This window comes from Salvelinus fontinalis, chromosome 35, assembly GCF_029448725.1.
Source record: "Salvelinus fontinalis isolate EN_2023a chromosome 35, ASM2944872v1, whole genome shotgun sequence".
In the NCBI taxonomy this organism is placed as follows: Eukaryota; Metazoa; Chordata; class Actinopteri; order Salmoniformes; family Salmonidae; genus Salvelinus; species Salvelinus fontinalis.
In genome coordinates, this window is record NC_074699.1 from 13,536,939 (window position 1) to 13,609,027 (window position 72,089).

Below are 72,089 nucleotides of genomic sequence, written 5' to 3' on the forward strand. Positions count from 1 at the left end.
TGCCATACCCAGCGAGTACCAGGACCACCGGGAGGTTTTTTAGTATTGCCCGGTCCACTTCACTTCCTCCGCACTGACCCTATGACTGGGGGATTGACATTCTCCCAGGCACCACACCGCCCCGGGAACGACTGTAATCTCTGTCAGGTCTGGAGACCAAGGCTATGGAGACCTACATCGAGGACTCCCTAGCTGCAGGGTGTATCCGTCCTTCTGCCTCACCCGCCAGTACCAATATCTTCTTTGTGGAGAAGAAGGACAAAACCTTGCACCCGTGCATCGACTACCGGGGCCTCAATGACATCACGGTGAAGAATCGGCCTTCGAGCCACTCCAGGGGACCACCGTTTTCTCGAATGCCTACCACCTGGTGCGGATACATGGCCAGCAGTCACTACGAATATCTGGTCATGCCATTTGGCCTTACCAACGCTCCAGCTGTGTTCCAGGCCTTGGTCAATGACGTTCTCCGTGACATGTTGAACCGGTTGAATCTTCGTCTACCTCGGTGACATCATCGTGTTCTCCCACTCAGCCCAAGAACATGTGCTCCACGTCTGACAGGTCCTCCAGCGCCTGCTGGAGAACTAGCTTTTTGTGAAAGCGGAGAAATGCGAATTCCATCGAGTCACCATCCCCTTCCTTGGTTGCATCATTGCTGGAGGGAATTTACAGATGGATCCCGGGAAGTAGAGAGCGGTGGTGGATTGGCCCCAGCCTATGTCCAGAGTGCAGTTGCAACGTTTCCTGGGATTTGCAAACTTTTATCGCCGCTTTATCAGGGGTTACAACACCATGGCTTCCCCCCTTTCTGCACTCACTTCTTCCAAGGTTCTGTTCACGTGGTCCCAAGCTGCGGACCGGACGTTCCGGGACCTCAAGCACCGCTTCACCACAGCTCCCACTATTGAATCCTATTGATTCATCCTGACCCGTCCCGTCAGTTCGTGGTGGAGTCCGATGCTTCGCATGTCGGAGTGGGGGCATGTCCTATCCCAGCGTTCTGCCCTGGACCTCAAGTTACATCCCTGCGCCTTCTTCTCCCATCGCCTCAACACCACGGAGAGGAATTACGATGTGGGGAACCATGAGCTTCTTGTGGTGAAGATGGCATTGGAGGAGTGGAGACACTGGTTGGAGGGGGCGGATCATCCGTTCATTGTGTGGAGGGATCACAAGAACCTGGAATATCTTTGCAACGCCAAGCGCCTCAATTCCAGGCAAGCTAGGTGGGCCCTGCTTTTTAACTTCTCACTCTCCTAACAACCGGGATCAAGAATATCAAGAATATCAAGAATATCAAGAATATCAAGCCCAGGAATATCAAGCCCAATTTGTAAGTCGCTCTGGATAAGAGCGTCTGCTAAATGACTTAAATGTAATGTAAATGGATGCGCTGTCAAGCCGCTATAGCCCCTACAACCTTGTACACCGAGACCATCCTTCCCACCTCGTGCCTGGCGATGGCACTCAGCTGGGGAATAAGGAAGCAGGTCGGTGAGGCACAGCGTTCCCAGCCAAACCCCGGGGGGTGTGTGTGTGTGTGGGGGGGGTGGGGGGGGTCAGAACCAGATGGTTGCTCCTGATGCTGTCTGCCCCTTGGGAGTGGGCTCACTCCTCCAGGCTTGCCTGCCACACAAGCTCCTGTCGGTCCCTGGTCTTTGTGTGGCAACACGTTTGGTGGCCTTCCATGGTCCCGGACGTCTCCGCATTCGTCGCCGCCTGCACGATCTGTGCGCAGAACAAGACTCCTCGGCAAGCTCCGGCTGTTCTCCTTCAACCACTGCCTTTCCCTCACCGTCCCTGGTCTCACATATCCCTGGACTTCATCATGTGTCTCCTCCCGTCTGATGAAAACACCACCATTCTGACAGTTTTCCAAAGCCGCCCACTTCATTCCTCTCCCCAAGCTACCCTCTGCCAAAGCAACGGTAGCTTGGGGAGCTCATGGTCCGCATCCATGGACTCCCAGTGGACATGTCTCCAACTGGGGTCCTCAGTTCTGGTCCTGGTTCTTGAAGGCGTTCTGCACGCTCATTGGGTCATCGGCCAGCCTGTCCTCCACACACCTCAGTCTAACGGCCAGTCGGAGCGAGCCAAACAAGAACTGGAAGTGACTCTTCGCTGCCTTTTCTAAGCCAACCCCACCACCTGGAGCCAGCAACTCGTGTGGGTTGAATACGCCTGCAACACCCTCCCTTGCTCTGCCACTGGGCTCTCGCCTTTTAAGTGTTCCCTGGGTTATCAGACCCCACTCTTCTTGGAACAAGAGGAAGAGGTCGGCATACCCCCGGCCCAGATGTTTGTCTAGGATTAAACCTATGGCTCACAGCCCTTTGTCTCCTGTTTTTAGGCCCACCCCTCTTCCCCGTCTTATTGACAGCCAACCGGCGTACACGGTGAGGTGCCTCCTGAAGGTTCGACCGCGGGGCAGGGGATTCCAGTACCTGGTTGACTGGGAGGGTTATGGCCCGGAGGAGAGGTGCTGGGTCCCCGCTAGGGACATACCGCTGAGTTTCAATGCTGGCACCAGGGTCAACCAGCTGTGCGCCCAGGTAGGATGCCAGGTGGCGACCCTAGAGGGAGGTACTGTCACACCCTGATCTGTTTAACCTGTCGTTGTGCTTGTCTCCCCCCCCCTCCAGGTGTCACCCATCTTCCCCATTCCCCAGTGCACTTATACCTGTGTTCTGTTTGTCTGTTTCCAGTTAGTTTTGTTTCGTCAAGCCTACCAGCATTTTCCCCATGCTCCTGTCTTTCTCTAGTTCCAGTTTTTTAGCTATCCCGGTTTTTGACCATTCTGCCCTGACCCTGAGCCTTGCTGCCGTTCTGTACCTTGTCACACCACCCTGGATTACTGACCTCTGTCTGCCCTGACACTGAGTCTGCCTGCCGTTCTGTACCTTTCGGACTCTGCTCTGGACTACTGACCTCGCCCTTGACCTGTCGTTTGCCTGCCCCCCCTGTTTCTGTAATGAACTGTTTTTTACAGTTTTTTACTTAGTTTTCTAAGTAAAAAAACAATGGAGAAAATGCCTCCCATAACTTTCTAACATGGAAATAGCTGTTATATCATTCAGCCCACAGTAGCACCCAATGTGTGGTGTTCAATGTAGGCCTACATTCCATGAGGCTTTTGAAAAAAACATGCTGGGCTTGACATTTATCCACTTGTCCTTCAGACAAGGAGGTGACTGAAAATGTTGTTGTGGTGTTTGATGCAAGAAACCACTTTACAAAATAAAACACATTATTATTACCATACCATTATTACAGAGAATCAGACAAATTATGCTACCCTGCCTATTGGCTACTTGTCACGTTCTGACCTTAGTTCCTTTTTTATGTCTTTGTTTTCGTTTGGTTAGGGCGTAAGTTGGGGTGGGCATTCTATGTTGTTTTTCTATGTTTGTATTTCTTTCATACTCGTCAACAGACGAGGACGAGTACCGTTACAGAACTACCCACCAAAAAAGAACCAAGCAGCGTGGTAACCAGGAGCAGAGGGTTTTGGACTTGGGAGGAGATACTAGACGGTAAGGGACCCTGGGCACAGGCTGGGGAATATCGCCGCCCCAGGGAAGAACTGGAGGCAGCGAAAGCTGAGCGGCGGCGGTATGAGGTAAGGCAGCGCAACAGGCACGAGAGGCAGCCCCCATTTTTTGGGGGGAGGGCACACGGGGAGATTGGCGGAGTCAGGCGATAGACCTGAGCCAACTCCCCGTGCTTACCGGAGGAAGCGCAGTACTGGTCAGGCACCGTGTTATGCTGTCAAGCGCACGGTGTCACCAGTACGCGCTCATAGCCCGGTGCGCTAAAGGCCAGCCCCCCGCAAGTGCCATGCGAGTGTGGGCATCCAGCCAGGGCGTATTGTGCCGGCCCAGCGGGTTTGGTCTCCGGTACGCCGTTTCAGCCCAGGGTATCCTGCGCCGGCTCTGCGTGCTGTGTCTCCGGGGCGCTGGGAGGGTGCAGTGCGTCCTATGCCTGTCCTCTACCCGTCCCGGGCAAATGTGGGCATTGAGCCTAAGGGAGAGGTGTGAGTGGTATGCATCAGATCTCCAGTGCTCCCCTACAGCTCGGTTCAACCTGTGCCTGCACTCTGGATGGTCCGCGCTAAAGTGGTCATCCAGCCTGGAGGAGTGGTGCCAAGGCTGCGCACCAGGGATCCAGTGCTCCCCCACAGCCCGGTCCATCCGGTGCCTCCTCCACGCACCAGGCCTCCTGTAGGTCTCCCCAGCCTGATGGGTCTTGTGGCAGCCCCACGCACCAGGCTGTCTCTCCGTCTCCTCCCTCCAGGTTCTCCCGTCTGTCCTGAGCTGCCAGAGCCGCCCGTCTGTCCTGAGCTGCCAGAGCCGCCCGTCTGTCCTGAGCTGCCAGAGCCGCCCGTCAGTCAGGAGCTGCCAGAGCCGCCCGTCAGTCAGGAGCTGCCAGAGGAGTCTCCCGCCTGTCCGGCGCTGCCGGAGTCTCCTGTCTATTCGGGGCCCGCTGCAAGAGTCCCCAGTCCGAGGTCGGCGGTGAGGGTCGCTGCTCCAAAGGCGCCACCTAAAAGGGCCAAGACTATGGTGGAGTGGGGTCTACGTCCCGCACCAGAGCCGCCACCGCGGTGAAATGCCCACCCAGACCCTCCCCTATAGGTTCAGGTTTTGCGGCCGGAGTCCGCACCTTTGGGGGATGGGGGGGGGGGGGGGGGGACTGTCACGTTCTGACCTTAGTTCCTTTTTTATGTCTTTGTTTTGGTTTGGTCAGGGCGTGAGTTGGGTTGGGCATTCTATGTTGTTTTTCTATGTTTGTATTTCTGTGTTTGGCCTGGTATGGTTCTCAATCAGAGGCAGCTGTAGATCGTTGTCTCTGATTGAGAATCATACTTAGGTAGCCTGTTTTCCCACTATGGGTTGTGGGTAGTTGTTTTCTGTGTCTGTGTCTTACCATACAGAACTGTTTCAGTCTCGTTCATTTCTCTTTTTGTTTAGTCATTCAGTGTTCAGTTGCATTTCATTAAAATGGACACTTACCACGCTGCACATTGGTCCGATCTTTCATACTCGTCATCAGACGAGGACGAGTACCGTTACACTACTTAGCTTATTCAAGCCTGTCTCCCATTACACCACTACCCCTTTAAGACCAAACAAATGCTCTTTACCTGACTTGTTTTTCAAAGATGTACATGTTTTGTGCTCTTGTAGGAAGCAATCACTCTACACGCAGGTCTCGCTTTGATTTCAAAACAAGCACATCTACTCATGACCGCTCCTGCTGTAAACAGTCCAGTTCAAAGTCAATTTCACAGATCCATAAATAGCAATGGTGTATTTAAGTGATAATGCCCAAGAATCTGGTGTTTGGAGGACATATTGGTTTGGCAAACTGTGCCAATATATCCTCCAAACACCAGCTTCTTTGGGATTATCACTTTTATACAACGGGTTACCAACATATTCAAATAATGATTTACATATTTTCATTAAAAATGTTATTTTGATGAATTTATTCATACTATTTCATCCTTCCACAAGATATAGTCCCGAAAACAAATGTAGGGTTACTACCCAAGCCGGCTGGTCGTTTGTTCTATTGGTTCGGTTGCCAGAGACGTGACCCAGTCGTTCAGTATTTTTGTTCTGCATCTATGGACGCGACCCGGTTGTTTGTTATAAATGTTCCATTGTCATACTGGCTGGCAACGTTCTTATCCCTTGATTGCTAGCTAGCCAACTACGGCTAACATACAGTCATGTCAAACAGTGCAGACAGAATAACAAAAGTACCTGCATTCGTTTAAGCTGTTTTCTAGAGACATTTATTTGGATGCATCCATAACAATGAGCTAATGAGGCACGATTTCACCTGGCATAGAAAATTAATTAGGGCACTGTTGTTCCGAGGAGCTAGCCAACAACACAGCTACAGTGACACAATAACTTCAAACGGAAGCTGGAAAGACTGCAAACTAGCTGCACTTCATTTCGTTTGACCTTTTTTCAATTGAGAGTTATTTGTATATATCCATAAAAATGATGCCAGCTGATTCATGATTTCGACTGGCTGAGAAACGCTGCCTGCCTCTCTCGTCCCGACTCCCGAACCCTACACGTTCATTACTATGTGACAGTTGGAGATCGAATGGTCAATATACCACAGCTAAAGGCTGTTCTTAAGCACGATGCATCGTGGAGTGCCTGGACACAGCCCTTGGCCGTGGTATATTGACCATATATATATTTGACTTCCAGCCTGTTGCGATGAATCGCTTACTCAGGGAGAGAGGAGATGTTTCTAAATATGGGTCAAATTGTTGGTGAGAAACTGGAGGAAGAAATTAAAACAACTATTTCCACAGCATTACAACTACAAAGCTGACTGGCTAGATAGCTTATTTTCATTGAAATAGCATGGTTAGTTAGCTAGCTAGCAATATACTTCTGTTTAGCCTGTAACTAATGGTTGTTACGTTGTGGATCAGAGCAATAGTTCTTTGTACTTGTCATTTGGTTGAGACTATCTTTATTTTGGAAAATAATTGTTTACTTTGTGTATACTTGTTGTGTAATTCGTTGGCTTGGCTAGTTAGCAAGCTGAGATTTATTTGCTCAACTTGGCTAACTTAGCTATAATGCACGACACTACTCGGAGTTCCTGGATACAGCCCTTAGCCGTGGTGTATTGTCCATATTTTATTTTATTTTATTTAAACTTCATTTAACTAGGCAAGTCAGTTAAGAACAAATTCTTATTTATAATGATGGCCTACCAAAAGGCAAAAGACCTCCTGCGGGGACGGGGGCCTGGGATTAAAATAACTAAATAAATACAATATGAATATAGGACAAAAACACACATCACAACAAGAGAAACAACACAACACTATAAAGAGAGACCTAAGACAGCAACATAGCAAGGCCGCAACACATGATAACACAGCATGGTAGCAACACAACATAACAACAACATGGTAGCAACACAACATGGTAGGAGCACAAAACATGCTACAAACGTTATTGGGCACAGTTAACAGCACAAAGGTCAAGAAGGTAGCGACAACAATACATCACGCAAAGCAGCCACAACTGTCAGTAAGAGTGTCCATGATTGAGTCTTTGAATGAAGAGATTGAGATAAAACTGTCCAGTTTAAGTGTTTGTTGCAGCTCGTTCCAGTCGCTAGCTGCAGGGAACTGAAAAGAGGACCTGCAGTAGATAGGGCTGCAGTAGATATCTCAGATAGGGGGTAGCGAGGCCTAAGAGGGTTTTATAAATAAGCATCAACCAGTGTGTATTGTGAAGGGTATACAGAGATGACCAGTTTACAGAGGAGTATAGAGTGCAGTGATGTGTCCTATACGGAGCATTGGTGGCAAATGTGATGGCCAAATGGTAAAGAACATCTAGCCGCTCGAGAGCACCCTTACCTGCCGATCTATAAATAATGTCTCCATAATCTAGCATGGTAGGATTGTCATCTGAATCAGGGTTAGTTTGGCTGCTGGGGTGAAAGAGGGGCGATTACGATAGAGGAAACGATGTCTAGATTTAACTTTAGCCTGCAGCTTGTGCTGAGAGAAGGACAGTGCACTGTCTAGCCATACTACCAAGTACTTGTATGAGGTGACTACCTAAAGCTCTAAAACCTCAGAGGTAGTAATAACACCTGTGGGAAGAGGAGCATTCTTCTTACCAAACAACATGACCTTTGTTTTGGAGGTGTTCAGAACAAGGTGTTCAGAACAAGGCTAACCCTAATCCTAAGGGTAGAGAAAGTTTGTTGGACACTAAGAAAGCTTTGTTTTAGAGCATTTAACACAAACTCTGGGGAGGGACCAGCTGAGTATAAGACTGTATCATCTGTATATAAATGGATGAGAGAGCTTCCTACTGCCTGAGCTATGTTGTTGATGTAAATTGAGAAGAGCGTGGGGCCTAGGATTGAGCCTTGAGGTACTCCCTTGGTGACAGGCAGTGGCTGAGACAGCAGATTTTCTGACTTTATACACTGCACTCTTTGAGAGAGGTAGGCCAAAGACCCAGGCCAAACCAATCCAAAGACCCCTAAGAGACACCAATACCCCTTAGCCGGCCCACACGATTGAAATGGTCTAAAGCCAGTCAGTTGATTATAGACAAGTTTTTCCAACACTTTTGATAAACGGTGCAAAATACCATATACCACAAATCCCCAAGGTGCCTTATTGCTATTAAAAACTGGTTACCAACAGTAAACAAGTAATATTGACTCATACCCGTGGTATACGGTCTGATATACCATGCCTTGCTTACTTGCTATCTGTGTCATGTTGTACCGATCATCAACAAGAACAAGACTGAATTCTGTTGAATTGTCTGGTCTAAATTCTTGTTAGGAAGATGTTGCTGTTCATGTTTGACTGATGATGTTCACAGGAATCTCCAAATGCTATGTTGAACAAGCACCACGCATGAAGGAGGGGGAGGAAAACATGCAGCTTCTTTCTCTACATCTTCACCAAGTCATACAATGTTTGCTTCATGAACAACTGTTACATCAGAAATAAATACATCATTATTTGAGTTTATTCTGTTTCTAATGTTTTTTATGCCTGATGTGAGTAATTTTGTTTTGTTTTTAAACATTTATTAAATATGTATTCAGTCAAAACTCACTTATTAATTTATGTTTGCTAAAATAATGTATGTTTTGTACTGTTACTTTTTACATACTGAAACAGTCTCATTATTTTTGAGCTAGACTATGGTCGGGGAAATATCTACTGTAAAGGTCTACTACCATTTTTTAAATGTTGTAGATGAATGAAATTAGCCCCTTTTTAAAAATAGTTTGTTGCTACTGTCTGGTGAGGAAGTGGGCAATATGGAATACATTGGAGGAGGAAGGGAGAATTCATGAGAAACCAGAACTTGCACCCTGGTCCTTTCCTCTGCTGCCTCCTTTTTTATAAATCCCTTTTTAGAAAACATTTTAATCCAGCCTTTGTGGTTTGGAAAGTACAGGGACTATTTTTGCTTTAATTTATTTATCAAACAAATGGGGTTTTGGAGAAGTAGATACTTTTCTCAAAACAATCCCATCTGGTGGATGGAAAGTGTCATCATTTTTTCCCCCACATGGATTTAGAGTTTGATACTTCAGACAAAGAAAAATGATGGATAGCTAACTAGAATGAAGAAAAATAATTCGGTGCTTTTTATCAATACATAAATGCTTAAATTCTACCAAATAAGTTGTTTTCGGCAATTATCCAAAAACAACTACAACAACGCCATTACTTACCCATTAGGCTGAACAGGTATAATAAACTTGTGTAAAAATGACCCTAACAAGCGTTCTAATCCCCTGTAAATGCACTCTAGACAGGTGTAAAGAACACGTGAACAAAAAATAACATTTGACACTTGGAAAAAGCAAGTGCAAAATGATCATAACAAGTGTTCAAATCACGTGTAAACACACACTGGACAAGTGAAAAATACACGTTTGCAAAAATGACGTTTGACATTTGAAAAAAGTAAGTGAAAAATTATAATTACATTTCATACAAAGGTCAGTCAGGTGGGCAATTTCTTATGAGACTCCAGAAGTGGAATGAAAATCTGACCTTGAATTATAGGCCAGGCAATTCGCATCCAATCAAATACTTTCTGTATTTTCCTTGGTGTGGAAAGTTGCTTCGACCTGTAATATTCATTTAAAATCTCTATATCATTTCCACTAGGCATATACGTCAGTTCAACGTCTTGTTGTCAACTAAGGTCAATTCAACGTGTAATCAACAACAAAAAAGTATCATGTCATTGGATTTAGCTCTCAAAACTGGGTGAAAAAAAAATGAGATGCCCTTATGATGATAACTTTTTTGCAAATCCAATTTGATTCAACGTGAAATTGAATTACGTGGAAACAACGTTGATTTAAACCGCTTTTGCCCAGTGGGTTGTGTGGGGAGCACGAATTTGTTCAACTCAACACTGAGCCAAAGAGAGTTAAGAGCTTTCCTACACAACAGTAGGCTACTCATCTCAGAGATGATGATGCTCTTTGCTGATTGGCCCCGCTTCGTTTCCACCCGCGGGTGCTACTGCTGCTTTACAGTCTGCAGGAGCTGACTGTCACTGTTCACTATAGAGAGCACAGTCAGCACTCCGGCGATTTGCTACCTGTTTCAGAAAGACGCACGAGTGCGCTTTACCTCTCCAGGCACAGCCAAATGGACCCGGCGGACTTGACGTGCTTATATGTAAAAGGCACCTAAAGAAATTAGCAATGTCTTACAGTTGCATTATGCGCTGTCGCAGGTTATTACTTCTGTGTTTTTTGAGGAGGTAACAGAGGAGGTATTGCATGCCAACATGGATTGCCTTTTTCTTTTGATATGGACTTTGCCTATCCCACTTGTCAGCTGCACATCAGTGAAGATTTTATCCACTCTGTGGTTCTGGAACACATTGAAGGCAGGTGACAACTGTATAATCAGATATATGTTTAAATTGCAGTAGGCTGCCTGTTACAGTACACTGTTGCGCTTGTTGTGCCATTAACTTGTTCCTACCTGTCGTTTTGCAGACGCTGCATATCTACTGCTCACATTCCATTTACTCTGTTTCGTCCACTTTTGCCAGTGACACCAGTGGACTGAATCACGGTTCGTATTTTGCACGGGCCGGTTGTTTACTTCTCTCCATAACTGATAAGAAAATGTTTACTAACAGCATTGTAGTCTGCAACAGCCTGTAACTTTTACAGTCCTTTAGAATGAAACAATAACATAGCTACTGTTCAGAAATAATAAAACGCATTACTTGTATTTGGTGTGTCATGTTTATCGATGAGTCGCCAGTTAAAGCGCTCATGGTGTCTTGCGCGCATACTGCCTCTCATCTTCTTGGCTGGTTAACTTTAGCCACCCGCGTTATGCCGGTGAAGGAATTCCCTGCAGAAGCGGCAGTTTCCTCCTTGAGCAGCCGGATACGGGGCGAGTCTAGTTTAGATGATTTACATTCTTTGATTTACCAGTGAGAGTGGATATGACTGTAAAAAACGATCTGGATTTGTTTCTGGGCGTTCCTATTAGGCCTACGTGGCGTCTGATACTGTTCCTAAATAATGGGTGTCTTCGTGTTCTTATTGAATAAATGTTTATTATATTGATATTGGCTATGAAAGTGGAATAAAGTTTATGACTTTTGGATCTGAAACATGATTTGATGATGTCTAATACTCCCCTCATAAATCAGTTAAATATTATGACACTGTTTGACCAATTATACTGTGATCAGTATAATTAGACTAGAGGGAATTGAGATTTGTGCAAATGCTTTGTGCAAATAAGATGAACCCATTGGATGTGGGTTTGGTAAGTGACCGTCTCTGTCGTTCTCCTCCAGATTACGTGTTTGTGACGCCAATTGAGGTGGATGCTCAGGGTGGGTATGTGTCTCACGATATGCTGCGGCGAGGCCGGCAGAAGAGGTCCCTGCCGTCCATGGGGGGCCCTGTACACTACAGACTATCTGCCTTCGGGTGGGACATGCACCTGGACCTACAGCCTTCCATGGTAGTGGCAGAGGGCTTCACAGTACAGGTACTGGGGACAGAGGGCATCACCACATTGGCACAGGAGCCAGCCCATCAGGACTGCTTGTATCAGGGATTTATACGCAATCTCACAGCTTCCTCTGCAGCCATATCTACATGTTCTGGCTTGGTGAGTGTCCCCTTGAGTCGTTACACTTTATCCTGTGTTAGGAAACATACACTTGTTTTATTCTTGTGATTTGTCATGGATTACATCTTGTGTCAAACCACCTTTTATAATATGCAATGTAAGCAATGAAAGAGAAAAAGAGTGTGTTTGTGAGGGGTAGGGGGGGGGGGGTGGAGAAGAGACCGTTCTGTTTTTTAAATTGCTGGCCTTAGTGCCTCTCTCACTATTTCCTCCATCAGGTTGGACACGCAGGTCACATGTCCCACCCCGGACACTAGGCCTCCATAAAACATACCTTTATTTTTGCCAATAGCCTCTACCTCCTCTGCTGCCTGCTCTTTTGTTCCTTGTTTACCCTGCTTCCCCATTTCCCTTGTTCAGTACAATTAAACCCAGGGTGAAGTTTCAGCCGCTTGGCTGGCAGTGCTAGTCTTTGTATTGTCCCTTTCGTTAGTAGTAGCTTCTCCACAATAAAACAGCAGTGACCCATTCTTTTAAAACTGTGCAAGGACACAATGTATTCTGGGAGCAGTTGCATTTGAATAGACTGGAAAGGGCTCTTTGATCTGTTTTCTTCGCCCCATTTTCTGTTTTCCCCCAAAGATGACCTGATGGCCATCAGAAATTCACCTAGTCCACCGTTTCTTAAAATGTGCTTCTACTTTTAGATTTCAGATGGAAAGGAGGGAGAGCCACATTAAAATACCTACTTTTACACTAGTACATTAAAACTGAAAAAAGGGGAAGATCGAGAAAAAAATGCACCGGAAAGATTTGTCTGTTACACTGAAAGAGTGCATAGCCTGGAGGAGTTGAACCCTACATGTCATCTCCCTTTCACGAGGAGCTTTGGATTAAGTACAAATGAGGACCCATTCATCCCCCGTTGATCCTCAGCAGCTTCTTTTGCCTGGAAACAGAGGATAACTGGCAACCTGTTTGGGTGAGAGCTTGATTTTTTGTGTGCAAGAAGAAGAATGTTCATTCCGAGTTTGGAGTGGCGCTCCTAGGGAGGATGGTTGCTCTCTCTATGGGCCTATGGAGGCCCTCTCTGTGGTAGTGTACAGTAGGTCCCCACTGCTGGCACACAGACAGACAGGCTCACGGTCGGTCAGTCTGCCCACGCTGGTTCTCTTAACTACTGTTTGACAGCATCATGCCCCTAGCAGATGGAGGGGGAATCTGTTTTTAAATCAAGAACAGGCAGACTCTGTATTAAGACCGGGGATAGGGGATTTGCTTAGTAAATCCTGAATAATTTAACATGGTGTTTTTAATTGCATTCCTCATGAGAAGGACATGTACTTCCTTTGTGTGTCAATAGTATTTTCTCTTTTTTTCTTTTCTGCTGACCTCAAATGACTTAAAGACTTTTAAAAAACTAGTACAGCTATTGCTGGTTGCACACAGGAGTTCTCTGCCTGCATTCTCTGGTACCAGAGATCACGGTGGGTGACCTCAGTCACTCTCTCTTTCAGGGTCGTGCTGGTCTCAGTTCCTCTGTTGTGCAAGTTCAAAGCTGCTGTCCCATTCCTCTGTGAATGTTTTAGAGAGATAAATTAGAGCTCTGGTGTCCTCCTCAGGCCACCGCTCTGTACACTGGGTGACAGAGCCAGCCCTTCCTCACAAGGAACAGTCCCCAAGAGCTGAACTGAACTCGACAAGAACTGTTCCAGCCTATTACCAGTAGGCTTGGATGCACTCTCTGAGACCTTCCTTAATATGTCATTTATTATCTTATTGGACGGTGGGAGCATTGGTGTGTGGACCAGCTATATTGTTTGGCTGTTGAGCCATTAGATTGCCCCTTCAGCGGATTCCGGCTCTCTGGCTAAGCGTGTCCGACCATGACAAACTCGACCATGACCTTTCCCAAGCCCCCTCTTCCACGTTAGGATGCATGTCTCTCTGGTCTATACAGTTACAGCCACACCTTTTAAAGTTGAAGTGTTAGCTGAGAAAACGACGAAACACGTTTCTGATAAGACTTTAAGTTGGTCTTGGGCGCATATTGTATGTGGTTGAAATAGTCTGCTTGCATAACAGCGTCAAAGATAACCCATTACATGCACATTCACGTTTTCTCAAGAGATGCTGAAAGAAAGAAATCCGATTTCTCCACTCCTGTTGCAGAGACAAAATTTTAAAAGAATTGTATAATTTTACAGCAAGAAATGCATAATTCTGCAAGAGTTAATATTATATTACTCTACATGTGAGAGGTTATAGGCCTACAGTCAGTGTCCATATTTCAGTTAATATTCCATTTAACCCATATGATCTTAAATTCGGAATATTCTGTTTATTTACAGATACAGGGATACTCGTGAGCGGGTGCATGTAAACAGCTTATCCCGAGTAAGACCATAACCGGGATATGAGCCACCACCCGGAATACTGTGCTCATGTAAATGTGGTCACTGTGTGACATCTCTCCTTTCAGTGTTTCCTATTGAAGCAGGTCACTTTCTCTTCGGTAACCACATATCTTCTGAGAACACGGTTTTGTTGTTCTTTGTTTTAGAAATTAGCCTGAGAGGTCTAGGTGTATTATTTTCCCACAACCCCTGTGGAGTTGTAGACCTGTTCTAATTAGCGGGGTAATTGAGTCTGTTTGGATGTGTACTAGGGGTCTTTTTAATGACCCCCAGGTACTAGGGGATGAGTGGGAAAACAAACCTCCCCCTTTTCCCTTTCTTTCTCTCATTCCCCAGCTTGTTGCTCTCAGACACCTCAAAGCAAGTTGTTTATTTTGCTTAGTGCCTTATTGTTGTCGTTGACACCCTAGCGTGTGGAGTACCACTCAGGGACAGTTGTGATATCCATTATAACAATGAACTGAGGAACGGAAACGTATCAGCAGACATGCACATTTGTCTGTCTCGACGAGGTGTAAGTCGCAGGACGTTCCGCTGTGTGAAAACAGACAGTCATTCCCTTCCCGTGGTGTGGTATTGGTCATATAACCGGTTTATTGGGATTATTATTGGGATTATTATAACCCTGCATATATTACAAAACATGAGTCGTAGGTGATGTGGTGGCCATAAATGATTGTCCTGGAGTGAACTTTTCTTTGGAGAGTATCATATTTAAATGCTGTGCACAGGCCTGAAATATACAAGATGGCTGCAGATCAGTTCTTTCTCAGCACCTCATATGACCTACTGTAAACCACAACTCTCTCTGCTCAGTGTCCCATGGGCTCCATCTCCCCACAATGGGCTCCATATGGATGCAGGGCATACAGGGAGTAGGGCTGAGCCTGATACATGATGAGGGATTCTCAGGTAGGGCTTTGGGTATTTGTACTTGTCCATTTTCATAAGAGGACTGGACAAATTGGAACGTCTGTTGGGCCTCTGTAGTTACAATGGCTCCCTCGTCCCTCTCATAACTCATAGGCTGTTATGCCACATACGGCGTGAGCCGGTCGTGTTGTGAGCGCTGCAGAGGGCGATTCCCTGGTGGTCTCTGTGGTGACAGTGATGTAGTGCCCACCGCTAGATGCCAGTAGGAGAGGGAGCCAGGCCCTCGCCATTCTGCTCTTGTCACAGGCATTGTGCTCGGATTTTGTCACGCAAGACGAATGAGGAGCGTTGAAGTGGTCGTCACTTCACAAAGCAGAATCCATACATATTCCCCGACCCGTCTGTGTCAGCACAGTAGATGCAGTACAGCTTTTGTTAGACAATATGTTATTTTCCAACAACGGTTCTGGCTTGTTGTGAGATGAGGATAGTGTTTTGACCGGTGTGGCTGCTTTAGGGAACATTTGTGCACAAACATGGTTGCAGAACAAATCAAATCAATGTTTATTGGTTGCGTACACAGATTTTGCAGATGTTATCACAGGTGCAGCTAAATGCTGGTGTTTCTAGCTCCAACAGTGCAGCAATACGATGCAATACAAGATAATGCACACATAATCCAAAAAGTAAAAATAAAGAAATTAAGAAATGTCATAACGAATCCAATTAACAACCCAAATAGCACTGTAACAGTAATCCAAGTGCAATCTCTACGTATCTACACTGGATGAATTTACACAAGATATTCTAGGAATTACATGTACAGTTGTGGATATACTAGAGTGAGCTATGTCAAGAATCCAGTAAAAAAATATGCGGTGTGTATAAACAGTGTAAATAAAATGAAATGTAGAGTATTAAAAATATTAGAATGAGAGAATAAATTATTGAAATACACAGTACAAAACCCAATAGCAAAATGGACAGATTTGCAGGAAATTAACTTCCGAGTCCAGAAACTAAATAATATATATGTATGTGAATGGTGTGTATTGACAGTATATGAATAGAAAAGGTGTGTATAGCAGTCAACTTAAAAAATGCATACTTTTTTAACCTTTATTTTATCAGGGAGTTATACTGAGACCACGGGCTCTTTTACAGAAATGACAGAAAATACAAAATGCAAGCAGAAAGAAAATGCACATTCATCCATAATAAGGTCCCCAATCAGCTATATATGATGAGCCATGACTAGAATACAGTATATACATATAAAGTGGGTAAAACAGTATGTACACATTATTAAAGTGACCAGTGTTCAATGACTGTACAAGGGCAACGGTCTCAAAGGTGCAGGGTAGAGTACTGTATGGTAGCCGGCTAGTGACAGTGTCTGAGGTTCAGGGCAGGGTACTGGAAACAATGGAAATAGTAAAGGTGTTAGCTTAAATTTAACACAGAACCATATACAGTATATCCCACATTTACTTTAAGATTCTATCAATTTCTCTTTTCCCCTCATATCCTCTTCTTCTCTCTATTTCTGACCTCTTGTGATTTTGGGAGTGACCGAGTGCCAGAAATAGTGGACTTCCCAACTTGGCCACCTGCAGAGTCATCATCCACTGTCAGAGGAAGTTGCTTGGTCCCAACTGGTCTAACAGGAAAATGAGTTTAACCTTGCACATTCGATTCAGCTGATAAGGGGGCTGTATAACATCATTAGCCTTGGTGTTTCCAGGCCCACCTCTGCTTTATTTGGAGAACAAGGGCTGCTCAGTGGGTGTCTATGCTCTTTAAAGGCAATTAGTGACGCCACACACTCTGTGGAATGCTCTATGCTAACGCTGAGGCAAACTCAAATCATTATGGGCCAGGTCGAATGATAGACGTGGAGACATAGACCGCTCACACAGAAGTGGGCTGTATTTTGGACTGATAATGGCCTGTATCCTTTTACCATAGCTGACAGAAGCTGAGTGATGTGGATGCTCTGGTCTGCACTCGCCGACACTATGGTCACATGTAACGCTGAGCTGGAGTGCAGATATGTTTTAGAGCTTTATAATCACTGGCTTTGGGTTTCTCACACATCTCTCCCAGTCTTTAATGGCATGTAAGCACTTTAAAATATAATGTCATGGTTGGGAGCCTTAAAAGCAGCTACAGTTAACACAAAGACAAACTAATTACGTTTCCCCCCGCGACAGATCCTAAGGAACGAGCTATAAATTGTGTCCCGTACTTACACTGAAAACATGCATGGTCGAAATGTGTAAGGTTACAGTATGTAGTCACAGGCCTTGGAAAACCACATGAAAGCAAACGCAAAGTCATGTCGTAATAGCTTCCATAGGGAAGTCCTCAGACCATCGGTGTGTTAGCTAACTCCCAACATGTAGACTGTTGGGTTCGGAAAACTGTCTACTCAGAGTAACCATGTGCATGTTATCCTGTGATCTGAGAGTGGTGGGGTGGTGGGGAGAGTCGTCTGATGTCTGCAGGTCTGAGGAGAAATAGACTGGCGTTTAACAGAGGACATCTCCCTCTAATCTGTGTAACTCTTACAAGTGTACATTTAAGGAGATCACTAGAGGTCTGCCACATCAATATGCCAGCTTTCCCTGAAGTCTGAGGACCTGGTGTCTCTCTACTCCCTGTGAAATTCAATACATCTCAAGTACTTTTCAGATGATATATGTTGTCAGGAATAACATCCATTTAACAGCATGTTACTATACATAGCAAAACATGTATTACATGTATTGCCAGAAAAAATAGAGTACATTGAGGTATTAGTATCTGATATGACTGATATTTTATGGCTACAAGTATGTTTATGTTTTCTTTGCACGTTGTCCCTTTTAGTGTTGTACTTTTACATTTCATTTTACAGTTCTACTAGTCTTCGCAGGACTCTCACATACATTTCAGGCAGAACAAGAAAGGAGACGCACCACATCTCGACAGATGGAATCAATTTCCTACCATTATCAAGCATACTGCTAACTGCTGGAAGATGTTATTAGATATTTTATAGTAAAGTGTGGTATGTTTCTGAGACAAATGGAATACATGTGTGATAATTGAGTGTGAGGTGGTGTGTGGGGTTGGCAGACAATGGGAAGCGCTAGCTAGCTAACAGTGGATTTGCTCCAGGGTGTTTGTTAACGTTTGTTGTGGATTAAAGGGGGGGTGAGGCACATTACAACAGGAAGTGGCTAGCGAGATTCCAGGCTAATCTGCTAACAGACTGTACACAGATAGAGGTTAGAACCTGGAAGAGGTTCGTTGTCTCCTCCATCTTTGTCTCTTTTACAGTTTCAGTGTGTGAGTAATTCTGTCGCTGACAGATTTGTTAATGCCACAAGCTTAGTTCAGGGTAGCTTTACAAAACATATGCAAATGTTAAAAATGGGCTCATCTGGGATGAACTACTACTACTATCACCACTGCAAAAATGAGCAGAAAATATAATATCTTTATTGATGTAATGCATAGCAGAGATTTATACAAATAGCATCCATATATCCATGCATAGGCCTATATTGCTTGACAGTGTGCTGTGAGTTAGTTGGTGAGATCCCTAAACTCATCATTTCAAAGGGCTGGAGCAGGCACTAGACTGACCAGGCTGCTAGATCTTTACAGTGCAGTGGAAAAGTGTAATGAAATGACAGTAAGGGTTGCACCCAAGTCTTGTGGCTATTAAGCCAATGGAATGGTTTCTAAATCCAGTATAGCATTGTGTATCCTCACCATGTTTGTCAGTGTCTCCCTGCTCTCTGTCCTCACACGGTCTACTCCTAGATTATGGCCTGTGTCGGGGGCTAGCTAAGGCTGGTTCATAGGGAGGGGTCCTGGCTGTTCTGGCTGCCCAGCTGTGCTGAAGACGTCCCGTACGGTTATTCTCTCTCTGTCTGAACACAGTGTTTTAAGGCCTGTGGGGCTCTGCCGAAGTCACGTTAGAGAACGAGGAGGAAAATGTGACACAGGAAGGCAAGGCACACAAGGTACCCTGTGGCTCGGCCAAAATAGATGTCACTGCATTTAGTGTAAACCCCCTTTTGATTGAAGCCCATCAGTCGGAAAGAGAAATCACTCTGCCTCAACAAAGCACTGGAGCAACACAGAGAACGAGGCTGACAGACATCGACGGACGCCCGAAGCCATTACTGCCCATTACTATCATGGGAGAAACAGAACCAAGTTTGACAAGAGCCCCTGGGTCACACACAGGGCCTTTTGATCCTCATCGGGGGAGGAACGAGCGATACGAGGTGGTTTGGTGGTTCTGTCAGGTCCTGAGGGAAGAGAGATGGATGGGGTTATGGTGGACTTGGCCTCCCCAGAGTGCTCCCGTTGTCCCCCTGTCCTGTCCCAGGAGGTGGGAGTCTGGGAGCGGATGGCTGTGCATGGTGGCAGTCTGCCATGGCCCGCCACTGTTTTCACAACAAGAGCTTCTGCATGGCTTCCCCTTTGTGCGCCTATGTTTACTTTGCCACCTGCTAGTCTGGGGAAATGTGGATCAGGAGGGTGAAGGGGGAGGTGGGTGTCACACATAAAGAATGGACAGGGGTCATGGGGTGTGAGGGGTTTGGGGGGTGTGGATGACAATGCACAGCTATTTGGGCTGTATTTGGAGAGCAGGAGGTGAGATTAGATGGCATTCCATGGCCAGACAGAATGTGTGAGGTTCAGCACTCTAGTCAACGATCTCAGACATGGTCAGAGAGTGGAATTAACTGCTTAACTTGGTCATCAAATGGGAGAAAGGACAGCAGTTTGGGGAAACCAAACAAAAATGAAATGGCTGGTTTCACCTTTCTTCACTCAGTTCTTTCTCTGTCTCAAGAAATCACATCATCACATAAACGAGTGACTAGGTAATACATAATAATATAGTAGTGCTGACCAAAAGAAAATACATATTTTTTTCCCCTAGTCTGCCAATGCTTACAGAGTCCATTTCACCATTATTCCTCTGTTTGTAACTCACTGTGGACGAGGCCAGGTGGATACATCCTGCTCACCAGCGCTGTCTAACGCTCTCTTACCCTGCTGACATGAACATCCACAGTAGTGAACTGATGGTCTGTCAGAGGCCAGGGTGTTTATCAGCCTGTCTGTCTGGTAGCTCTGCCAGGCGGAAATAAACCAAACCCCTGCCTCTTCATTCTACAGCAACACGACACATTTCACGGACTGAGATAAATGCACGCTCAGCTAGCACAGCACAGCGAACTCTTCCAGAACGTCTTGGATGCGGTCGTTGCTGCCAGATTAATGTTAACTGTGTTCTTGTCTTATGTTGCAAACCTTAAACTGGAGTGCTGTTGCAAATTGCTCAACTTTAACTCATTCAAAACTACACTGAACAAAAATATAAACGCAACATGTAAAGTGTTGGTTCCATGTTTCTTGAGCTGAAATGAAAGATCCCAGAAATGTTCATATATGCACAAAAAACCTTATTTCTCTCAAATGTTGTGCGCAAATTTGTTAACATCCTTGTCAGTGAGCATTTCTCCTTTGCCAAGATAATCCATCCACCTGACAGGTATGGAATATCAAGAAGCTGATTATTGAACAGCATGATCATTACACAGGTGCACCTTGTGCTGGGGACAATAAAAGAACACTCTAAAATGTGCAGTTTTGTCACACAACACAATGCCACAGTTGTCGCAAGTTTTGAGGGAGCGTGCATTTGACATGCTGACTGCAGGGAATGTCTACCAGAGCTGTTGCCAGGTAATTTAATGTTAATTTATCTTCCTTAAGCCGCCTCTAACGGCATCTTAGAGAATTTGTCAGTACGTCCAATTGGCCTCACAACCGCAGACCACATGTATGTTGTCGTGTGGACTAGCGGTTTGGTGATGTCAACGTGGGGTTATGATACGGGCAGGCATAAGCTACGGACCTCAAACACAATTGTATTTAATTGATGTCATATTGAATACACAGAGATACCGTGACAAGATCTTGAGGCCCATTGTTGTCCCATTCATCCGCCACCATCACCTCGTATTTCAGCATGGTAATGCACGGCCCCATGTTGGATCTGTACACAATTCCTGGAAGCTGAAAATGTCCCAGTTCTTCCTTGGCCTGAATACTCACCAGACATAATCAACAATTGAGCATGTTTGGGATGCTCTGGATCGACATGTATGACAGCGTGTTCCAGTTCCTGCCAATATCCAGCAACTTTGCACAGCCATTGAAGAGGAGTGGGACAACATTCCACAGGCCATAATCAACAGGCTGATCAATATGTTAAAGAGATGTGTCGCACTGCAAGAGGCAAATGGTGGTCACACCAGATACTGACTGGTTTTCTGATCCATCCCTCTAGCTTTTTTTATGGTATCTGTGACCAACAGATGTACTGTATATCTGTATTCCCAGTCATGTGAAATCCATAGATTAGAGCCTAATGATTTTATTTCAATTCACTGATGTATCAGATCTCAGGATAAGACAAAGGAAAACAGAAAACAACAATGTAAAAAAACATCAAGGGACATCAAGGACAACTTCAAGCGGGGGGGAAAGTTTGCGGGACTCACGAGTTGACAGCCATACCCTCTGCCCGGGACAATATCAGGGAGCCATGGTTCGGTGGCGGTCTGCTTGTCGTCGATACCTGGAGGTGGTCTTGAGAAGAGTCTACCGGGCTCTCTTCCAGGTACGGCAACAGCGGCGGACAAACATCTGGGCCGAGGGTTTGCCGACCTCTTCCTCTTGCTCTGGGAAGAGACGGGGCTTATTCCCCAGGGAACACTCGAAAGGCGAGAGCCCAGTGGCAGAGCAGTGGAGGGTGTGGAGGGTGAATTCAACCCACACGAGTTGCTGGCTACAGGTGATGGGGTTTGGCGGAGACAAGGCAGTGAAGAGTCGTCTCCAGTTCTTGATTGGCTCGCTCTGACTGGCCGTTGGACTGCGGGTGGAAACCGGAGGACAGGCTGGCCGACGACCCAATGAGCGTGCAGAACGCTTTCCAGAACCAGGACGAGAACTGAGGGCCCCCACCGGAGACCATGTCCACCTGGAGTCCATGGATACAGAAGACGTGCTGAACCATGAGCTGGGGCAATCTCTTTGGCAGAGGGTAGCTTGAGGAGAGGAAGGAAGTTGGTGGCTTTGGAAAACCGGTCCACTACTGTCATGATGGTGGTGTTGCCATCAGATGGGGGAAGACCTGTGACGAGGTCCAGGGATATTTGAGACCAGGGACAGTGAAGGGACAGAAAGTGGTTGAAGAAAACCACCCAGAGCTTGCCGAGGAGTCTTGTTCTGCGCACAGACCGTGCAGGCGGCAACGAACGCAGAGACGTCCGGGATCATGGAAGGCCACCAAAAGTGTTGCCACACAAAGGCCAGGGTCCGACGGGAACCCGGGTGGCAGGCAAGCCTGGAGGAGTGGGCCCACTCCAGGACCGAGGAGTGGACAGCGTCAGGCACAAACATCCGGTTATCTGCCCCCCCCCGGGGTTCGTTTGGGAACGCTGTGCCTCACGGACCTGCTTCCCTATTTTCCAGCCGAGTACCGCCGCCAGACACGAGGTGGAAGGATGGTCTCAGGGTCCGAGGGTGTATAGGCCTGACAGCGTATCCAGCTTGATGTTCTTGGATCCTGGTCAGTAGGAGAGTGAGATGTTTAACCGGGTGGAAAGCAGGGACCACCCAGCTTGCCTGGAATTGAGACGCATGGCGTTGCGGAGACATTCCAGGTTGTTGTTGTCCGTCCACACAATGAACAGATGTTCCGCACCCTCCAACCAGTGTTTCTACCCCTCCAACGCCAGGGATGTAACTTCAGATCCAGGGCAGAATGCTGGGACAGGACAGCCCCACTCCGACATCCGAAGCATCGGCCTCCACTGCGAACTGACGGGATGGGTCAGGATGAACCAATATGGATCAGTGGTGAAGCGATGCTTGAATTCCCAGCTGGGGACCAAGTGAATGGAACCTTGGGAGAGGTGAGTGCAGACAGGGGGGAAGCCAGTCATAGGGTCGATCCCGCAGTCATAGGGTCGGTGCGGAGGAAGGGAAGTGGCCCAGGCCTTACTGAAAACCTCCCGGAGGTCCTGGTGCTCGGGATATGCAGGAATGGTGGAGAGGTCCGGGGCAACTTCCGAGCCCACCGGAAGACGCCCCGGGCAGGCTGCGCTGACTTCAGACAATGGGTGTGGCAGAACGGGCTCCAGCCCATAATGGCACCAGCAGTCCAGTCTATGATGGGATTGTGTCTTTGGAGCCAAGAGAATCCCAATACCACAGGAACCTGAGTAGACTGAATCAGCATAAATTGGATTGCCTCGCTGTGGTTCCCTGACACTCTTAGGTTGATGGGTGTGGTATTGTGAGTGACCCGGCATATAGAGCGCACGTCCAGTGTTCTAACGTCCATGGGAAGGGAGAGGGGCTGAGTGGGGATACCCAGCTCGGCCGCCAGGTTAGCGTCCATAAAACTCTCATCGGCCCCAGAGTTGATGAGTACCCAAAGAGATTTCGACTGGTTCCCCCACAGCAGGATGGTATGGAAAGGGGTGTGAGTAAGGGGAAATGAAAAGTTACCCGTATGGCCCACCAGAGTACTCACCCCTTCTTGATGAGCCTGGGATTTTAATGGGCAGGTAGCTACGAAATGTCCCGTAGCTCCACAATATAGACAGCTTTGAATGTGGAGTCGGCATAAGCGCTCAGCCGCAGTCAATCTAGCCCTGCCCAGGTGCCTGGACTCCGAAGGAGCCCTCGGCAGCCCTCGGTGATTCCAGAGAGAACTCGGGTGACGTCGGGTTCACTCGGACATGTAGACTTCGGGGGTCTCCGGGATTCTTCAGAGGCGAGGTGGGAATCAAAGGCGAACGAGGGCGACAGGGCACAGATTCCCTCTCCCTCCTACTTTCTCGAAGCCTCCCATCGATTTAGGTATAAGTACACTGGGGAGAATTTGGAAGATCGGCGACACTTGGAGGGCGGTGAAGACAAGCACAAAGACATGTGAAACAAATCAGGGTGTGACAATACGAACTGGAACAGTAAAATCTTTGAAATTGTTGTATGTTGCATTTATATTTATTTTCAGTATAAATAAAACTGTCAGCCTGTGCTGATGTTTGAACTAATCTTTTACACCTCCATATAGTGTAGTGTATAAATAAGGAATCTACAGTTGATGTATTATAAATGTTTTATTAATTGGAAAGGTGTTCTGTATCTATATGTCAAACTTTCAAAGATTGATCATATTGCTATGGATTTCCAAATGTAGGACTTGGTGCTGAAGCAGTTGCACATGGCCCATAGACAGAAAGCTGACTAGTGAGTAAGTCAAATGCATTTTCAGAGGTGTTACAGTAGCTTGGTGCCTTATGTTCTGTTCTTGATTGACCTTTGCCTAATTTATGAAAGGATATTATTACTTTTGAGTTGAACCTAAACCCCTTTCTCCCCTACCTATTGCTCCATGCAATCATTAAACTACACACACACACACACACACACACACACACACACACACACACACACACACACACACACACACACACACACACACACACACACACACACACACACACACACACACACACACACACACACACACACACACACACACACACACCACAGGGACCGATCTGCCTCGAAGGATGACAAAGAGACAATATTGGATCTTTTCAATCAGTTGTTGGCTTGCTGACAGGGTTCCATAGAGAGGCAATCTCATACATCGTAGCCCTCCTCTAACATGTAAAGGGAAAGTGAATGCCGCTGTGTTCGGCTCTTTTCGCTAATCAAATTGATTCAGTCCCCTCCAGTGCTAGCTCCGTCAACAGGACCATGCTGATGCTTGAAGAGTAATGGCCTCCCGCCTTAATGTGTTTTTACAGGCAGTCTCCGAGAGGTTGTCTCAACACTTTATTCCTTTCTTTGGAGTGTATTGGAATCCTTTACATGAAGAGCTGGTTTATTAAAGAACAGTTTCTGGCAGAGGTCTGTTCAAAAGGGACTTTTTCACTTTGGGTTGTTGTTTCTGTTGACCTGCAAACATTTTAGACACTACTAGTTAGGAACTTCTCTGACAACCTTTTACCAGTTACACTCTGACTGCACTATCATCTATAAAGCTGTCTTGCATCATGCTACTTTTTTCCCCCACTGTATCTGACAGCTGTATCCATGGCAACTAGCAGTACTTAGGTTGTGCACAGGAGTTTTTTTATGGCCGTGTTTGAGAGGTAAACTACACTGTAACTGAAAACTCTAATTTATACAGTATTGTGGGGTATTATCAACTGTAAAATACTCAAACATTTTACTTACTTCAAATTATGGTGCATTGTGGGAAAATGTTGTGGACGAGGAAAGAATTGCTGTATTTAGAATGGTACTGTTCCTAGAATACTAGAGCCGGGACGATACAAGTATCACAATACTAGTTAGTATCGTGGCAAGGAAACAAAACACGATGCGGATTTAACTTCTTTAGGAAAACAGCCCAAATGTTGGAAACGAACATTATGTTGTCATTCAGAGTCACTTGTATCTATTTTCCAAGCTATAGCACCCAATATTTTACTTACTTTTTAAAGGACCAAAAAGTTTGGTCTGCTTCATGTTTTCACTTTTGGTTACCGTATTTTTGGAATGCCAAAAACCTTTTGGGGTGCATAGAATTTTTGTTAATGGTGCATTAACATATTTTGAGGCGTGCCTTGTAGGAGGCTATATTTGTTGCACCAATGAGTGAGAATGCTGTACAAATTTAACTCCTATGTGGTTATAGTACCCCATCAATTTAAAATGTATAGGGGACAGATTGCAGTGGCAGCAAGTGTTTTGCCATGTCCGTTTGGTCTGTTTTGCCCTGTAGTTGCCAGTTTGAAAGCCGTTATTGAGGCCTCTAGAAGGGCAAGTGATATAAAACACCAAATATGCATAAATACATATTTTTTACAGTAAAATACTGTAAAATACAAACCCCTCCCCTCAATGAATTTCATTTATCCATTCATTCATTCTGATTACGGTAGCATTGACTTTTGTACAGTATAATACAGTCAATTCTGCAGTATTGTACTGTGTCATTACACAGTACTTGCTTTGATACCATATTTATATTACAGTAGGTGTACTGTAATATGAAATACATCGTTTTACTTGCCACTGAACTGCCTGTCAGTTACTGTCAAATTCACAGCAACCCCTTTACAGTGTAAAAGTTGGTTATAGATGGTCTCTGAACCCACTACCCTTCTGGGTTAGGAATCCTGTGTTGAGGAGCAGCTGCCCCAGAATACCTCTGATACCCGGTTCTATCATCCTGACAGAGAGTAAGTCACATCCCTGTGGGAGCCTGACCTATGGAAACACCTATGGAGACAGCACCTTGTCCCAGTGTTTTTTGTGTCTGTGTCTGGTTTGAGATGACTCCTCTCTATTTTTATGTCCCTTCGGGCCTTATCTAGGAACTGCTGAAAGACCTCTTACTTACACCATTCCTTAACACATGACAATCTACATGACTTATTACTGATCCGACTCTCATCTTCATCCCCCATAATGAATGTTTAATGTTGATGAATACATCTAATGCCCAGGGGTATCTGTGCTCTCCAGTCAGGTCTGATCCGGATGTCTGATGATGAGTACTTCATCGCCCCCTTGCCCCAGCACCTAGCTGCAGAGCACAACTACAGCTCCCCGAGTGGACACCACCCACACGTTGTCTACAAACGCTCGGCTGAACACAAAGTCCATGGTGGCCAGGGATCTATCCACAACTCGCAACCTGACAACCCATATCTACAGCACCATCACCAGCATCACCACGACTACCAGCACGGGAAGCTGCAGAGACAACACTTCTGTGGACGCCGCAAGCAATGTATGTAAGGGAACTTCCTTATTATTATGACTGCCTTTGATTGGTTCACGTGAGAAAAACACATTATAGTCAGGTGGGACTGTTTGTACAGGACAGGGATAGTAGAGATGGTAGAGCGACATGAATTGTAGTTTTATCACAGAAAAAGAACGATAACAGTGCAATAACAAATATAAAATAAGGTCAAAATGTTCCACTACTGATTGTTTATGATGTAATGTGTATAATGTACTTTGAAAGAAAAAGCGCTCAGATAGTGTAGGGTATAAAGTAGCTGGCCTTAATTGAAATGAATACACGCAAGCAGCTTGAGGAGAATGACTTTGAATATTTCCTGCTCTTTCAACGCTCTGCCGACCCCGTGCTCTTATCAGGGAAAGGTCCAGGAAAAAGGAGGAGCTGTCATTTGAGATCCTTTTTAAAGCATTTTCCCCCCTGTCTCCTCTTTCTCTCTCTTCATACCTCTATCCCTCCCTACCTGCCCTCTATCCCTCTACCATATCTCTGCAGACACTCCCAAGCCCCCTGCTGAGGATCGTCTCGTCATGCCTGATGAGTTTGAGCTCCCAGGCAGGGCGAAGCGATCACCCATCACATCGAACAAGGTGGGGGGCCTGAATGTGGAAACGCTGGTGGTGGCAGACAGGAAGATGCTGGAGAAACACGGCAGAGAGAACGTCACCACCTACGTCCTCACTGTTATGAACATGGTGAGCAGGGGAGGGACGCCAGTCAGTCAGTCAGTCAGTCAGTCAGTCATCAGTCTTGTAACATATCCCGAAGTAGGTTTTATCCTAAAGAAACACCCTGGCCTAATCCTTGACGAACAATGAACGTCATGATTTATGTATTTATTTCACGCAAAATGTTTAGCAACGATTCATTTGAACCGAAATGTTAATCTCAAACTGCCAACCTGGGTTTGTTTTGTTTCAGGTTTCCAGCCTTTTCAAAGACGGCACCATTGGAACTGATATCAACATTGTGGTGGTCAGCCTGCTTCTTCTAGAGCAAGACCCAGTGAGTCACATCGATCTGAGGGCCTGACAATAAAATCACCAGCCTCCCCAACGTCATGAATTCTCCAGTCTCCCCTTCTGATCTCTTCCTCTCTGTCTCCTCCTCAGCTCGGCCTGTCCATCAACCACCACGCCGACCAGTCTCTCAACAGTTTCTGCCAGTGGCAGTCGGGCCTGATCGGGAAGCGCCACGACCATGCCGTGCTCCTCACCGGCCTGGACATCTGCTCTTGGAAGAACGAGCCATGTGACACCCTGGGTAAGGTCTCAGGGGGGGGGGGGGGGGGGGGGGGGCTGAAGCAGGTCAGCCAGTGCCCCTAAGGTGACTGTTGGAGATTAGAGCCCTTAGTCATGGTGCTGCTGGAGGATTAGACAGCACCAGAGGTCATGGGGTCACTTCCAGGGTGGGCAGGATCCTACATGCTCTGCCTGGACTCCCTCCGGCAAGGGATTTCACCTACACTAAATACACCCTTGTCAAAACTCACAAACATACACTTACACAAGTATAGCCATGCATACATGCGCGTACGCACTAACACGCACATACATGCACACACCCTACACACATCTTACACCCATCCTGTTCTCTCCTTCTCTTCAATAGTGTGAACAATTGGCAGCCTTGTCAGATCAGTTAAAACTGAAGCATCAGCCAACTACAGTATAATTAATTACTCTCAATGGCCCTAAACCACAAGTATGCACTTTGGGACGTACAGTATGAGGAGCAAGCAAGGCCTTGATTTAAATATGCTCTTTGTAATACAACCCACCGCTGTCATGCTACAATACATAGCGTTCATGCTGTCCGTGGACCAATTAAACCGTAAAGACTGCATTTATTGCCATGTAACAGCAGTCTTGGCTCACTGATACATGCCTGTATCAAAAATAAGTTTGTCTTGTAACACTGCCTACGGCCTTCCTTCTCCCAGAAGAGTTATGTTGTCTGATGGTTTTTGTAGATAGACATAGTAGCTTTGTATGAATACATATTTGAGCCCGATATCTCCCTGACAAGACTCTTTAACTTTACACCTGTCCTCCTCTCCTTCTCCCTCTTCCTCTGCTTATCTCTGCAGGTTTTGCTCCTATAAGTGGAATGTGTAGTAAATACCGGAGCTGTACGATTAATGAAGACACAGGACTGGGCTTAGCTTTCACCATCGCTCATGAATCGGGCCACAAGTAAGTCCATCAATGCCCTTCACTATTAGCACTAGCCATTAGCTTTACCTTCACATGGAGCAGAATAGACCGCCATATATTTTAGGACAACGGGAGAACACCTAGTACCCGGTGATGAACTTGTTACTATATAACAGTGTATTCGTGCGACATTAGTCGTAACAAATGCAAAGCTTTGTTGTTATCGAAAGCCGTGCTTAGTAGCAATGTGATGGCTTCAATTTACAGTGCTACATCAAAGAAGGATGAGTCCATTTAAAGCAAAAAAATGCCGACCGAAACAATAGCATTACGCTAGCAAAGCATTTACTTTGCTCCATGACACTGTGTGAAACCATATAAAGTGCCACAAGCGATGGGTATGCTCTGTTTGTGTTTACACGTTTCCATCGAGATACGAGGCTGTTTATACTTGACATTTGAGATTTTAATTATTACGGTAAAGCCCTTTGTCTGCTTGGCACTCTCTCAACACAAACTGGAAAGAACCTGCTCCTTCGATACGCCGAGCTGGTAACATGTCAGAATTCCTGTCAATTTCAATGGCTTAATCACTTTGGTCAAATGAATAGGAATCATTCCCAGAATTTGCACATTGTTGAGATGAAAACCACTTCCAGGCCAAACACCATTAATCACTGACAAATTGAGGAGATGTCATTTCTAAATAGATGACGTCGTCTTTTACAGACTAGTGAACCTCAGCTATGTACTGTACTGTAGGAGGGTAGACCTAAGCATTTTTAATGCTATATCAACACATGCCTGTTTATAACACATATGTTTCTAAACCAAGCGTGAGGCTATGTTAGAAACGTGTGACCCATCACACTCCATGGAGCTTAACGAGTTTTATAGAACTAAAATGTTTTAAGGTTACTAGGGTAAGAGTTCCAACCTGACCAGTTGAGGTCTGACCTGAGGTTGGACATTAACAGTCTCTCTTTCTCTTTCTCTTTTTCTCTCTCTCTCTCTCTCTCTCTCTCTCTCTCTCTCTCTCTCTCTCTCTCTCTCTCTCTCTCTCTCTCTCTCTCTCTCTCTCTCTCTCTCTCTCTCTCTCTCTCTCTCTCTCTCTCTCTCTCTCGCTCTGTCTCTCTCTCTTTCTCATTCTTAATGATCTGTCTCTATGGCAGTTTTGGGATGATCCATGATGGAGAGGGGAATCCTTGTCGGAAAGCAGAAGGAAACATCATGTCTCCAACCCTGGCAGGAAACAACGGGGTCTTCTCCTGGTCTGCCTGCAGTCGCCAATACCTCAGCCGCTTCCTTGGGTAAGCCTTATAAATTGACCTCTGATATGGCTGCCATGCATGTAATGATGTAGTGTGGTTCTCATGCACCTGTTTGTGTTTATTAGTCTTTAATGATAGGTCCCTGTCCTGTTCAGTGTTTCTTGGTTTTACTCCACAGAACAGCTCAAGCATCGTGTCTGGTGGATGAGCCCAGGCAGATTGGGAGGTATAAATACCCAGAGAAGCTCCCAGGCCAGCTTTATGATGCTGACACACAGTGCAAGTGGCAGTTTGGCTCCAAGGCTAAACTGTGCAACCTGGACTTTGTCAAGGTACCTGACACTGAAAGGCACATTCGTTAGTGGGTTGCACGAAACTGTTTGACAAGTGTGCTACTGGGAAACATAGGTAGGGTTTAACCCAGTATTATCTAATTTGCATGATCTTTGTGGGACAAACCATTATATGTTCAAAACAGCCGTATTTAACCTCCAATTACAGTATTCAAAACGGGTCCAACAAACTTGAACACAATCCTTAGGGAATGGGCCTCTTTAACCTTCCACTATACTACATTCAACAAGACATGCATTGACATGCAAATCCAGCATGAATAAGGAACGGGTCAAGAAAAGGAGGTTGTGTGTGGGAAATCAACATCCACGCCAGTCCATCTGTAGGATTAGTGCTCATGGTATAGCCTGAGCCATTGTATAGCCCCCATACAACCTTTTGTGTTCTCCTGAACCCCAGCCTTAAGTTTGAACCCGTCTCCTGAACCTCGATGTAGGTGACTCTACATCTTAATTAACAAGGATTTGGGATGTTTGCCTCCCCGTGTTTCTTCCCCCTGTTGGGATTCTGCAGTCGTTTCGCACGGTGCAGAGGAGAGCTAATTAGCCGCGTGCTCTGCTCTTACGGCTGGCCGTGGCACACTAGCTCAGTCAGTCTGCTGCAGAGCTAGATTAGCACAGGGGGACCAGCTCTCTCACAACCCCGGTCTCGCTAGCTGTCTGCCAGATGCAATCGGGCGGCAAGCCAGCGTGGCACAGGTCCACTGCCTGGCTCCCAATGCCTCATCTCTCCATACTTACCGCTGCATTGTGGGAAGGAATAAAAGATACATGAATAGTGTGTTTCAGGGAATACAATGATTGGTTTTGACAGGTTTTTTGGAAATGGGGGGGTTATTGCTTGTAACCATGGCAGTGGGGTGTTTGTGTTGTAGTGGTGGTGTTCTGTTGAGGGGAGGCAGATGCTGGACTCACTGTTTGGTGTGTCTGGTCACTCGGCAGGACATCTGTAAGTCACTGTGGTGCCACAGGACAGGTCACCGGTGTGAGACCAAGTTCATGCCCGCTGCCGAGGGCACCAGCTGTGGGACTGACATGGTAAGTGTACCATCTGTTTCCATGGCAATGTTGCCCATCGTGAACGGGATGTAAGTAGACAGGGATTTACATCTAACAGTATCACTCAGTGTAACACACTTTCAAACACACAGACGTAAAAACACACAGGGGCGCTTACACAAATGCCCAAGGTACAAGCACAAAAGACAGGTTTACTCGCAAATCCACATATGCACACACCTGCAGGAGCGTTTTGTGCATTGTTAAATGTCCCATAAGAACACAAGGCTCCTATTATTTTTCCGCAGTGAAAGATGATAGTGGGAGAGAGAGAAAGGTGGTGATGTGTGTGAGTGTGTGGTTTGGCTCAGATAGGCCTAGGTCTCCAGGTGTGGTGCTGGGCATTCACCCAAACCAGGAACCTCAGCACTGGGGCAAGCCAAAGATCCTACCACCGATACTAACTCAACATTTTCATTTTTTCTCTCCACCCCGCCCTCATCTCTCTCTCTCTCTCGCTCTCTCTTTCTCTTTCTTGCTCTCTCTCTCAATCTCTCTCTCCTCTTTCAACAGTGGTGTCGGCGAGGCCAGTGTGTGAAGTATGGTGACCACGGTCCGAGAGCTGTCAACGGTCAGTGGTCAGGATGGTTTGAGTGGTCGGACTGTTCCAGGACCTGTGGGGGAGGGGTTATGTACAGGGAGCGATCCTGCAGCAGCCCCAGGTACAGTACTGTTAGCCATACTAGGGGGTCAGGTGGGGTCATAAGAGTTCACTGCTAATTTAGAATCTCACTCTGGGCTATTTTAATGCATAACCTACTGGGGGAGAGTGGGTTGAGTTGAGCTTTTTTATTTATTTAGTATCACTCTGTCACGGGAAATATAGTATTCTTTTTAACAAATATATTTCAGGATGTTGTGTATCCCTGGAAATAATCAGAATTCATGTAAAAATTACAGTTTTGAAACCCTAGCTTGTCCCAAAAAAGTGGTATCTTGGCAGAACTACAGCGTAAATTAAGCAGTGCACAAATTAACGTAGGCTAGGCCCTGTTGTTACCTCACATCCCAGTGATAATGCCTTGCATTACGCCTGTGATGAAAATAGAACGATTTGCTCAACTTTCCCTTGGCTCGACCATTGGCTCAACTTACCCCATTTTTACTATATTAGCCCACACAGCTACAAGGATGCACCTTCATGCTAGGTTTAAGACCTCATATTCACACTTATAGAGACCCCAACTGGTGTATAAAATAGTCTTAAATATATCTACTTGAAACGTCTAACACACTCAATTAATTTGACTTGGTGAAAATCAGATTTTTGGGACCTAGCTTGCTTACCACTTTTTCCATGACGCCATGAAATTATGTTTGGTCGAAATACTTGGTTGAATAATACATTTTGTGTACAAGGAAGGCTCAACTTACCCCTTTGGTACAACTTACCCCACTCTCTCCTACCATAACAAGCCTAGTTTTCCCCTTTGTGAACATGAAGAGCTCCACATACAGTGTGTCTGCTCGGTGCAACAGAACAGGGTTGGATTTGGACAGGTAAACAGGGCCTTCCTCCGAGTCAGCTCCCCCTGACTTACTAACTGAGCACCTGAGAGCGTGGCCTGCCTGGCTGCCTGCCTGCCAGTTGGCTGTCAGCCCATTAAACGCTATTATCTGTCAGTCTACAAACAGACAGCAGGCCAGATTAAAGGGTTCTCTCTCATGCCAGTTTAACCTGCTCAGCCCACAGCGCTACTCAATGCTCTGCCTCAAGCTACTCGCCCAATCTTCTGACTTCCCTGGGCAACACAAACCTATTCTTCTTCAATCATTCACAGCCGAGGCAGACACTGAACACACACACAAATGTAAATATAGAGACGTAGCACACAAATGCCCCGACGCTAGATACAATTCTCAGGTTCACATTAGTTTGTCAGTTAGATCTTCTGTGCGCTATATGTCTCTTTGCTAGATTGTTCTCATAATATGTCTGGTTGATGTCAGACTTTGTGTGCTTGTTGCATGGTACTCCCACTAGTAGTCAGATTGATGTGAAACCTCAAGCAGAGCCAGATTGCATCTGACCTTGGGCTTCTGGATTAATTTGAGATTACAAGTCCCCCTGAGGGCAGGTTTGGCTTCGGAGGGCTTGGCTGCTTCAGAAAAGGACAAGGAGCTGAAAGAAGGAGGGCCATTATTGATGGACAGGTGGCTTAGATATCTTAGCATCTGGCTTGTTCCCAGGTTTGTGTCTTGCAGGATGGGATGTGGTCATGCCTATTGGATAACATCCAGGCACTCAACCACTTTGATTGCGTCAAGGATAGACTTTCAACTCAAACCTTTCCAGTGTGTTGAGAACACTGATTTCTATGTTCCGTCGTTTTGAGGAATAAGACGATCTGTTACCCACACCAATTAGACGATGATCGAGAAATGTAATTTAACAAGACTATGATTTAGAAATGAAATGGCAGATATTATTTCCAGGACAGTTTAGTGTGTGCGTGTGTGTGTGTCTGATGGTGTAAGCCCAGGTGTTTCCTCCCAGCAGTTGCAGCAGGTTGATGAAGGACAACTCCTCTCAGCACAGGCAGGATAGAGTAACCTTCCCAGGCACAGGTGTCCCTATGCTGTCCCTGTGTGGAAACTTGTGGCTTGGGAAGTCCACCTTACCATCTTCACTTACGTATGTACGTGTCTCTTTTCGTTAATGGCGTAACGTCTCAACGGGTTTTACTGTTACCTCAAATAAATACATGCAGACAAAGCAACAAAAAAAATCAAAAAATCCCACATGCCTCAGCAGAGAATTGGAAACCACTTCTCCCTCTCCCCCAACATTCTGTCCAGTCAACAGGCTGTGTTGGAGGACTGGCGTTGGTGAGGTGCTGTCCTCTCTGCTGTACCTGATTGTTCAATTAATCCAGCCTGGACCAGCCTGGGAGAGAGAGAGAGCCAGAGGCAGACAGACCCTCATATGATGCACATTATATAGTCAGTGATTAGCATACATGGAGCTATAGAAGTATAATCCACTTTAAGAGTCATGCTGATTTTTTGGGGGGGGTGGGGGCAATAAAGAGGTATATTTAGTAAGAAGCAGACGCTAAATCTTGGTTGATGTTGCGAATTGGGAATCATGGCGAATCATGACCTAAAATTGTCACGAGTCAGTTTACCTACAGATCCTACAGGATCTTAATTTGATTACCCTGTTTCAGGAGAACCTTCCTGCAATGCAGGAAATGTAAAACTTGTATTGTATTTGATGTTTAAATTGTAATTTGTAATTTCCACTTAAAAACTACAGACTGGATTTTCCCTTACAAAAAATGCATCAACCCCTACACAAATGTCCATTAATTATAATCCACATAATAGTTTGTATGTCCTCTTGCTGAGGATTATTTTCCTGCTATAGCAAACTGGCTCAAATTAAGGTCCTACATCTGTACAGTATGGAGCAATGATATTTATGGCACTTTACTTCTTTGCTGACTACTTTCTGTGTTTCTGACAGTTTGTGGTCCATTACAATATTAGAATCATATATAACTCCCTCCTGAGCACAGTGTCTTCCATTTCACCATTGGACTGTTGGATCTGTTTGTCCCCTTAAATCACATTTTAGCTCTGATCCGTGAGAACAGGAGAGTGTATTTTAAGCAATCCGTCAGATTATTTTGGCAGCCCCCTCTTGGTATAATCTGTGGTTCTGAAGATGGATTACCCTCAATCTGCCCACTTGTTTTGGCTATCAGACTGTAACATCCCGTGTAGTTTACAGATTAGGGTCGAATATGTTCTCTCCTCAAAAACAACAGAACATATTATACAATGTATTATGCAATTATATTCAGTAAACATTATTTGCTTGAAGACAGTTTCAAAAGTTTCAAATCGATAGCTACATAACATACATACTTTTCAGGGGTTGTAAAATTAAAAATAATTGTAGCGAGGGAATTCCCTCTGAACACAGCAATCACCTGGCAGATTAAATACATTTACAGTCCTGATAAATATGGCAACATGGTGTTTGATGGTAAGACCCTTTATAAGTTGGTGTTTGATGGTAAGACCCTTTATAAGTTGGTGTTTGATGGTAAGACCCTTTATAAGTTGGTGTTTGATGGTAAGACCCTTTATAAGTTGAAGTTTGATGGTAAGACCCTTTATAAACTTGCATGGGATTGGAGATGATCAGATTGCCTGTTTCACGACAGCATCTGACAGGCTCTTAAAGATGCTTTACAAAGGTTAAAACACAGCAGTTATTGACAACGTGTGCAGCCTGTGATGCAATCAGATTGCAGAGCCCTGGGTTAATTGCAGCCTGGCATAGGGGAGGTCCAGAAGGCCCTGAGGGGAGAGGTCAGTAGGGCTCATTGGGGGCTCCGCACCGCACAGAGGGGAGTGTGATCCAGCAGGGTGGCCCAGGTCCCAGCGGGAATTTGATTCAGGTGGGAGTACTGATGCGGAGTGAGTCTGGAGGAAGCAGGGCAGCAAAGTAGGAGGTCCAGTGGTGGTTAGGGGTGGTCAGGAGCCTGAGAGAAATGACCCTGTGTCGTGGTGGTCGCTGTGTGAGGGACACGGAGGATGATGAGAGAAGGGAGGACAAGGAGGGGGAAGGGAGAGAGCAGGTGATGACTAGCCAGACAGGATGACCTCTAGTCCACTGAAGTTTGGACTCATTGCTGTCGCTGGGAGATTTAACATCCCTCTGGGATGCTGGAGGTATAGGATCTGTTGAGAGAGAAGAAAAGAAACGAAAAAGGGTATAACAAGAAGTTAAACTTGGCTGGTACCCCCTTAGGCATGTGAGTGAGTAGTCAGCTATCCAAAAAGTTTTTTTCAATCTACCGAGTAGGGGGTCAGATACTGTACTGCAGGGTCCCCCAACTGGCTGCCCGTGGGACGAATTTGGCCCGTGTGTGATTTTATTTGGCCACCCCAAGTTTTCTGGAAATGTCATATATATAAAAAATTGAATTGTTTAACATAAAAGACTATAAAAACACCAGCAAATCAGCTCCAAGTGATTTTTTTTTTAAAAATCTGTTCAAAAGTATTCCCATGCATAATAGAGAGATATATGTGATCTCATAAAAATGTAAGCAAGGATTGAAATGATTATGTTTTAGTCAAATATTATATTTGTTTGGGCTTCTTGCGGTCAGTTTGCAGACTACAAATGATTTGTAAATATGTTCCTGTCCCCTGACTATTCGCTCAAGAAAAAATGAGGCTGGATGTAGTGGCTGGATGTAATTAATGATCCTTTACTGCATCTCATCTCCTTGAATTAAACAACTAGCACCCGAACCCCTGTTAGAACCCGACGTCTGGTTGTCTGTATCCCTCATAAGCAATCTAACATATGGGCCTATATGTCTCCATTCCTAAGCCCTAATAGGATCAGACTGGGAGCTCAGGTCCAGATCTTTGCACACAAAATGAGAGGGGCTCTGAAAACAGGAGGCTTACACTGACACCTTTCATAGAGCCTGTCATTCTGGGCCTTCCTGGCAGCTCCGGGACCCAGGTTTTATATGTAACAATCCACTGTTATCAGCACATGCTTTTCTCTGTGTAAGCTCTGCTCAGATAAGTGTTGACAGTAAAGTATATTATGGAATGTGTGCCGCTTTGATGCTGAACATCATGCACAGAAAGGTTTCGCTGAGTGTGGTTTGATAGTAATATGAGGTGTTTTTTTAAATTTTTATTATTATTATTATTATTTTTTATAAGTTCTGTGTTGCTTTGCTGTTTAGTGTCTGGGCTGATGTTGTTTTGTTCGATTACATATTTGATCTTGGCAATGAAATCCAATAATATTTCCCAGAGTTTCTCTGGGTGACTATGACAAGTGATGTCTATTTGGTTGGCATTTTAACACAGACTGTCTACTAATTCACATACAGTTGAAGTCGGAAGTTTACATACACCTTAGCCAAATACATTGAAACTCAGTTTTTCACAATTCCTGACATTTAATCCTAGTTAAAATTCCCTGTCTTAGGTCAGTTAGGATCACCACTTTATTTTAAGAATGTGAAATGTTAGAATAATAGTCGAGAGAATAATTTATTTCAGCTTTTATTTCTTTCATCACATTCCCAGAAGTTTACATACACTCAATTAGTATTTGGTAGCATTGCCTTTAAATTGTTTAACTTGGGTCAAATGTTTCGGGTAGCCTTCCACAAGCTTCCCACAAGAGCTGGTGTGACTGAGTCAGGTTTGTAGGGCTCCTTGCTCGCACACGCTTTTTCAGTTCATCCCACACATTTTCTATAGGATTGAGGTCAGGGCTTTGTGATGGAGGTCAGGGCTTTGTGATGGCTTTGTGATGTCCTTAAGCCATTTTGCCACAACTTTGGAAGTATGCTTGTGGTCAATGTCCATTTGGAAGATCCATTTGCGACCAAGCTTTAAGACATCAGTCAGGAAGTTGAGATGTTTCTTCAATATATCCACATAATTCTCCTACCTCATGATGCCATCTATTTTGTGAAGTGGACCAGTCCCTCCTGCAGCAAAGCACCCCCATGCTGCCAGCCCCGTGCTTCACGGTTGGGGTGGTGTTCTTCAGCTTGCAAGCTTCTCCCTTTATCCTCCAAACATAACAATGGTCATTATGGCCAAACAGTTCTATTTTTGTTTCATCAGACCAGAGGACATTTCTACAAAAAGTACGATCTTTGTCCCCATGTGCAGTTGCAAACTGTAGTCTGGCTTTTTTATGGCGGTTTTGGAGCAGTGGCTTCTTCCTTGCTGAGCGGCCTTTCAGGTTATGTTGATATAGGACTCGTTTTACTGTGGATATATCTTCACAAGGTCCTTTGCTGTTGTTCTGGGTTTGATTTTGACTTTTCGCACCAAAGTACGTTCATCTCAAGGAGACAGAACGCGTCTCCTTCCTGAGCGGTATGACGGCTGCGTGGTCCCATGGTGTTTATACTTGCGTACTATTGTTTGTACAGATGAACGTGGTACCTTCAGGCGTTTGGAAATTGCTCCCAAGGATGAACTAGACTTGTGGAGGTCTACACTTTTTTTTACTGAGGTCTTAGTTGATTTCTTTTGATTTTCCCATGATGTACACCTCCAATTGACTCAAATTATGTCAATTAGGCTATCAAGAGCTTCTAAAGCAATGACATAATTTTCTGAAATTTTCCAAGCTGTTTAAAGGCACAGTCAACTTAGTGTATGTCATCTTCTGACCCACCGGAATTGTGATACAGTGAATTATAAGTGAAATAATCTATCTGTAAACAATTGTTGGGAAATGACTTGTGTCATGCTCAAAGTAGATGTCCTAACCGACTTGCCAAAACTATAGTTTGTTAATAACAAGACATTTGTGGAGTGGTTGAAAAATGAGTTTTAATGACTCAAAAAAACTTCCCGACTTCAACTATTTGTCTACCCAGGGCTTTTGAAATAAAGACATATCACTCACTTACTTGAATGAATCATGGAAGACTTTCCTTCTCATTTAACAACACACTGTTCCCCATGTGTAAAAACACAAGCACACATACAAACACCAACACCCACACATTCACTTAGCTGTAAGTGAATGCTGGCTCTGCTCCAGCGGGAAGAGCCTAACGGAGATTCATTTGCTTTGAGGTTAGGCCCAAGAAGTGCACCGCTCCACTTTAAAACAGCCTATCAGGCTCACAATAGGGAAACCAGAGGAGGTTGGTGGCACCTTAATTGTGGAGTACATTGTGGTAATGGCTGGAGGGGAATGAGTGGAATGGCATCAAATACATGATGCCATTCAATTCGCTCCATTCCAGTACTTATTAGGAGCCGTCCTCCCCTCAGCAGCCTCCACTGTTAGATTGTTTCTAAGAACAGAGGCCTTTTCTATTAATGTGGCTGAGTGGAGATACTTGTGGCTGCTGTCTTCACAGGAGTGGTTGGGAATCTGGATGAAAACCCAATAACCTGATTTGTAGTGTTGTTTTGAGGCTGTTGTTGTATACTTGGTCTTGACTTGATCTTGCTGAGTCTTAAGTGTGATTTATTTCATTCTGCTTTGAAACTGACAAAACAGGGCCCTAGAAATGTTGGCTTGAGTCCCTTCTCCCCATGTGTTGAACATGAGAAGAAGAGAACGCCTGTCCTAACCTATGTCACATCTGTGTCGGGTCTACATGTGTTAATTGTGTGTTGCTTTAGGCCACAACACAACGGGAAGTTTTGCCAGGGCTCCGCTCGTCTCAACCAGCTGTGTAACACAAAGCCGTGCCAGCCAAGCGGAGTGGACTTCCGTGCCCAGCAGTGTGCTGAGTACAACAGCAAACCCTTCAGGGGCTGGTACTACAAATGGAAGCCCTACACCAAGGTGGAAGGTATGGCAACTATTTGTTCAATTCCCCCTGTAATTAGGAACAGGGTAAATGTTGAATGAGCCAATAGAGTACACCTAGAATGCACCTCATTCAGCCATCTTTTATAGATTCGCCGTACCCCCAAGAGGTACATTTATAGGAAATCCAAAAGTATGAGAGCGACTTTATAAATCAAGAGATGTAAGAAAACACAGTCGAGTTAAATACAGTGCTTGTTAAAAGTGCATTTAATTAACATTGCACATTGATCAGAACTTGATGTCCTGTTTATTCTTGTAGAACTCTCAAATTAGGCTACATGTTGGATGACTTTGCAAATCTTTTTAAATCTTTTGTGACAAACCTTGATTACTAATTTGAATGCTGAAGCCCAAAATGTGCCTCATGTGCACCATATCAATGTGCCAGTCTACTGGGAGTGCTGTGGATACCCTGTCAGTCTAATCTACATGGGAAACATGTAGCCACCTGCTCTCTCTCAGGGAGAAAGAATATATTATAAAGGAAGCCCTTAAGGCAGGTTTTACCTGTGCCTACAACATACATACTGTATGAGTGAGAGAGAAGGGAGGGAGAGAGAGAGAGAGAGTGAGAGAGATAAAGAGAGATAGAGAGAGAAGGAGAGAGAGAGTTTGGCTGTCACCCCATTACCTTTGCGAGACGCTGATTTATGAAGATGCAAGCAGCAGATCCTGAGAAGCCTCCTGGGGCCTGAGGTGAACGGTCGCCTCCGTTAATTAAAGGCTGATTGTAGAGTGCTTCCGCACCGCTCTCCCTCCTCTCTCTTTCTCCCTGTGGAGGGACACTCCCTAAGGCCCTGCCCCCAGGGCAGCCTATGGTGTCTGACCTTGGCATCTTTTCAGCGGACAAGCCGAGGTACCAGGAGGTAAAGGCAGTCTTACCCCGGTCTAACTGGGCTCTAAGTACCAGATCCAATACGCATACTGAAATCAAGTGCCTTGGCCTACGTGTAACGAATGTGAAATGGCTAGCTAGTTAGCGGGTACGCGCTACTAGCGTTTCAATCAGTAACGTTACTTGCTCTGAAACCTAGAAGTAGTGTTGCACCTTGCTCTGCAAGGGCCACGGCCTTTGTGGAGCGATGGGTAATGATGCTTCGTGGGCGACCGTTGTTGATGTGTGCAGAGGGTCCCTGGTTCGCGCGAGGGGACGTACTAAAAGTTATACTGTTACATTGATGCTGTTGACCCGGATCACTGTTTGCTGCGGAAAAGGAGGAGGTTGAAAGGGGGGTGAGTGTAACGGATGGGAAATGGCTAGCTAGTTAGCGGGTACGCGCTACTAGCGTTTCAATCAGTTACGTCACTTGCTCTGAAACCTAGAAGTAGTGTTGCACCTTGCTTTGCAAGGGCCGTGGCTTTTGTGGAGCTATGGGTAACGATGCTTCGTGGGTGACTGTTGTTGATGAGTGCAGAGGGTCCTTGGTTCGCGCCCGTGTCGGGGCGAGGGGACGGTTTAAAGTTATACTGTTACATACTGTTACATAACATACTGTTACATAACGTGAAATGTCAAATAGAAATCCATAAGATGCTTCTGGAATGCGTTCAGGGGTTCACATCCTCAGTAATGTAAGAGATTGGCATGAAGAAAAGATGGACGGAATCTGAATAGCCAGAGACAGTGTCAAAACTGAAGCTGGTCAGATAATGATGCCCTTGTGTCCCCAAGGCTGTCATGCTGTTGGTAACAACCCTGTCATTAGACTGTTACTGTGTTGTACAAGTAGAACCCGGAGCCCATGTCTGGAGCTCTGTGTGAGGTTTGTGGAGAAGCTGCCCTCTCTGCATTCCCTGTTTCATGGGCCCATTTGTAACAGCCTTTCGGGTCTGACGTATGTGAATTGTGCTCCTTCAGTCCCCAGAGGTTCTGCACATTGCACTGCAGTGGACATGCACCGTTAACACAATAGAACCCTGTATACACTCTTCACCAGTACTCCATCGATTGGCTCCTACCTTGCCTCATCAATTGGCGAGTGCGGCTCCTTCATTACCATAGCCCTGTCTTAATCCCCACATTGTAATATGGAGTGTACCAGTGACAAAGAGAGAGGCCATAAGGAGGTTTTTGCTCTCTATACAGTCCTGGAAACTCACACTTGGGAAGGAGGAATTGGTTAATGCACAGGTGCAGAATTACTTCCATGATCTTGTTTATAATACCTGTTAAATCTTCTCTATGTCCTCTATAGCTGAGGATATCTGCAAGCTGTACTGCATCGCTGAGGACTTTGCCTTCTTCTTTGCCATGGCCAGCAAAGTCAAGGATGGGACATCCTGCTCAGACCACAGAGGTGACGTGTGCATCGAAGGAGTCTGTGAGGTAAACTGCAGATTTGAGGAACGTGATGTACTGTACAGCAACACATCAACTACTGTTCATAGGCTGTCATTGAAAATAAGAATTTGTTCTTAACTGACTTGCCTAGTTAAATAAAGGTGAAATAAAATTTAAAAAATAAAACTACATCTAAGTCAACTGAATGTGATATAGAACACAGGATGCTTTCTGTGTTATCTAAGTTCCTTCTGTTTACTTCCATCCTGCAGCCGGTGGGTTGTGACCAGGTCCTGGGCTCTAAGGCAACTCTGGATGCCTGTGGAGTTTGTAGAGGGGACAACTCCACCTGCAAGTTCTTCAAAGGCCATTACGTCCTCCAGCACAGAGCAAACGGTATGTCAAACGAGAAGACTGACAGGGTAATTTGAGTGAGAGGGCGAGGACAGTTCTGGCACAGTGTTATTGGGGCAGAGTTATCTGAACATGACAGGGTGAATTCTCTAGCAGATGCCACTGTTGGGGAGACAGTCCCTTCCTAACGGGACCTCATACTACTACTCTCACAACTGGCTAAAAGCAACCTTTCCAGATCACTGTGTGTGTGTGTGGCCCTTTAAGGGTCCAATAGACAAAGCTTTGTGACTGAACCGAAAGGTGACCGCTTGGCAGACCTAGATGTTGGGTCATGGAGCACAGGCTGGGGTTGCTTCTAATATAGTGGAAAGTTATTTATGTGGCAGCTTGCATGCGTCGTTACACCAGGGCAGCTGTGTACTGCAGAGAGTTATAATGGTTTATGCTGTCTCAGTGAATTAAGCTTACTGTCTCACGTCTTTACTGAAAACATTGCACCATATGATCATGTTATATAAAACACTTTGTAATTCAATGCACAAAGGTAAGATTAAAACCAGGGAAAGTTTTTCGTTTGAAGGTGTTTTTTGCACTGGTAATCTACTTTTTTGTGTTTGGTCTTGATGAGAATTCATCCCAATAAAATACTTGACTATACCCATGACAGTCTGTTGCTTGTATGGGATTATATTACAAATTGTGCTCTGTGTATCCACTGTAATGAGTGTTGCCACGTTGAAAAAAAGATTAATCTCTAATAAATACATTTCCTGACTCAGAAGGTAAATGAGCTCTTTCTCTCCCTGTTCAGAATACTACGCCATGGTGACCATCCCACCTGGAGCACGGAGCATCCATGTTCAGGAGATGGAGATCTCCACCAGCTACCTGGCTGTACGCACCCTGAAGAGGAAGTACTATCTGACAGGGGACTGGACAGTGGACTGGCCTGGAAAGTTCCAGTTCGGTGGGACGGTGTTTGACTATCAGCGCTCTTTCAACCGCCCAGAGAGCCTGTACACGGCTGGACCCACTAATGAGACCCTGGTCTTTGAAGTAAGCTGCCCCTCCGTCCCCGTCTGCCCTGACGTCCGTTAGCGAATTAGCGGTGACAGGGCCTTGGCACAGGGCTCGGACGCTCACTCAGATGAAAACAAGGCCGGGCTGTAGTGCAGGGTGGGCGGGAAAAAAAGAGAAAACTCCCAACAACAACGAGTGGTACAGGGGAGTAACGCTACTGTTCAGGATTAATTGTGTCCTGATTCTGATGTCGTCGGGGCTTTCATCTCTAAAATCAAGAGGTCTGGGGTTCAAACAGCTCGCCATGCGCTTTGAACTTCCAGAATCGTGCACTTCATGCAAAAGAAGAAACAAAATCTGCACATTCCGCAAGATTTATCCGAAACCAGGCCGGCGGCTTTAACTTCAATAGAGTAGCGGGGAGAGGTGTCAGGCATCTCAAAGCGGTGGCCAACAGAGAGAGATAGAGAGAGAGAGAGAGGTGAGGGGAGGGGAGAGAGAGACCGACAGAGCGAGAAAGAGGAAGAGAGAGAAGGGAGAAAAAGGGGTCCATTTGGCTAAACGGGACATCATGCTTCCATATTCACCATCCAGGTCAAAGCGGACCCCTCACCCTATGTGTCACAGGCCCTAGTATGTGATCCTGTGAAGTAGTATTTTCCCTTTAAAACGTGCTGTTAATAAAGATGTAGACATAGCAACTGGTTGGACACAGACACTGCACAGTTTGCACACGCTCTGCACATTCTTATGTATTATCTTTGTCTGTCAGAGCAGAGGCCTAAGCTCTGAGGTAAAAGCAAAAGCCATTACTTGTCGTCACACATTGCTGCAACTGATGGTCGAAAAGAATAGAAATTAAGCTCCTGACAGTTGAATGTTATTGATTGTCCTTGGCGAATAAGTGACTCTCAAGGTTGGTCATGCTTTAGTTTGTATATTTAAGAGTTAGGGTGTTGAGAGGTAGAGGATATATTCCTCAGATAGCTATGTAATGTCGGCAAGCTTTTTTCACATGCACTTTGAACTTAGAAACAGAGGGGGAAAACCAGGTGAGTTTGGAAAGTTTGGTTTGTTATCTATCCACCGAAGGCAAGGTGAAAGTCATGTAAAAGCTAGTTTGGATAAAGCCCTCGGCCTCGGGCTACCTGTGAACTGAGAGCTGAAGTTTTAACAGCGCCTATAAATATGCGAGAAATGCCATAGTGAAATCCCTGGAATGCCTTTTAGTCATTTTTGTCATTTTACAGAAAGGGGGGATTTGACCGTGTAGTTCCAATGTAGACATGTGTTTTTGTTAGCTTTACATCACCACACACAGTTGAACTGACCTGATTCGATCGACTTTAAAGTGCTTAGTGCTCCATTCTCAGCGTGGTAACAGCATGCTGCTCGCTGCACTGACATGGTTTTCTCCCATGTAGCCTGAGAGTCATGTGTCCACTAGCAGGGTTAGCAGTAGCAGGTCGCTGATCTGCAAATGAGAGGACATTAATCTCTCTAAGTATGTTCCGTAATTACAAAAAGAAGAGAGAGGGACACAGATTAAAAGATTAAAAGAATTCTGCAATTGAACTGTATAGATCTGAAAAGCTTGGGTCAGGGCACAGAGAGAGAGAGACTTAAATACGTTCCAAATTAGAAATGCAACAGAAGGGGAAGGAAACTGATTTCCACTGAGCCTGGCAGATATTTTATGCTGTCGTGGAAAACTAGAACATTATTGAATGTTCTGAGACCCTGACTCGGCTAGAAACTATTTATGAAAACAAATGTTGAAGAGTGGTGAGGGTAAACTCTGACAGTGTTCATGTATATAGCCTAATCAGACAGGAGAATGGAAGGAGAAAGGCGGAGAGAAACGAGACATAACATATGGTGAGCTCTAGGGATGTTATTTGAAATAGAATAGGGCTTATTCTTTTCTCTGTTCACATTCTTGTGGCAAAGTGTTCGGTGGGGTCATGCCAGTCCAGAGCAGAGGATTGTGGACCTGGGCAGCAGGCAGGCAGCAGGTGATGCTGGGGAGTTGTAGCCATGTCTGCCACACTGTAATTCATCATCATTTTTCCCTTAGCCTAATGAGAGCTACAGTGAAATGAATAATATACCCGGGGACAAAGTATTAATGATTATTTTCATAGGCATTAATCTACTCTAATTATGTGAGAATGGCAAGTTGAGATGTTGTTAGATTGATGGTTTTTGTCTGTTTGAAACCACTGTGGCATATCAGAGAGCAGTCAAGCACCACATTTTTCTACGGCTGGCCATGCTTTCCACCTGGCTACCCCTACCCCAGCCAACAGCTCTGCACCCCCCACAGCAACTTGCCCAAGCCTCCCCACTTGTCCTTCACCCAGATCCAGATAGCTGATGTTCTGAAAGAGCTACAAAATCTGGACCCCTAAAAATCAGCTGGGCCTGACAATCTGGACCCCCTCTTTCTAAAATTATCCGCCGCAATCGTTGCAACCCCTATTACTAGCCTGTTCAACCTCTCTTTCGTATCGTCTGAGATCCCTAAAGATAGGAAAGCTGCCGCGGTCATCCCCCTCTTCAAAGGGGGAGACACTCTAGACCCAAACTGTTACAGACCTACATCTATCCTACTCTGCCTTTCTAAAGTCTTTGTATGCCAAGTTAACAAACAGATCACCGACCATTTCGAATCCCACCGTACCTTCTCCACTATGCAATCTTGTTTCCAAGCTGGTCATGGGTGCACCTCAGCCACGCTCAAGGTCCTAAAATGATATCATAACCGCCATCGATAAAAGACAGTACTGTGCAGCCGTCTTCATCGACCTGGCCAAGGCTTTCGACTCTGTCAATCACTGCACTCTTATCGGCAGACTCAATAGCCTTGATTTCTCAAATGACTCCTTCGCCTGGTTCACCAACTACTTCTCAGATAGAGTTCAGTGTGTCAAATCGGAGGGCCTGTTGTTCGGACCTCTGGCAGTCTCTATGGGGGTGCCACAGGGTTCAATTCTCGGGCCGACTCTTTTTTCTGTATATATCAATGATGTATATATCAACGCTCTTGCTGCTGGTGATTCTCTGATCCACCTCTACGCAGACGACACTATTCTGTATACTTCTGGCCCTTCTATGGACACTGTGTTAACAAACCTCCAGACGAGCTTCAATGCCATACAACACTCCTTCCGTGGCCTCCAACTGCTATTAAATGCAAGTAAAACTTAATGCATGCTCTTCAACAGATCACTGCCCGCACCCACCCGCCCATCTAGCATCACTACTCTGGATGGTTCTGACTTAGAATATGTGGACAACTACACATATCTAGGTGTCTGGTTAGACTGTAAACTGTAAACTCTCCTTCCAGACTCACCCATAGCACATCTCCAATCCAAAATTAAATCTAGAATCGGCTTCCTATTCCACAACAAAGCCTCCTTCACTTATGCTGCTAAACATACCCTCGTATAACTGACTGTCCTACCGATCCTTGACTTCGGCGATCTCATTTACAAAACAGCCTCCAACACTCTACTCAGCAAATTGGATGTAGTCTATCACAGTGCCATCCATTTTGTCACCAAAGCCCCATATACTACCCACCACTGTGACCTGTATGCTCTCGTTGGCTGGCCCTCGCTTCATATTCATCGCCAAACTCACTGGCTCCAGGTCATCTATAAGTCTTTGCTAAGTAAAGTCCCGCCTTATCTCAGCTCACTGGTCACCATAGCAACACCCACCCGTAGCACGCGCTCCAGCAGGCATATTTCACTGGTCATCCCCAAAGCCAACTCCTCTTTTGGCCGCCTCTCCGTCCAGTTCTCTGCTGCCAATGACTGGAGCGAATTGCAAAAATCACTGAAGCTGGAGACTTATATCTCCCTCACTAACTTTAAGCATCAGCTATCTGAACAGCTTACCTAGCATTGCACATATACACAGCCCATCTGTAAATAGCCCACCCAACTACCTCATCCCCATATTGTTATTTATTATTTTGCTCCTTTGCACCCCAGTATCTCTACTTGCACATTATCTTCTGCACATCTATCACTCCAGTGTTAATGCTAAATGGTAATTATTTCACCACTATGGCCTATTTATTGCCTTACCTCCCTAATCTTACTACATTTGCACACACTGTAAATAGATGTTTCTATTGAATCATTAAGTGTACATTTGTTTATCCCATGTGTAACTCTGTGTTGTTTGTGTCACACTGCTTTGCTTTATCTTGGCCAGGTCACAGTTGTAAATGAGAACTTGTTCTCAACTGGCTTACCTGGTTAAATAAAAGTGAAAAAATAAATAAAATAAATAATAAAAAAACTGTGAATTAGGTTGAGGCTTGGATGTAGGTGGAGGTGGGGAGAGGGCAGTTAGGGCTGTGGACTTTCACAGGCAGGCAGGGTCAGGGAGGGCTGTCTCGTATTGTGTCTGATGTCAGGTGGCTTTCTGTGCTCCAGATGGACCGGGGAGCCCCTGGGGTCACGTTCTGGAACTTGTGTTTGCCGTGCTTGCTGTATATTTGGACCGGTCGTGGAGGGTCCAATGGCACAGCTCCAGGGCAACATAGTTAGCCTGGAAGCTCTGGGGATCAGCTTAACTGTAACGATGTGCGCTGAGAGTCAGGAAGCAAGTTCAGGGAGTGAGTGTTTTAATGAATAAACACAATGTAATACAAAAACAAGAAACACTAACAGCACACGGACATGAAACAGAAACAGAAACAATAACGCCTGGGGAAGGAACCAAAGGGAGTGGCATATATAGGGAAGGTAATTAGGGAAGTGATGGAGTCCAGGTGAGTCTGATGATGGTGACAGGTGTGCGCCGTAACGAGCAGCCTGGTGACCTAGAGGCCGGAGAGTGATCACACATGACTTTAACGCTTTTATCACTTTCTCTTTCCCCCAAACCCTCTCTGCAACGACTCCTCTGATAACTCTTTCAATCCAATTTGGTTCTCACCATGCCTACTGCCGAGGTTCTCGGTTTCTGTTACCTGTTGTGGACTCACTGGAGAGTGCCTTTGGAGCCCGTACAACTCAGTACAGAGCAGTCTCACGTTCTCATGTCCTGCTTCACTGAGCTTTGGAGAGCGCCTTTCAACGTCTATCCGGATGCACATAATGTTCATATCGCTGACCCTGCCCACGGGACAGATGTACAGATGCACAGTCATTTTATCTGATCCCAGTACAGATGTATTTATGTGTAAACCCCCTGTCTTTACTCTAGTTAGACTACAATATTGATAATCTACGGTGAGGGCTGAGGCTGTTAGCACATTTAGCTGGTAAAACTCTTAAAAGCATGTGTGTGTGTGTGTGTGTGTGTGTGTCTTTCTGGGTCACATACACAACAACATTTGAGACACATGTTAGCGTTTGATATGAGAAACAATTACTTGTCATAGGTAAAGAATTTGCTATTTGCTTGCATGCCTAAATCTATTAAGTCAGTGTCACTGCTGCTGGTCATTGTCAACAAATCCCTCAGTTTGGTTTGAATATTGTCCCCAAAATGTTATGGCCAAGTCTATTGGGAACAAAGCAGCCCTTCATTTTGAGAGCTTTCCACTCCATTAGAAGCAACCCCAGCCTGTGCTCCATGACTCAACATCTAGGTCTGCCAAGCGGTCACTTTTCGGTTCAGTCACAGAGCTTTGTCTATCGGACCCTCACAAGGGCCACACACAGACACACACATGCACGCACATGCACACACACACAGACACAGACACACACACACACACACAGACAGACACACACACACAGACACACACACACACACACACACACACACACACACACACACACACACACACACACACACACACACACACACACACACACACACACACACACACACACACACACACACACACACACACACACACACACACACACACACACACACACCCAGTTCCACAACGCCATTGTCACCAAGTCACCAGTTTCCTGCCACTTCACTTGTCTTAGTTTTTCATTGTCATTCTCTATGGTCCATTGCTTGGAACCACTTCAGGGTATGCTTAGACTTGTCTATTTTGGCAGGGGAGGGGAATGACTGCTAACCACACTTGTCGAGTTGCTAAGACGGATCCATTACCTCACTGTCATATTCCCCCTCTCTCCTTCTCCCTCAGATCCTGCTGCAGGGTAAGAACCCGGGTGTGGTGTGGGAGTACACCTTGCCTCGCAGTGAAAGGAAACCCAACTACACATGGGGAGTGGTTCGCTCCGACTGCTCTGCCCCGTGTGCTGGAGGTGAGCCTTGGATGAGAGAAGTCCATGAGTGTGTGTGTGTGTGTGTGTGTGTGTGTGTGTGTGTGTGTGTGTGTGTGTGTGTGTGTGTGTGTGTGTGTGTGTGTGTGTGTGTGTGTGTGTGTGTGTGTGTGTGTGTGTGTGTGTTTGTGTGTGTGTGTGTGTGTGTGTGTGTGTGTGTGCGTGCATTGGGGTGGCAGGAAGTGCGTTCTGGCTTATCAAAAGCATCTTTGTAAGCGACAGTGAAAAGGACAGTCTCCCCTTGGTCCTTTACAGACCTCCCTGAGTACTCTGTCCTATTCACTCATCAATGTATGTCAGCGAATGTGTGTGTGTTGTTATATGTGAGCCTGGATCAGTGGCTCCCTTACTCCATTCACTTTATCCCCGTAGGGAGGATGACAGCAGACAGAGCAGACGGAGAGCTCTAGACAAGCTTAGAGCAGAGATCGCTATCTGCACCCTGTCACTATTTCGTTCATACTTGACTTTAGTTGTCAAGCCCTCCCGTGTTGCTCAGACGGGAGAAGAGAGTGGGCTTTGTGTGACCTTTTCAGTGGTTGTAAAACACAAGGAAAACTGATAAGAATGATGTCTCTCTGCCTTGCTCTCTTTCTCTCTCTCTTTTTCTCTCTTTCAGGTCAGATCTCGAAAAAAAAGGCCATCTGTTTGCAAGATCAGCGGACCCAAGTCAACTCGACACAGTGCAACCCTCAGACCAGACCAGTGCTCAGCTCTCACCTGTGCAACACGCAGCCCTGCCCAGCCTAGTAATTACCTCTCTCTTTCTCGGTCTCTCTCGCTCTGTCTCTCTGTTTCTCTCTCTCTCTGTCTCGCTCTGTTTCTCTCTCTCTCTCTCGCTCTGTTTCTCTCTCTCTGTTTCTCTGTTTCTCTCTCTGTCCCTCTCTCTCTCTGTCCCTCTCTCTCTCTTTGTCTCTCTCTCGCTCTCTCTCTCTTTCTGACAGACACATACCACAACCTCAGCCTACTGTCTGTGCAGTAGTTCCATTGGCGAGCTGCTGTGGCTTGGTCTGGGATACTGGTGTGGTCTCTTTACTGTGGGCAGGGACTACTCAGCCTTCTCTCCCTGACGCGTCCTGCTGGAGAGCCCTGTACGTTCCCTACCCAAGGCTCCGGCTCCCAAACCAAACAGGATTAACATACCCTCCAGACAGGGGCAGGCCGGCCTGGTATTCCCAGCGCTGGCCCCCGCTCAAAGCCACAGCTTCTAGGCCACAGCGAGCCGCCCCAGCCCCACTCATGCTCAGCTTCACTCTGCCTGGCCGTCTGAGTACTGCTCGCACTGATAAGGTTCAGCACAGAGACAGCTCTGAAGAAGACCTCCGCAGCCTCTCATTTCTCCTCAATGACCGGTCTTCACCACCGGAGAGAAAGAATGAAGATGCTAGAAAAAGCCAGACAGAGATCACAGAGGAATTTATTAGCCCATTATTAACGACTGTCTGCTAAATTGGGATAGTCAACATTTTTCTACAACCACGACAGACCAGTAAAAGTAATTTCCAGACACTTACTGGGCACCAGCAATCCTTTCAGACATTTTGGTTGGTCTCATCCTTCGAGGAATTTATTTCAAACACCAACCATTTTCTTCAGTCACTGGATACCATTCTCAACTTTGCAAATAAAAGTTGGCATATTGAACAGGCTTCACTTTGAGCTCTGCTCCAGTGACAACCCATTCAGCTCCTATGGGACACGATTTACGACGCCCCTGCATCAAAAGGAACAGCCATGAACCCGTCAGTGGAGAGACTCTTTGAGCCCGACACGCAGACAAAGAGATGACAAACGTCTTCTCTCTCTCCACCCGCCTGTCATCCTCTCCTCGTTGTCGTCTGCCTGTGTTGTCTGAAGTCCCACCCCTATACTCACGTTACAGTACAGCGTATATGAGTGATGGTGGGTGAGGTGGAAATCAGGACCATATGACTTCCGTAAAGAAACAATAGTAACCAGTGCAGCTTTCCCTGTCCAAATCTTGACAAGTCGTTCAATAACAGTGGGTAATTGAAACGACTCTAAGCCTGCTGGGAGTCCGTGAGTGCCTTTGCTGTGTGTGTTGTTGTGTGAGTACGGTACTGTTGCATCTTGGGGAGTGCGTTGGTACATCATTCTATTCTTCATCATTATCGCTCAGACATGTTGTAGGCCTGGTCCTAGACCACTTAAACCACTCACTTTCTTCTGTGCTCAGGGGACTAACGTCGTCAACAGTTGCTGTCACATTTTTGCCACGTCACATTTCCACAGGCGGCTCCGTCACTGGATAGAAGGCTAAGACCCGAGACTGTGCTGCCCGTCTGAGAGGGTTAATAACCAGCCAGGGCGTTATCAGTTATAACTTAAACATGCTGCCACTGTTTTTCTTTGAGGCTCCCACCATTTGAGAGGGGGGTTTCTTCCCTGTAATCTGGGTCAGACTATATCTGTTATCAGGGGAAAAGTTTAAATGGACCAGACCACTAATGACCTCCCCCCGTGTGAGCTGGAGAGGAAGTGTACCGTCCAGGTGAATGATATCATCAACATAAATCCAAGAGCAGAGTCCTGTTCATCAGTACCAGACTTCTGAATCAGGGGACCCTGTTTCCTGCTGATTAAGTGTCAGGATTTATGGGACACCTTTTACAAATACTTCCAAACTGTACGGGCATGCTATCAAAACAGAAAAGGAGGAGCGTAAAAGAGGCCTCTTTCCAGCGACTATCTGCAGTGCTGACAGGTCTGTCCATGTTTTATTATTGAGAGAGAGTCTGGATCCACACAGGGCCAGATCAGTCTAGCCAGCCAGGAATCCAGCAACTCCAGCCCCAGCACTGGTCTCGGGCCCGGGACTCAACCAGACAATGCAGGCTTGCCTGCAAGGGCCACTGGCTTCTGTGCAGTATGGGGCATGGCGAGATCAAACACCACGAGGCCCGCTAGCAGCCAACTTTATCTGCCAGCCCAGGATGTCACCGGAAAGATCAATGTTAATGCCTTAAAGAGTTTTGCAGTTCCCCTGGTGCATCCGTTTCTACTCTCTCTCTATACTTTCTTCTGTCTGTCTCTCTCAATGTTACTTTTGCTTCCCTTTTTATTTATTTGACTTGATTATTTATTTAGTTTATAGTTTATTTCATGCTCTGAAGAAGATCCCTGTAGGCAGGCTGCAGCTGTAGAGTTACTTACCTGGCTCTTCCTGGGTAGTTGTGGCACGTGCACTAAACAATGGGAGAAACAGGGAGACATCAGCAGGCAGGCCCAGAGCAGGGAGGAGGAGGAGGAGGTGCTCGGAGAGACTGCTGTTTAGAATGGTGCTTGAAGTTCTAACCTGAGGTGCTTTTGGTTGCTGTGCAAGATCTTTCACTGTTACGTTAGACTTGAACAGATTGTTAGTATAGTAATTTATCAATCAGATTATGCATCTGATGAAAAGTCAACGTATGCCAGCGAAATGCACCCCATACCATGACAGTAAAATGTAACCACTGCATGAATGTAAAGCCATCCAGTATTTCTCAATATTCCCTACATTTGTCAAGTTAAATTGTATGGCTGGACATATGCGAGTTATTGAAAGATTCCAGAAATAGAAATTACAGCTAAGCCAACATTGAAGCACATATTTTAATTTATATTGCAGTGGAAAAAAAGAGAATAGAAATCTGAACCGGTGCTTTGCTAGACGGGTTGTGTTTCTCCCCTCAAAATTGCAGTTTAAGCCTTCTCTCTTATTTATCAGAGCTGGGTTTGAAGGGAAATGAAAGGTCTGGACAGAAGGGCAGTAGGAGTGGCTGGTCGGCAGCGGAGCCTCAGAACTCGACTGAGTCAGCTGTCCGTCCTCCTTGCCCCTGGTCATGTGGTTGTCAGAGCAGTCATTTGCGCTAATCTCCCTTTGCCCCAAAATGCCAAGACACAGTCTATTTTCGAGGCAGGCTGCTTTCATCAGAGGCTGAGAATGATCCAGAGATACCAGAAGGCCACAACTGGTGGAGCCACTGAGTGTAGCATCCTGTCCCTCCATACAGCCAGACCAGACCAGGCCAGGGGAGAGGAGAGTTGGGCTAAGGGGTTAACTGAACGTGAGAGTCGGCTGTATAAGGTTAGCCTTATACTGTATGGTGGAAACCTTGCAGTGATTCAGTATGTTGTAAACAAATCAAACCACATTTTATTAATCACATACTTCGTAAACAACAGGTGTTGACTCACTGTGAAATGCTTACTTACGGGCCTCCCAACAATGCAGAGAGAGAAAATAATTGAGAAATAATAGTAAAGTAAAACACGTAATGATAAAAGTAACAATAGTTCCACAATTAGTAACAATGACTTGTCTATATACACGGGGTACCGGTACTGAGTTGATGTGTAGGGGGACGAGGTAATTGAGGTAGATATGTACATATGACTAGGAATAAAGTGACAGATAATAAACAGTGGCAGCAGCGTATGTGATGAGATAAAAAAAAGAAGTTAGTGCAAAAATTGTCAATGCAGATAAGCTATTTAGCAGTCTTATGTCTTGGGGGTTAGAAGCTGTTCAGGGTCCTGTTGGTTCCAGACTTGGTGCATCGGTACCGTTTGCCATGCGGTAGCAGAGAGAACAGTCTATGACTTGGGTGGCAGGAGGCTTTGACCATTTTTAGGGCCTTCCTCTGACACCGCCTGGTATAGAGGTCCTGGGTGGCTGGGAGGTCTGCCCCAGGGATGTAATGTTTATGTTTAGATTCTTGTGTGTGTGCTGCGTGCAGAGGTGGGCACTGATGCTGTTACAGCACATGTGCAGTATGTTTGTGTGAGTGTGGGTGCGTGTGTATATGCCTGTATGTGTGTGTGTCTCTGTTCTTCCTGTGGGCACAGAGTAGAGAGTGATGGGTGTGTTTAGACCCAAAATAAATGTAGGAAATCTGTGGTTCCTTGCCGTGATTAGGGATCTGCGTCATGTGGTTGACACGCTTATGACAGAGGTTAGGAGGGGAACGTATACAGCCGAATCATCTGTTTGGATAGGTTCCCTGCTGACTGTGCTGAGTACAGCAGTTATTCTGTGTGTGTGTGTGTGTTTGTGACTGAGATTATGTGCAGGTTTATGAGTCACTCTAAGAGGTTTACCGCCATTCTGTTCCTCATAATTCAGTCACTCTTTTTCGAGGAGCGTTTGTTGGTTTGCTACACGGGCTGACGCATCTCTCTGTTTCTCTCCCCAGCTGGACGACAGGGAACTGGGGGCCCTGCAGTCAGTCCTGTGGGGGCGGCCAACAGACACGTCACCTCCAGTGCTTGCGCAAGGTGACGTACCAGCGGGAGGAGGTGGTGGCTCACTCCCTGTGCCCCGTCATCGCCCCAGCCCAGGTGCAGCCTTGCCACACCCAGGCTTGCCCACCTGAGTGGAGCTCTGGGGCCTGGTCACAGGTAGGCCACACTGCACAACATGCCCATATATTGCCATTACATTTTGCCATTTTTTTTTGGGGGGGGGGGGGGGGGGGGGTGAAATCTCTTAATTTGATAATATAGGACTTTGAGATATGTCAGGTAACGTTGCAATTAATAAGCAAATGTATGTTGTGGCCTATTTCATGGAGAAAACACTTCTCTGCCCTCTGCTGGACACATGGTTAATTGCGTACTCACTGGCCTGAGAACAGTACTATATAACAGAACTATTTAGAGTTGGCTCTGCAAAACAGACATGGCCGGATTTATAGAGGCTATGATGCCTAGTCATGATCAGCGACAGTGTTCTCCGTCTGAGTCGGTGGTGACTGGGATCTCCACCTGCTGTTTCTGTAAACGTCTGTCTGTCAGTGATACCGCAGATACCGGGAGGGACGTTTTCTCTTCACTGCATTGTCTGACGTATATGATTCTAAGAGTGCAGAACAACGATTGGGAGGCAGAACCCCGTTTCTTGTGTGAAGCACTGAACGTAGTCTACAAAACATAACTGCACTGTATGTATTACACTCCAAATAAATGACTGAATAGCAGTGGGACAATGCAGGTCCAATGGGGGCTGCTGTCACTGTTTCTGTGCCAGGCAAGTTACAGACAGTTTCATCACCCTCACCAGTGCCAGAAATATCAAGCCTGAAAGGTCAAAGTGCCAGTCCATTTCTGTCGGCGTCACTGGTACTTGGCACACACACTGCATACCACCACAGCACACACACACACACACACGCACACACACACGCACACACACACACAATCACACACACTGCATACCACCACAACACACACACACACACACTCACACACACACACACACACACACTGCATGCCACTACAGAAAGACACAATGAACAGACACCACAAAATCTATTTTAATTAGTGGGGTTTGTTGTAGGACGAGACAACGTTCTGATGGTTTATGGGACTAACGGTGTTAGCAAAGCATGCAGGCAGGCTAAAGCAAACGATCAAATCTAACTGAAATATTTTCAGTAGCACTTCAGCCCAGGTTTGGTCAGATGAAACCACATAGAGGGAAATAAAACAGCAGGAACATGGAACCTTATTCATTACAGCCCTAAACATTTGACTGTGTGTCTTAATGCTTTAGTAAAACCCTTAGTAGCTTAACCACGAATCACAATAAAGCCTTTAACAGGACTATCAGTCAGCGGTCCTGGAGCCACTGTCTGTGTGTATAGCTCCCGAGTGGCGCAGGGGTCTGAGGCACTGCATCTCATTGCAAGATAGGTCACTGTAGTCCTGTCAGTCCTGCCTGACACTACAGTCCCTGGTTTGAATCCAGGCAGCATCACATCCAGCCGTGATTGACTGTCCCATAGGGCGGCACACAATTGGCCCAGGTTTGGTCCGGATTTGGCCGGATTTGGCCTAGGTTTGGCCCAGGTTAGGCCGGGGTTTGGCCCGGGTTAGGCCGGGGTTTGGCCGGGATTTGGCCCGGGTTTGGCCCAGGTTTGGCCCGGATTTGGCTCAGGTTTGGCCCGGGTTTGGCCGGGGTTTGGCCCAGGTTTGGCCCGGGTTTGGCCCAGGTTTGGCCGGGGTTTAGGTCGTCATTGTAAATCAGGAGTTGTTCTTCCCCTGCTTGCCTAGTTCAATTTTTAAATTCTATTAAATAGAAGGGGTGGGCAGAGAAATATATTTAGTTTAGATATATATATATATTTATATAAATATATGTCTCGGGGGGGTTGGTTATGTGTGCATATAGATGCCTTTATTAATCATAAACAGGAACTCAGTAAGGTCAATGATTGACAGAAATAAACGTGGTACCCTCACGACCTCTGCTTCTATCATTAGGGTTGTATTTCAGCTATGTGATCCTCTCAACTAATGCCTGGTCAAGATTGGCATGGACACAATTGAGTCTGTAGATAGTCTAGGATTTTCTTAACTTGTGGTCAGTCACAGTGGTCAGGTATTCTGCCACTGTGTACTCTCTGTTTAGGGTCAGTCACAGTGGTCAGGTATTCTGCCACTGTGTACTCTCTGTTTAGGGTCAGTCACAGTGGTCAGGTATTCTGCCACTGTGTACTCTCTGTTTAGGGTCAGTGACAATGGCCAGGTATTCTGCCACTGTGTACTCTCTGTTTAGGGCCAGATAGCATTCTAGTTTGCTCTGTTGTTTTGTTCATTCTTTCCAATGTGTCAAGTAATTATCTTGTTGTTTTCTCATGATTTGGTCTAATTGTGTTGCTGTCCTGGGGCTCTGTGGGGTGTGTTTGTGTTTGTGAACAGAGTCCCAGGGCCAGTTTGCTTTGGGGACTCTTCTCCAGGTTCATCTCTCTGTAGGTGATGGCTTTATTATGGACGGTTTGGGAATCGCTTGCTTTCTTGGTGGTTGTAGAATTTAACAGCTCTTTTCTGGACTTTGATAATTAACGGGTATCGGCCTAATTCTGCTTTGCATACATTATTTGGCGTTTTATGTTGTACACAGAGGATATTTTTACTGAATTCTGCATGCGGAGTCTCAATTTTGTTTGTCCAATTTTGTGACTTCTTGGTTGGTGAGTGTCATATTATGTATATATACAGTGTTGTAACGATGTGCAAATGGTTAAAGTACAAAAGGGCAAATAAATAAACATAAATATGGGTTGTATTTACAATGGTATTTGTTCTTCACTGGTTGCCCTTTTCTTGTGGCAACAGGTCACACATCTTGCTGCTGTGATTGCACAATCTCTGCCTCTCTTCTCGGTCTCTCTCTCTCTTCTTGGTCTTTCTCTCTCTCTGTCTCTCTCTCTCTTCTTGGTCTTTCTCAATTCAATTCAATTCAATTCAATTTGCTTTATTGGCATGACGTAACAATGTACATATTGCCAAAGCTTATTTACAATATAAAAATGAGAATCAAAATGGTCAACGGGACAACAGTAACAACAATAACTAAGTGTCAAAATAACCATATATTCAACAATAACAATAAACATACAGTAGAGGACATGTGCAGGTTGATTGGTCTGTCAGACACTGTCCCTCAACTTATGGCAGGCAGCAATGTAGTGCGCTGCCAACCCACAGCTCTCTGCGTCCTCCCCCAACAGGACGGGTAGCCTATCCTCATCAGAGAGGTCTTTGAAACCTTGAATAAGAGTTTCAAATTTGGGGAAATGACACTCTCTAATTGTTTTATATTTTTAACATTTTGTCAGGAAATGCAGCTCCGTCTCAGGTTCTGCTGTTGTGCAGTGGTTGCACAGCCTTTCCTCTACAGGGAGCCAGGTTTTCCTGTGTCTACCCTTCTCAATGGCAAGGCTGTGCTCACTGAGCCTGTACTTTGTCAAGGTTTTTCTAAGGTTTTGATCAGTAACCATAGTCAAATAGTTAGCCACGGTGTACTGTCGATTTAGGGCCAGATAGCACTGCATTTTGCTCTGTGCTTGTGCTTGTGTTTCCCAATAAGCAATGTAGTTTTGTTTTGACTGTGTTGTAATTTGGTTTATTCTGATTGATTGGATGTTCTGGTCCTGAGGCTTCAGTGTGTTAGTAGAACAGGTTTGTGAACTCAGCCCCAGGACCAGCTGGATGAGGGGACTCTTTTCTTTGCTCAGCTCTTGGTATTGCAGGGCTTGGTAGTGATATGAGAGGGGGTCACTGTATTTTAGATGTTTCCAAAACTTAATTGCTCTTTTTTGAGTTTTTATTATTAGTGGATATTTGCCTAATTCTGCCCTGCATGCATTGTTTGTAGTTTTCCTCTGGACATGTAGGAGAATCTTACAGAACTCTGCATGCAGGGTTTCAATGGGATGTTTGTCCCATTTGATGAAATCTTGTTTTGCAAGTGGACCCCACACCTCGCTGCCATAAAGTGCAATTGGTTCAATGACATATTCAATTAGTTTTAGCCAAATTTTAATAGGTATTTCAATTTGAATTTGCTTTTTAATTGCGTAGAATGCCCTGCGTGCTTTCTCTCTCAGTTCATTCACTGCCTCATTAAGGTGTCCAGTTGAGCTTATTTTTAAACCTAAGTAATTGTAGTGTGTGCAGTACTCTATATATTTTGTACCAATTGAGAACTTTGGTCTAATTCCCTGAGATCTGGATCTTCTCTGGAAAATCATTATTTTAGTCTTTTTGGGGTTTCTCTCTCTCTGTCTCTCTCTATCTGCCTCATTGCCTCTCTCTTTCTTCTCTGTCTCTCTCTCTCTCGTTCACTCTCTATCTGCCTGCCTCTCAATTCAAGGGGCTTTATTGGAATGGGAATCCTATGTTTACATTGCCAAAGCCTCTCTCGCTCGCTCTCTTTATGCCTTCCTCTCTCTCTCTGTCTCTCTCTGTCTGCCTTCCTCTCTCTCTCTGTCTCTCTCTGTCTGCCTCTGTCTCTCTCTCTCTCTCTCTCTCTCTCTCTCTCTGTCTGCCTCTCTGTCTCTCTGTCTCTCTCTGTCTGCCTCTGTCTCTCTCTCTCTCTCTCTCTCTCTCTCTCTCAGCTCTTTTAATTTAACCCCCTAGAGAAGGAAACTGATGGGTTTTGATTTAGTCTGGTTTTAGGCTTAGACCGAAGGCTGGGCTACCCCATTGGCACCTCCATTCAATATGTTACTATGGTAAACTACTACTGTATAACCTGATCAGGTTGGAGACAAACAGCAGCACATGTTCACAACCCTGACAACTTAATAACAGCCCTAAAATGTCAAGTATGTGCCTCAGCTGCATGGTAACTTAAAAACCTATCCAATGACGAACCCATCTCTTTATCACATGGAGACTTCAGTAGAGGACAACAGCTGCAGACGTCCTGTTGGCTGTTTCCACACAGCCTTAAACACACTCACACCCTGCCTTAAACACACTCACACACAGCCTTAAACACACTCACACACAGCCTTAAACACACTCACACCCTGCCTTAAACACACTCACACACAGCCTTAAACACACTCACACACAGCCTTAAACACACAGCCTTAAACACACTCACACACAGCCTTAAACACACTCACACCCAGCCTTAAACACACTCACACCCTGCCTTAAACACACTCACACCCTGCCTTAAACACACTCACACCCTGCCTTAAACACACTCACACCCAGCCTTAAACACACTCACACCCAGCCTTAAACACACTCACACACAGCCTTAAACACACTCACACCCAGCCTTAGACACACTCACACCCTGCCTTAAACACACTCACACCCAGCCTTAAACACACTCACACCCTGCCTTAAACACACTCACACACAGCCTTAAACACACTCACACACAGCCTTAAACACACTCACACACAGCCTTAAACACACTCACACCCAGCCTTAAACACATTTAAATGTATTCACTCTCTGTCGGTTAATTGCCTTCTCCACAATATCCTCCAATGCCCCCCCCCCCCCAAGCATGATTCGATGCTAATTTCTTGCAAGGCCAGCTGTGTGTGTGTGTGTGCGTGTGTGTGTGTGTGTGTGTGTGTGTGTGTGTGTGTGTGTGTGTGTGTGTGTGTGTGTGTGTGTGTGTGTGTGTGTGTGTGTGTGTGTGTGTGTGTGTGTGTGTGTGTGTGTGTGTGTGTGTGTGTGTGTGTGTGTGTGTGTGTGTGTAAGGCAAGCTGTGATGTTATAGTTGGAGGGGCTGAAGGACAACTAAACCGGTCACTGCGTCACGCACACCACCCTTTTAAATGACAACACTGACTAAGAGTAAAAAACATAGAAAACAGATGACTTGACTTTATTGGTCATCTCCCCTCCTCAACGATTACACCTCTTGCCTCGGACAGTGATTCCATCTCCTGCCTCGGACAGTGATTCCACCTCCTGCCTCGGACAGTGATTCCACCTCCTGCCTCGGACAGTGATTCCACCTCCTGCCTCGGACAGTGATTTCACCTCCTGACTCTGACAGTGATTCCACCTCCTGCCTCGGACAGTGATTCCACCTCCTGCCACGGACAGTGATTCCACCTCCTGCCTCGGACAGTGATTCCATCTCCTGACTCTGACAGTGATTCCACCTCCTGACTCTGACAGTGATTCCACCTCCTGCCTCTGACAGTGATTCCACCTCCTGCCTCGGACAGTGATTTCACCTCCTGACTCTGACAGTGATTCCACCTCCTGCCTTGGACAGTGATTCCCCCTCCTGCCTCGGACAGTGATTCCATCTCCTGACTCTGACAGTGATTCCACCTCCTGCCTCGGACAGTGATTTCACCTCCTGACTCTGACAGTGATTCCACCTCCTGCCCCTGACAGTGATTCCACCTCCTACCTCGGACAGTGATTCCACCTCCTGCCTCGGACAGTGATTCCACCTCCTGCCTCTGACAGTGATTCCACCTCCTGACTCTGACAGTGATTCCACCTCCTGACTCTGACCTGCTGCCTCTGACAGTGATTCCACCTCCTGCCTCTGACAGTGATTCCACCTCCTGCCGCGGACAGTGATTCCACCTCCTGCCTCGGACAGTGATTCCACCTCCTGACTCTGAGGGTGATCAATCATGAGAGAATCCACAGGATTTATTTAGTTTTTAGTAGTATACTTTATTTATTTAGTTACCCAACAGCACAGCTATGCTAAAAAAGAGGCTCCCTGACTGTGTCTAGTGATGGAGATATCATTGTTATGCTAATAGCTACACAAGTAGCTAGATGTTCTCCTCAAAGCTAACTGAACGTATAATGGGCATTTTGTATTGGAACATGCCTCACCCGGTAAGATTAGATGATACTAGCCTAATGTTATATTTATTTAACTAGGCATGTCAGTTAAGAACAAATTCTTATTTTCAATGACGGCTTGGAACAATGGGTTAACTGCCTTGTTCAGGCAGAACGACAGATTTGTGTCTTGTCAACTCTGGGATTCGATCTTGCAACTCTTTCGGTTACTAGTCCAACGCTTTAACCACTAGGCTACGCTGCTGCCCCTAATAGATAAGTGCTAGACTACACCAATGCTTAAATTGATACAAGACCCAAGGGCAACTCTGAACACTTAACATTAGTGAACAGCTTTTGATATGTTAGTCCGGTATCTGTGAAGGTGAGGTGAATGTGAACCAACTTCTATCTGAGCTGTAAACAGTCATTAATTCATCAGTCCTATTTTCTGTCCTTGGTGACAACACATGACATTGGACCACCGCAGGCCAGACGGCCCCCTCTGCCTATAAATCGTGTCCCCTGCCATAACTGATATGCCTCTCCTCTCTTCCTGTCTGGCTAAATATCAACAGACCATCTAATATAATGACCGGTCAACAGATGGAGAAGAAATCAACGGTAACGTCCCAAATAGCACCCTTTGTCCATAGGGCTCTGGTCTATAGTAGTGCACTATATAGGGAATAGGGCTCTGGTCTATAGTAGTGCACTATATAGGGAATAGGGCTCTGGTCTAAAGTAGTGCACTATATAGGAAATGGGGCTCTGGTCTAAAGTAGTGCACTATATAGGGAATATGGCTCTGGTCTATAGTAGTGCACTATGTAGGGAATAGGGCTCTGGTCTATAGTAGTGTACTATATAGGGAATAGGGCTCTGGTCTATAGTAGTGCACTATGTAGGGAATAGGGCTCTGGTCTATAGTAGCGTACTATATAGGGAATAGGGCTCTGGTCTATAGTAGTGTACTATAAATAAGGAATAGGGCTCTGGTCTATAGTAGTGTACTATATAGGGAATAGGGCTCTGGTCTATAGTAGTGCACTATGTAGGGAATAGGGCTCTGGTCTATAGTAGTGTACTATGTAGGGAATAGGGCTCTGGTCAACAGTAGTACACTATAATAAGGAATAGGGCTCTGGTCTATAGTAGTGCACTATGTAGGGAATAGGGCTCTGGTCAACAGTAGTGCACATCTCCAGACATCAGTCAGGAAGCTAAAGCTTGGTCGCAAATGGGTCTTCCAAATGGACAATGACCCCACGCAAACTTCCAAAGTTGTGGCAAAATGGCTAAAGGACAACAAAGTCAAGGTATTGGAGTGGCCGTCACAAAGCTCTGACCTCAATCCTATAGATAATTTGTGGGCAGAACTGAAAAAGCGTGTGCGAGTAAGGAGGCCTACAAACCTGACTCAGTTACACCAGCTCTGTCAGGAGGAATGGGCCAAAATTCACCCAACTTATTGTGGTAAGCTTGTGGAAGGCTACCCGAAACATTTGTACCAAGTTAAAAGATGTAAAGGCAATGCTACCAAATACTAATTGAAAGCTGTGTCACACCTCTCCATACAGCCCACGCATTAAACTAGTGATCTGTCTACACGAGACACACTGCAAAACTGAAACGCTAGAAAAACTATGCAGAGAGAGAGAGAGACCCTTTCCGCGTAACAACACACACAAACAGAAGCAGAATGTTTAAATATAGATGTCTCTGGTACACCGCTCATTAGTCCTCATAAAAAAGACCAGTCACTACCAGGCTCATTTATAAAACAGAGAATACTAGTCACTACCAGACTCATATATAAAACAGAGAAGACTAGTGACTACCAGACTCATATATAAAACAGAGAATACTAGTCACTACCAGATATCAGATGGACATTAGTGGACCTGTCTGTCTGCTACAGTGTAACATTAGTGGACCTGTCTGTCTGCTACAGTGTAACATTAGTGGACCTGTCTGTCTGCTACAGTGTAACATTAGTGGACCTGTCTGTCTGCTACAATGTAACATTCGTGGACCTGTCTGTCTGCTACAGTGTAACATTAGTGGACCTGTCTGTCTGCTACAGTGTAACATTAGTGGACCTGTCTGTCTGCTACAGTGTAACATTAGTGGACCTGTCTGTCTGCTACAGTGTAACATTATTGGACCTGTCTGTCTGCTACAGTGTAACATTCGTGGACCTGTCTGTCTGCTACAGTGTAACATTTGTGGACCTGTCTGTCTGCTACAATGTAACATTATTGGACCTGTCTGTCTGCTACAGTGTAACATTAGTGGACCTGTCTGTCTGCTATAGTGTAACATTAGTGGACCTGTCTGTCTGCTACAGTGTAACATTTGTGGGCCTGTCTGTCTGCTTCAGTGTAACATTCGTGGACCTGTCTGTCTGCTACAGTGTAACATTAGTGGACCTGTCTGGCTGCTACAGTGTAACATTAGTGGACCTGTCTGTCTGCTACAGTGTAACATTAGTGGACCTGTCTGTCTGCTACAATGTAACATTATTGGACCTGTCTGTCTGCTACAGTGTAACATTCATGGACCTGTCTGTCTGCTACAGTGTAACATTCATGGACCTGTATGTCTGCTACAATGTAACTAGTGAGTTAGTGGACCTGTCTGTCTGCTACAGTGTAACATTTGTGGACTTGTCTGTCTGCTACATTGTAACATTAGAGGACATGTCTGTCTGCTACAATGTAACTAGTGAGTTAGTGGACCTGTCTGTCTGCTACAGTGTAACATGTGTGGACCTGTCTGTCTGCTACAGTGTAACATTAGAGGACCTGTCTGTCTGCTACATTGTAACATTAGTGGACCTGTCTGACTGCTACATTGTAACATTATTGGACCTGCCTGTCTGCTACAATGTAACATTCGTGGACCTGTCTGTCTGCTACAGTGTAACATTAGTGGACATGTCTGTCTGCTACAGTGTAACATTAGTGGACCTGTCTGTCTGCTACAGTGTAACATTAGTGGACCTGTCTGTCTGCTACAGTGTAACATTCGTGGACCTGTCTGTCTGCTACAGTGTAACATCCGTGGACTTGTCTGTCTGCTACAGTGTAACATTAGTGGACCTGTCTGTCTGCTACAGTGTAACATTCGTGGACCTGTCTGTCTGCTACATTGTAACATTAGAGGACCTGTCTGTCTGCTACATTGTAACATTAGAGGACCTGTCTGTCTGCTACAGTGTAACATTAGTGGACCTGTCTGTCTGCTACAGTGTAACATTAGTGGACCTGTCTGTCTGCTACAGTGTAACATTAGTGGACCTGTCTGTCTGCTACAATGTAACATTATTGGACCTGTCTGTCTGCTACAGTGTAACATTCATGGACCTGTCTGTCTGCTACAGTGTAACATTCATGGACCTGTATGTCTGCTACAATGTAACTAGTGAGTTAGTGGACCTGTCTGTCTGCTACAGTGTAACATTTGTGGACTTGTCTGTCTGCTACATTGTAACATTAGAGGACATGTCTGTCTGCTACAATGTAACTAGTGAGTTAGTGGACCTGTCTGTCTGCTACAGTGTAACATGTGTGGACCTGTCTGTCTGCTACAGTGTAACATTAGAGAACCTGTCTGTCTGCTACATTGTAACATTAGTGGACCTGTCTGACTGCTACATTGTAACATTATTGGACCTGCCTGTCTGCTACAATGTAACATTCGTGGACCTGTCTGTCTGCTACAGTGTAACATTAGTGGACATGTCTGTCTGCTACAGTGTAACATTAGTGGACCTGTCTGTCTGCTACAGTGTAACATTAGTGGACCTGTCTGTCTGCTACAGTGTAACATTCGTGGACCTGTCTGTCTGCTACAGTGTAACATCCGTGGACTTGTCTGTCTGCTACAGTGTAACATTAGTGGACCTGTCTGTCTGCTACAGTGTAACATTCGTGGACCTGTCTGTCTGCTACATTGTAACATTAGAGGACCTGTCTGTCTGCTACAGTGTAACTAGTGAGTTAGTGGACCTGTCTGTCTGCTACAGTGTAACTAGTGATTTATAAAGCAGACAGTTCCATCAGAGGAAAGCTGAACATGCAGTGTTTGTTAATGGTTAACAAGGATCTCAGCTCCATTCCAACACTCCGGCTTTCACATTGGTGACAGAGAGAAAAACTATTCAAACGTCAAGACATTGCTTTGTGTTGGTAAATAGCATTGGTGTTGCCCGCCCCTCACAACAGCACACACTACTAGATGCTCTCTCTGTTAACACTCTTGTGATATAACGTGAGTCTAGAAGTGGAATGATTAGAAAAGGGTCAGACATGGGTTAAGGGTCAAAGGTTGCAGAATGCCTACACAGTCTTAGATTACTCGGAGTCCCACGCACACAAGATTCATACAACATTCACACTACATTCATACAACATTCACACTACATTCATACAGCATTCACACAACATTCATAAAATATTCACACAACATTCACACTACATTCATACAACATTCACACTACATTCACGCAACATTCATACAACATTCACACAATATTCATACAACATTCACACAACATCCAACCATGCTAGTCTATAAGACCGTGTTACTATGGCCATGACCAGAGAGTGTCCAGTCCATTTCATAGCATTCAGACCTGATAAAATACACATGTCCCTTACACACCCAAGCTCCCTCGTCCCCATCAATACACACTCCCAACGCCATTCCTGTATAGCTGTCCCAGTGAGGAAGAGGATGTATGGATTACAGTACGGCAGCACTCTGACAGGTTTACAGGCCTGCAGAAACATGGTACAGGAAACGCCAGGAATGTCACAGTGACAAGTTCAGCTGGTGGACTCACAGACTAGAGAGTTGAGGAGAAGCAACAAATGGAGGTGAGGAGAGCTGGGATGGTTTAGGAGCTGAGGAGAGCTGGGTTGGTTTAGGAGCTGAGGAGAGCTGGGTTGGTTTAGGAGCTGAGGAGAGCTGGGTTGGTTTAGGAGCTGAGGAGAGCTGGGATGGTTTAGGAGCTGAGGAGAGCTGGGATGGTTTAGGAGCTGAGGAGAGCTGGGTTGGTTTAGGAGCTGAGGAGAGCTGGGTTGGTTTAGGAGCTGAGGAGAGCTGGGTTGGTTTAGGAGCTGAGGAGAGCTGGGTTGGTTTATGAGCTGAGGAGAGCTGGGTTGGTTTAGGAGCTGAGGAGAGCTGGGTTGGTTTAGGAGTTAAGGAGAGCTGGGTTGGTTTAGGTGCTGAGGAGAGCTGGGTTGGTTTAGGAACTGAGGAGAGCTGGGTTGGTTTAGGAGCTGAGGAGAGCTGGGTTGGTTTAGGAACGGAGGAGAGCTGGGTTGGTTTAGGAGCTGAGGAGAGCTGGGTTGGTTTAGGAGCTGAGGAGAGCTGGGTTGGTTTAGGAGCTGAGGAGAGCTGGGTTGGTTTAGGAGCTGAGGAGAGCTGGGTTGGTTTAGGAGCTGAGGAGAGCTGGGTTGGTTTAGGAGCTGAGGAGAGCTGGGTTGGTTTAGGAGCTAAGGAGAGCTGGGTTGGTTTAGGAGCTGAGGAGAGCTGGGTTGGTTTAGGAGCTGAGGAGAGCTGGGTTGGGTTAGAATCTGAGGAGAGCTGGGTTGGTTTAGGAGCTGAGGAGAGCTGGGTTGGTTTATACTGTGTTGGGTACCGTACAGTACAGAGGGCTAGACAGGCACTCTGACAGGCATAGTCTGACACCGGTGTAGAAACAGATGGGTCTGGACAACATACCCACTATTTACATATCAGCCTACTACCAAGTGATGAACTACAGCGATGGGCCATTCCCCAGACAGTAGATTCGATCACCAGACAACAAGCCTACTGTACGTGGTGCTCAGAGGGCTGAAGTGAACAGCACTAAGGCCAAAACAACTCTTTAGCTACAGAGCTAAGAGGATTAACCACAGACGTTAAGGATTAGGAGGGGAAACGGAGGTAATCTATATATATACAATTTCCATTCAATAAAATAAAACTTCTATACACTGAGTATACGAAAACATTATTTCCATGACATAAACTGACCGGGTGAATCCAGCTGAAAGCTATGATCCCTCTATTGGTTTCAAAATGTCAGAGTGAAACGCCATATTAGGAAGGTTCATATTCAGAAAACTTTAATGCCGTCAAAGAGACAATTCATCTTGTAGCAGTCATAAAGCATGTCATATCTAAAAATGTCAAAAAGATAGCAAACGATACTTACAAACAAATAGGCAGGGTAAGTTCAATTTCATAGTGCAAGTCCTATGTGCAATTAGTCCAACATTTGTTACGTTGCAGAATTACATTCGGAATAAAAGACTTGGCCCTATTTTTTTTTTACCTTAAGTAGTCTGTACCTGCGACCAGAGGGAAGGAGATGGAGGGCTCTGGCCAGGTAGAGAGATGGAGGGCTCTGCCCAGGTAGAGAGATGGAGGGCTCTGCCCAGGTAGAGAGATGGAGGGCTCTGACTAGGTAGAGAGATGGAGGGCTCTGCCCAGGTAGAGAGATGGAGGGCTCTGCCCAGGTAGAGAGATGGAGGGCTCTGCCCAGGTAGAGAGATGGAGGGCTCTGCCCAGGTAGAGAGATGGAGGGCTCTGACCAAGTAGAGAGATGGAGGGCTCTGCCCAGGTAGAGAGATGGAGGGCTCTGCCCAGGTAGAGAGATGGAGGGCTCTGCCCAGGTAGAGAGATGGAGGGCTCTGATAAAGTAGAGAGATGGAGGGCTCTGCCCAGGTAGAGAGATGGGAGGGCTCTGCCCAGGTAGAGAGATGGAGGGCTCTGCCCAGGTAGAGAGATGGAGGGCTCTGCCCAGGTAGAGAGATGGAGGGCTCTGATAAAGTAGAGAGATGGAGGGCTCTGCCCAGGTAGAGAGATGGAGGGCTCTGCCCAGGTAGAGAGATGGAGGGCTCTGATAAAGTAGAGAGATGGAGGGCTCTGCCCAGGTAGAGAGATGGAGGGCTCTGCCCAGGTAGAGAGATGGAGGGCTCTGATAAAGTAGAGAGATGGAGGGCTCTGCCCAGGTAGAGAGATGGAGGGCTCTGATAAAGTAGAGAGATGGAGGGCTCTGCCCAGGTAGAGAGATGGAGGGCTCTGCCCAGGTAGAGAGATGGAGGGCTCTGCCCAGGTAGAGAGATGGAGGGCTCTGCCCAGGTAGAGAGATGGAGGGCTCTGCCCAGGTAGAGAGATGGTAGAGAGATGGAGGGCTCTGCCCAGGTAGAGAGATGGGAGGGCTCTGCCCAGGTAGAGAGATGGAGGGCTATGACCAGGTAGAGAGATGGGAGGGCTCTGCCCAGGTAGAGAGATGGAGGGCTCTGCCCAGGTAGAGAGATGGAGGGCTCTGCCCAGGTAGAGAGATGGAGGGCTCTGCCCAGGTAGAGAGACGGAGGGCTCTGATCAGGTAGAGAGATGGAGGGCTCTGCCCAGGTAGAGAGATGGAGGAATCTGCCCAGGTAGAGAGATGGAGGGCTCTGCCCAGGTAGAGAGATGGAGGGCTCTGCCCAGGTAGAGAGATGGAGGGCTCTGCCCAGGTAGAGAGATGGAGGGCTCTGCCCAGGTAGAGAGATGGAGGGCTCTGACCAGGTAAAGAGATGGAGGGCTCTGCCCAGGTAGAGAGATGGAGGGCTCTGCCCAGGTAGAGAGATGGAGGGCTCTGACCAGGTGGAGAGATGGAGGGCTCTGCCCAGGTAGAGAGATGGAGGGCTCTGCCCAGGTAGAGAGATGGAGGGCTCTGCCCAGGTAGAGAGATGGGAGGGCTCTGCCCAGGTAGAGAGATGGAGGGCTCTGCCCAGGTAGAGAGATGGAGGGCTCTGCCCAGGTAGAGAGATGGGAGGGCTCTGCCCAGGTAGAGAGATGGAGGGCTCTGCCCAGGTAGAGAGATGGAGGGCTCTGCCCAGGTAGAGAGATGGAGGGCTCTGCCCAGGTAGAGAGATGGTAGAGAGATGGAGGGCTCTGCCCAGGTAGAGAGTTGACAGTTCTTGCTGCCCCATGATTTTCCCACAAGTCCTGACTATCTTGCCCAACCTATTTTTCTATGCAACCTTGATATTCCCAAACCAGCAGGTTAAGCAGTAGGACAGAATGTTCTCAATGAATGATTTATAAAAGAGAACCATGATGGTTAGATCAACATTAAAAAAGTGCAGTTTCCGTAGGAAATACAGTCTCCGTTGGCCTTTCTTAAAAATAGCATCAGTACACTGATCCTAGGACAGCTTGTTGTCAATAACTAGCCCAAGGTATTTGTACTCCTCCACTATTTCAATGGGCTGACCTTTTACCAGTGATGGTGTGTGCATGGTAGTGTTCCTTCCAAAGTCAATCGCCACGTCCTTTGTTTTTGACGTATTTTAAAATGAGATGGGATGACTCACACCAGACAGTAAAATCATTCAGAGCCGGTCTGTGCTCCATCTCATCCCCTTCGAGAAGACCGACCAAAGCAGTATGGTCAGCATATCTGATCAGGTGTTGCCCTGGGAACCGGCTCCGGCAGCTGTCTGTATACAGTATGTATCGTACTGGTGAAAGAACACTCCCCTGTGGGGTTCCTACTGCAGTAGTGAGCACCTCAGAGAGTGTGTTGCCAACTCGTACCCGCTAAGACCTATTCGTTAGGAAGTTGGTGATCCGTGTGATAAGAATAGCATCAAGTCCGAAGTCTCCTCTCAGTCTCTGTCCGCGAGGACGTGTTCCTAATGTTTGGTGTGCTCAGTGTACAGGACACTGATGAGAGCCGCTAAGTAGCTCACAGTTCAGGTGCCCCCACTATTGTTTTCCCCCAGGGAAAACGTTCCCCTGTCCCTAAGGGTCCTATTAGCTACTTAGTGAGGATAACTTGAGCCTGGTTCCTGAATAATAAGCATAAATAGGCTCTAAAATGAGGCACAGATCGGTGGTGTGTGTGTGTGTGTGTGTGTGTGTGTGTGTGTGTGTGTGTGTGTGTGTGTGTGTGTGTGTGTGTGTGTGTGTGTGTGTGTGTGTGTGTGTGTGTGTGTGTGTGTGTGTGTGTGTGTTTAATCAAATCTTCCACTGCTATAATTGCTCTTTGCTCTCTCTCTACCCGACCAGAACTTTTAAGTTATTTTACAGTCACGACACGCTGTTGTTTTTTTCCAGCTGTGGCGTGACATTACACAGTCTGTACACGGACCACGTTGATGTTACAAGCACCACGCTGTGTAATGGGGTTAACAGGAAAAGGAGGGGCGTGTGTGTGTGTGTGTGTGTGTGTGTGTGTGTGTGTGTGTGTGTGTGTGTGTGTGTGTGTGTGTGTGTGTGTGTGTGTGTGTGTGTGTGTGTGTGGTGTGTGTGTGGCTTGACAGCTGTGCCCTGAGGTGCTAGAAAAATTCCAACAATTAGGATTGAACATTTACAGCATTGAATCGGTAGCAAACTGTGACAAATCTATTACTGTAACTGTGATGACTCTGTTCCTGTATCTGTGATGAATCTGTTCCTGTAACTGTGATGAATCTGTTCCTGTAACTGTGATGACTCTGTTCCTGTAACTGTGATGAATCTGTTCCTGTAACTGTGATGAATCTGTTCCTGTAACTGTGATAAATCTATTCCTGTAACTGTGATGAATCTATTCCTGTAACTGTGATGAATCTATTCCTGTAACTGTGATGACTCTGTTCCTGTAACTGTGATGAATCTGTTCCTGTAACTGTGATGAATCTATTCCTGTTGTGATAATCAGTAGACGGGTTTCAGGATGAAAGGTTAGTGTAGCGCAAAACACACACACACACACACACACACACACACACACACACACACACACACACACACACACACACACACACACACACACACACACTCTCTCACACACACACACATTCACACACAAACGTTCTTAATCCTAATCATTGTGCAACAACACTGAATGAAATGTGCGTGTTAAAAAACAGTTTTGACAACCACGATTAAAAATGGTTACTATTTTTATTTCTCAACTGGTAATTGACACACACTTCCCATCCAGCATTCAAGTGTGTATAATGGTAGGCAGGTTTCAGCACATCACACACCACTTTATAA

At 45.9% G+C, this 72,089-nt stretch overlaps 1 protein-coding gene across 1 annotated transcript; it reads left to right on the forward strand.

The window, feature by feature from the left end:
• The first annotated feature begins 10,245 nt into the window (after positions 1 to 10,245).
• On the forward strand, positions 10,246 to 57,500 carry LOC129834123 (A disintegrin and metalloproteinase with thrombospondin motifs 18-like). The gene is made up of 20 exons (XM_055898872.1): positions 10,246 to 10,457; positions 10,570 to 10,633; positions 11,376 to 11,695; positions 26,581 to 26,848; positions 27,359 to 27,558; positions 27,785 to 27,868; positions 27,976 to 28,126; positions 28,953 to 29,058; positions 30,192 to 30,329; positions 30,469 to 30,622; positions 31,586 to 31,681; positions 32,216 to 32,364; positions 39,854 to 40,026; positions 42,242 to 42,372; positions 42,600 to 42,723; positions 43,496 to 43,740; positions 49,844 to 49,964; positions 50,602 to 50,731; positions 55,178 to 55,382; positions 57,492 to 57,500. Exons 1-20 carry the CDS (start codon positions 10,341 to 10,343, stop codon positions 57,498 to 57,500), a joined length of 2,985 nt encoding a protein of 994 aa, XP_055754847.1. The 5' UTR covers positions 10,246 to 10,340.
• Positions 57,501 to 72,089: the final 14,589 nt, after the last annotated feature.

What these genes read in the sequence shown, in the direction of transcription:
- LOC129834123 (XM_055898872.1), top strand. Translation starts at nt 10,341, where the DNA reads ATGGATTGCCTTTTTCTTTTGATATGGACTTTGCCTATCCCACTTGTC. An exon ending in GCTCATGAATCGGGCCACAA is followed by an intron (nt 29,059 to 30,191) that starts GTAAGTCCATCA and finishes TCTCTATGGCAG; the next exon opens with TTTTGGGATGATCCATGATG. An exon ending in GCATCGAAGGAGTCTGTGAG is followed by an intron (nt 42,373 to 42,599) that starts GTAAACTGCAGA and finishes TCCATCCTGCAG; the next exon opens with CCGGTGGGTTGTGACCAGGT.